We start from the raw sequence: 72,089 nt of genomic DNA, 5'->3' as shown, positions 1-72,089 counted from the left end.
AATCTTCGGATGCCTTCTTCGGGGTCCCGGACAGGTATCCGGTCCCGGCGATGCGCCATATTTCGGCTCCACCCACTAGATATATCGACCCCTCGTGAGAGAGGGGTATGAGGCAAAACAGCCTCTTCCATAGTGCAAAATGGGGCTCAATGCCCAAGAACAGCTCACACAGAGCTACGAAGCCCGCGCTGTGCAAAATGGAGGCAGGTGTAAGGTGATGAAGCTGGAGTCCGTAGAACTCCAGGAGCCCCCGGAGAAACGGATGTATAGGAAATACGAGTCCCCTTATTAAGTAGGAGACGAAGCACACCCGCTCTCCTTTGGAGGGATTGGGGGCGCTCTCCGCCTACTTCCCACCTTTGTAGGTGGCCAGTCCGGCTCGAACCGGAACCATGAAAGCCGGGGGAAGATATCCCTCTGCTTGGAGCATCACTAACTCGCTGTGCGGGACTGAGCATCTCCTCCAATCTCCTGGCTTAGGGCTGGGAGCGCGATAAGAGGAGCCGCGTCGACTGTCCATGTTGGAATGGGTTTGGTGTCAGATGCGCCTCGGTGAGTGCTTGCAGAAGGAGGATGATGTGATTTGGATCTGGATCCTCGCTTCCCTTATAGGCAGCTTATTTGCACAGCTAGGGGGTAAAATATAAAAATACCCTGGCTTTTCGCATTCGTGCGACGCGTGGAAGAAGACCATTATTGGGCGCGGAAGCCAAGGAGCGCAGCATTTATGAAGCAACCGGACACTATCTGGCAAACACATGGAGCATGAAGAACAACCCGCCTTGCAAACGCTGAAGACAACATACACACCGGATTCGTCGTTATTGAAGCCTGGTTCGGGGGCTACTGAGGGAGTCCCGGACTAGGGGGTGTCCGGATAGCCGAACTATCATCATCGGCCGGACTCCAAGACAATGAAGATACAAGATTGAAGACTTCTTCCCGTGTCCAGATGGGACTTTCCTTGGCGTGGAAGGCAAGCTTGGCGATACGGATATGTAGATCTCCTACCTTTGTAACCGACTCTTTGTAACCCTAGCCCTCTCCGGTGTCTATATAAACCGGATGGCTTTAGTCCGTAGGACGAACAACAATCATACCATAGGCTAGCTTCTAGGGTTTAGCCTCCTTGATCTCATGGTAGATCTACTCTTGTAACCCACATCATCAATATTAATCAAGCAGGACGTAGGGTTTTACCTCCATCAAGAGGGCCCAAACCTGGGTAAAAACATGGTGTCCCTCGTCTCCTGTTACCATCCGCCTAGACGCACAGTTCGGGACCCCCTACCCGAGATCCGCCGGTTTTGACACCGACACCACCTGTTTAGTTTCTATATCATATATGGGAATTATGCAGTCTCATGTCTTTTAGCCAGCCATAATATATGCGAAATGTGCAATGCCATCATGTTTAACCAGGCATCATATATTTGAATGATATCTTGCCCATCCTTTTCTTCATTACATTTCCATTTGTCGACAATGTTTGTACATTAAACTACTCTTCGTGTGAATCAACCATTTGGGTGGGAGATGGAAAAATCTGGAGTGAAAACAAGGCCTTCAGAGCAGACGGTGCTACCTGCCGAAGTAGATCTCTTGTTGGGTACCGATAGCTCCTCAGAGATGGATTCAGAGACAGATGACCAGTCCTATTCCCCCACTGAGGTGTATGCTCTAACTTGGCATGGTTATACTGCTCATATCATGCATATGGTGTCTTGCATTGCATAGTTTAGACATCATATACACAATATTCAACACCATGTTCTTAGTTCAGACATCATATTGAATGCCCTCTGTTTAGCATATAAATCACATATGCGAATTAAATGATGCTATCCTGATTACTTAGATAACATGTAGGTGAATTATGTCATGCGATCCTGTTTAGTTATTCATCATATCTTTGAATTATGTTATGCTATGCTATCCAGTTTAGATAGACATCATATATGTGAAATTATGTCATGCTATCCGTTTTAGTTAAACAATATACATGTCAACTGTTTCATGCCCTCTTTTTTCCACACTATCTATTGCATCTGTCTCTCATACAATGTCTGTACATTCAACTATGTTTCCTGTTTATCAGCCATTTTAATTGGAGCGGGTGATGCCAGTATCTAGCGGACTAAAAATACGGTCTTCAAATAAAACAGTGCTACCTCTTGGTGGATATATCACCCCGGTTGTACATGCACAAGAACCAGCCCTACCACACATAACCCAAACTCTCGCAGATTGTACCCCTACTGCGATGGACAGAGAACCAGCTTCACCCAATCTAACCCCAACCCCAGCCGATAGTAACCCAGTTCCTATTGACACAACACCATCTCCACCACAGAGCTCGCAAACAAGAGCAGTTAGTAAGGCAGCTCCAGTGCCCAAAGGGCCAGTACTATCACAGTGAACCCCAACTCCACCAGTTAGTACGCTTATTCCTGTGGAGGAAGCACAACCAGCTAGTCGTAGTTTAGCATCTATCGCATTTGATGTTGTTAAATCGTATGTGCGTATCTTCCCATCTTGGAAATATTATACTGAAGATGAAGGAAAATGCCAGTTGCAGGTGTTTGTCCAGGAGTTATGTGTAAGTAATGTTATTCATGGCAATTACTTTGCTTCGTCCCATACATCCTACCTCCATGATGGTTATAATACAACAAATTTTCCCATTTTTCTCTATAGAGAAGGACCGATTTGGAAACTCAGGATGAGGTAACCTGTGCTAATACCTCTGCTATCTTCAAGAATGCTTGGTGGTAGTATCGGAATTACCTGAAGAAAACGTACTTCACCGGCAAAGAAACTCATCAAATTCCCTTATGTTCTCCTGAGACACATTTACTGGACGATGACTGGGAACGCCTTGTTCTGTACTGGTCTCGAACCAAGAATGTGGTAAGGTCTATGAACTCATTTTCTATTTTAAGTATTATATTCTTGCGTCTTACTGTACTCTGTTCATGTAGAACAAGTGCCTAAACCTGAAGAACAATTGTTCTAATTTAAGATTCCATTGCTATCATAGTTCAAAAAAGCGCTAGGCGTTAATTGTGCATTTTTCCACCGCCATGCGCTTTATTGACCAAAGCGCATGCTTATGCATAGTTATGCACAGATTAAGTGTAGTTATGCGCAATGCGTTTTGCCAATGCCTAGAGCCTAGGCACGCTTAAGCGCTCACTTAGGCGCGCCTGTTTTAACTATGATTGCTTTGCTCTTGTATCACTGTATTTACTCATACAAACTTATTTTTAAATTGAAGGATCCAATCGAAACTCCAATGGCACAGCAGGTATGTTCACACATGTTTCTTTAACAGGTTTGGTCTTATTAATAGCTCTGTTGATTTCAATTTCAATTGTGTATACAGTTGACTTTCATATCATGCACATTACTAGCATCACAACAGAGCCAATAGTCTTGTTGTACATGTAGACCCGTGGTACCCATCTGAAATCTTGTTGTGCCGAGTAGTTTCCCACGCTTTGTATTCTTTCACTGCTGCTTTGTCTTGAACTGATATGATTTGAACCGTGTCTCTATTTTGATTTGGCAAGACAATGCAGTGACCATAGGACATAGATATATGTTTGTTTGATGCTTTTATTATGTACTAGTACTTGGCAATAGAAGACTTCGTAGTTTAATCATGTCCACCTTACTAATGAACTGGTTCACCGAAATGAGTTTCATATACTAGTACATGCTAAACTTGTTATGTGTCTGCTTGTTTCTTCTTTTAGAATGCTGACAGAATATTGGGAAAGAGTGCCTTATTAAGCAATGGTAAAGGAAGTAATGCAGATAAGGGTTCAGGATAGTGACACATCCTTGTTGGTCTCCAACAAAGCTGATAAAACAGCTAAGGAAGACTATGTTGAAGACAACGAGACAACCCCAAAGTCCTGTCTTGGTTTAGTGTTCGAGTTACCGGCCACTACCGCTTGCACAAGCTATTCAAACTCACTGTCTGAATCAGTTCGTTTTCTTGAGTCTCAACTACAAGCTGAAAGACATCGATCAACTGTGCTGCGAGAAGAAGCGGAAGGACTGTGGAAGTCCCTGGAGCATTCAGATGCATACTTTCTGGTGCAACAACAAGCATTGGAGGATTTTAGCGCCAAACAGGACAAAGCTAATAAGCTTTCTAAGCTTATTGCCAGCATGGTGGATACCCAAGATAACGTTTCTTGAGCTCTTCTGAAGTTGTTTCAGTTATGCTCTTGTTTTGCTGCCGCGTTTATTTGCACTGGTGGCCAATTTTGACGGCTAGTGTATGTAATATGCTGCTTTGTTCCCTATATTTGCACTGGTGGCGAACTTTGATGCCCAGTGGATGTAATATGTGCAATAGCGATAATAGGCTAGCATTAATTGCTTGCTTATTTATTTCCTTATTGTCTTGTTTAGTTGTTTGCTTGTAGTCACTGCAGTTCTTTTTCTGTGTTTTTCTAGTGGCCACAATAGCCTATTTTTGGTAACTAGGCCAAAATAATCATGGCAACACACGGACTGTTGTAACCATGGGCCTCCTGCAGGTCGTATGATCCATGGGCCTTCTTCCGGCCATAGGATCCACTGACCTTCTATATGGGCCGTAGGATCCATTGGCCTTCTATACGGGCCTTAGGATTCATGGGCCTTCTACGGGCCATAGGGTCCATGGGCCTTCTACAGGCCCTACGATCCACTGGCCTTCTATGGGCCGTACGATCCATGGGCCTCATACGGGCCGTAGGATCCATGGGCCTTCTACAAGGCGTATCGTCATTTTGCCATCATGGGTCGTACTATTCGTGGACCATAACATACCGTTAATAGGTTGTATTTGATAACTCTATGAAAACAGCCCAATGGGTTTTTTATATGAAAACGTCCCAACGTATTAATGGTCCACAAACAGGCCGACTACAACGACGGGCTGAATTTGGCCCACAAGCAGAAAATAACAGTAACGGGCCGTATGTAATCGAATGCTGCAAATGAGCCCAAGAATCAATGGGCCCTGAGAAGGCCGAAAGATAACTTGGGCTGGAAATGGCCCAATGGAATAACGGGTTGTTAATGGGTATAAAGTGATACACTGTTCATTACGGGCCAGTTTCACCATGGGCCGTTAATGGGCCAAGAGTTACAAAGGGCCTCATATGGGCCAAAAGAAGTCATGGGCCACACATGGGCCGGAAGTTAAAACAGGCTGGAATCATATTGGACGGCCCAGATGACGCTACTGGGCCTAATTCGGAGAGGTTGTAACGGGCCCTGGGTTAGCGGGCTATAAATGGGCTATATGCGAACATGTCGTTAACAGGCTTTCCGTGGGACGGCCCGCCACCTTTTGACCAAGTCAAACGGGCCATCCTTTTCACAGGAATGGGCCTCTATTGGGCCGTGCCACGTGTCGCCGTATCATAGGCGCCTTCGTTCCAATGAGTGGATGACATCTGTCCCAACGGTGAGCCGACATGTGTTTCCTCCAGGCAATGATGATTTTACACGTGGAAAATCCCGATTGGCCGGGGCTATTAATGGGTTATCAGATCCAAAACCGGACCCGATAGCTTAACGACATTCCGTTACGGTGGATGCCACATGTCGGTCACCCTTGACGAAAGCACTTGTGTGACGCGTGATTTATCGTCATGGAAGTGGACAATTCCATGATGATAATTTTTGTAATGTCATGGAACACTTCTATGACAGCACATGTATGACTATCTTGATTCTGTCATAAAATCTTCATGGATGTACATGCATGAGAAAAAACGCGACCTACTGTGACAAACACGTATCATCACGGAAGTGTATTTTTTTGTAGTGATGGGGGTGACTCGGAGATACACGTGTTCTCCAGGTTCAAAGCTGATCTGACGGTGCTTTGCATCATAATAACTCTTCTGTCGTGACTTGGCCAACTGCAATCTATCTCGGATCTCCCTGTCTTGCTTTTTAACCTCCATCATCAAATTAGTTCCGAAAATGCGATTGTCTTCGGTTTGAGACCAGTTTAGTGGAGTGCAGCATTTATGGCCATACAGAGCCTCATAAAGTGACATCTTCAAGATGGTATGGAAACTGTTATTGTAGGAAAACTCGGCATAAGGCAGACAATCTTCCCACTTGGATCCTGGGGCCAAAGCACATGCTCGGAGCATATCTTCGAGTATCTATTTTACTCGCTCAGTTTGTTTGTTTGTCTGAGGATGATAGGCTATGTTGTACTTTAGGGCAGTCCCCAAGGCTTTATGGAGACGTGACCAAAAGGCTGAAGTAAAGAGAGACCCTCGATCCAAAGTAATTGTTTTTGGCACTCCATGCAAGATGACGATTCTGGACACGTATAACTGTGCAAGTTGATCGGCTCGATATGTAGTCCTGATGGGAATGAAGTGGGCTACCTTTGTTAATGTGTCCACTATGACCCATACTGCATCATTGCCTCGGTGAGTCCTTGGTAGGCATGTGATGAAATCCATGCAGACATCATCCCATTTACATTGCGAGACAGGTAGGGGTTGAAGGAGTCCGGCGGGCTTTTGGTGTTCCACCTTCCTTTGTTGCATATATCACAACAAGCGAAAAAATATGTGATATCTTTCATCATTCCATCCCACCAAAATATCTGACGAAGGTCTTCGTACATTTTGGTACCTCCTGGGTGAATTGAATATGAAGATTCGTGTGCTTCTGCCAAGATCTTCTTTCTCAGATCTGCTTGCTCGGGTACGCAAATTCTTCCTCGAAACCTTAGCGTACCTTGCTGATCCTTAGAGAAATCCTGAGTCCTTCCTTCTTGCATACGCTTGGCATGGGATTGTAGTGACGTCATCTGCCTTGGATCTGCGAATCTCATCCTCGAGGGTAGGATAAACTTCCAATATGTTGGCAAGACTAGCATCAACTATCACGAAACTAAGCTAAGTGATCTCGTCGCGAAGTTCTGGAGGCAAGGAATCCATTATAGCATTCAGACTGGCAGGCTTGCGTCTGAGGGCATCGACAACCACATTGGCTTTACCCGGATGATAATTTATCCCGAGGTCATAATCCTTGACCAACTTGAGACATCTTCGTTGTCGAAGGTTTATATCTGGTTGAGTGAATATATATTTGAGACTCTTGTGGTCGGTAAATATCTGACACCTTTTTCCAATGAGATAGTGTCTCCAAATTTTCAAAGCATGCACAACAGCGGCCAGTTCCAAATCATGTGTTGGATAGTTCCCTTCATGAGGCCATAACTGTCAGGATGCGTAGGCCACAACCTTGCCATCTTGCATGAGTACACATCCAAGGCCTTTCCTAGAGGCATCACAGTACACATCAAAACTGCGGTAGATGTCTAGAAGAGTCAATACTAGTGCTGACGTTAGTCTGGCTTTTAGCTCGTTGAAGCTCCTTTCGCATTCCTCAGTCCATTGAAACTTCTTATCCTTCTTGAGGAGCTTTGTCATTGGCTTGGCAATCTTAGAGAATCCTTCGATAAAGCGGCGGTAGTATCCGGCTAATCCAAGGAAACTCTGGATCTCTGATACTGTCATGGGTGCGGCCCAATCAAGCACATCCTTCATCTTACTTGGATCCACAACTATCCCTTCTGATGAAAGAACATGCCCTAAAAACCCAACTTGCTTGAGCCAAAACTCGCACTTGCTGAACTTCGCATATAGCTGATGGTCACGGAGCCTTTGTAAAACTGATCTGAGGTGTTCCTTGTGCTCTTCTTTGCTTTTTGAGTAAATGAGGATGTCATCGATGAATACCACCACAAACTTATCCAAGAAATCCATAAATACCTTATTCATCATATGCATGAAAAACGCAGGGGCATCGGTGAGACTGAAGGACGGGACGGTATATTCATAAAGACCGTACCAAGTAGTGAACACGGTCTTGGGAATATCTTCCTTTTATATTGTGAGTTGGTGATATCCGGTCCTCAAATCAATCTTGGAAAATACATTTTCTCCACTGAGTTGACCAAACAAATCATCAATCCTTGGTTGTGGATATTTGTTCTTGATGGTGACATCATTCAGCTGCCGGTAATTCACACACATCCGAAGACTGCCGTCCTTTTTATCCACGAGTATTGCGGGTGATCTCCATGGTGAAGAGCTTGGACAGATGTATCCTTTCTGAAGCATCTCATCAAGTTGTTTCTTCAATTCCACTAATTCTGACGAAGGCATCCGGTAATACTTCTTGTATATCAGTGCGGTTCCAGGCACCAGGTCAATTGCAAACTCAAGCTCCCTGTTTGGCGGCATCCCTGGTAATTCCTTAGGATATACATCTGAAAACTCACTGACCATAGGAATCAATTCCAATTCTTCAGCCACAACCGTGAAAACCATTTCTTTCTTGGGTATACTCTTGCGGGCATAGAATTTTGTGGTTTGACCTTCCTCACTTGTCGTGGTGACTTCTCTGGTCACACAGTTGATGCATCCTTGATATTGGGTTAACCAATTCATTCCCAAAATAATATCCAATTTGGCAGACTCGATGACTATCAAGGATGTTGGAAATCTGACTCCCTTGATATCCATTTCCAAATTATGGCAGACCAGATTGCTTCGGAGCACAGATCCCGGGGATTGTACCATCATACTTTTTCGCAAAATCGAGCAAGGAAATTTGTTTTGGGCAACGAAACTCCGCGAAATAAAAGAGTGGGAAGCCCCAGAGTTAGATAAAATTATTGCAGGTATGTTATTAACAGGAAACATACCAATGACGAGTTTAGCTTCCTCTTGGGCTTCATCGGCAGAGAGGTGGTGGATTTGTCCTTGGATGGTCCTCTAGGCGAAAAAGGGCTCCAGGTGTTTGACTTGTGACCAGAGTGGAGCGGTTGGCTTGCCATTCTTGGGGCACTATCTGGCATAATGTCTGATTTGCCCACAATTAAAGCAGGAATTGTTGCGCTGACATTCTTCGCGTACTGGGCTAGTCACAACATCTTGACTTGGGTAGTGGTCTTGTTAACATTCTGCTGCCAATTGGGTTTGTACTCAACCTGAGTCTGCTGCCAAGTACAAGCCTTATGCACTTGTGGTCATTACTAGTCTGCTGCCAAGTACGAGCCTTCTGCACTAGTTGCATACCCTTCTTAGGCTCTAATTTGCGCTTGTGGTCATTATTAGCAGGCCTATTGTCGTGCATGAGCTTGTGTTCTCCTTCTGCGATGAGGGCCTTGTTCACCAGAGTTTGGAAATCTGGGAAATCAAACATACTGAGAGTGCATCTGAGGTGTTGGTTTAATCTTCCAAGAAATCTAGCGACCTTCCTTTCTTCTATGGCCACATCATAAAAAGAATAGCGGGCCAAATGATTGAACTTGTGCATGTACTCACCTACTGGCAAGCTTCCTTGAGTGAGAGCAAGGAATTCGCGATGCTTGATCTTCATATCCCGACTGGAATATGGTACTTGTAGAAATGATCCTTGAATTTGGTCCAAGTAATCTGTTCGTCCGCGAGTCTCTTCTGTCCCCAACACACCCAATACAATGGTAAATTGTATAGGTGTACTAGTTCAACGAAGAGATGGTGATACAAGTGCAAGATAGATAGTAGATATAGGTTTTTTGTAATCTGAAATAATAAAAACAGCAAGGTAGCGAGTGGTAAAAGTGAGCGTAAACGGTATTGCAATGGTAGGAAACAAGGCCTAGGGTTCATACTTTCACTGGTGCAAGTTCTCTCAACAATAATAACATAGGTAGATCATATAACAAACCCTCAACATGCAACAAAGAGTCACTCCAAAGACACTAATAGCGGAGAACGAACAAAGAGATTATGGTAGGGTACGAAACCACCTCAAAGTTATTCTTTCGGATCAATCTATAAAAGAGTTCATACTAGAATAACACCTTAAGACACAAATCAACCAAAACCCTAATGTCACCTAGATACTCCATTGTCACCTCAAGTATCCGTGGGCATGATTATACGATATGCGTCACACAATATCAGATTCATCCAACCAACATAAAAGTACTTCAAAGAGTGCCCCAAAGCTACTACCGGAGAGTCAAGAACGTGTGCCAACCCCTATGCATAGGTTCATGGGTGGAACCCGCAAGTTGGTCACCAAAACATACATCAAGAGGCACATGATATCCCATTGTCACCACAGATAAGCACGGCAAGACATACATCAAGTGTTCTCATAAAAGACTCAATCCGTTAAGATAACTTCAAAGGGGAAACTCAATTCATCACAAGAGAGTAGAGGGTGAGAAACATCATAAGATCCAACTACAATAGCAAAGCTCGGGATACATCAAGATCGTGCCATAGAGGGAACACGAGAGAGAACACGAGAGAGAGAGAGAGAGAGATCAAACACATAGCTACTAGTACATACCCTCAGCCCCGAGGGTGAACTACTCCCTCCTCGTCATGGATAGCACCGGGATGATGAAGATGGCCACCGGTGATGGGTTCCCCCCGGCAGGGTGCCGGAACAGGGTCCCGGTTGGTTTTTCATGGCTCTGGAGGCTTGCGGCGGCGGAACTCCTGATCTATCTTCTGTTCTAGAAATTTTAGGGTACGTAGTATATATGGGTGCAAGGGGTACGTCGGTGGACCTCCGGGGTGCTCACGAGGCAGGGGGCGCGCCCAGGGGGGCGCCCCCCCACCCTCGTGGGCAGCCCGGGACTCCCCTGACGTGCACTCCCCAGGTGGGTTTCCTTCCAAATTAACTTCTCCAGTTGATTTCGTTCTGTTTTGACTCCGTCTGATATTCCTTTTCCTCGAAACACTGAAATAGGCATAAAACAACAAATCTGGGCTGGGCCTCCGGTTAATAGGTTAGTCCCAAAAATAATATAAAAGTGGATAGTACAGCCCAATATTGCCTAAAACAGTAGATAAAGTAGCATGGAGCAATCAAAAATTATAGATACGTTGGAGATGTATCAGCGGGCTCCTCTCCCGAGCTGGACTCAGATCCTGAGCTGATAGTGGATACCTCCGGGTTAAAAGTGACATAGCGGCGCTGCCTCAAGGACTCTCCCCGTCGGTGTTTTGAATGCAGGGGTACCCAGACTTGCCTGCCTGTGGCCCACTATGTGGCTGCATTGACGGCCTACTACGGCCCAGCTTCAGCATCAACAACTCAAGACCCTCGTGAGGCAAGTGGCACCAAGACCTCCAAGGGGATCGGCCTCCTCAGGCTGGCTCCCGAGGAGTGGAGAATTCTATGCAAGGTGCACCTCACGAGGCTCAGCTGACGTGAGCCATGACAACCAAGGCCAGGCGGACGCCAGGCGGGCGCCAGCGGGCGTAGAGTACTAGTTTCCTCTTTGGTGCAAAGGAGGCAAGCAACAGGCACGGAGTCCTGAGGAATTAGCCAAAGGTTTCCATTCTGGTGCAACAAGACCAAGACCGCCAGGACGGCAGGACGGAGGTCATCGCCGAGCCCACCGCAGCGTCACGACCAAAGGCTTTTGTAGGCGAAGACCACTTTAGTTAGGATAGGGTGTACTTCTTGTCCCCATTCAAATCTGGCTGTTGTGGGATCCCTTCCCACCAACATTTGGGAAGAGGACCAAGGCCGCTATAAATAGGACTTAGCCACCACCATAGAGGGGGGTGAAACGGAGCGAAGCCATTCCTCCTCCAGCCGCTCACCTGAGCTCAAGAACACCTCACCTCCTGCGGTTGTTCATCCACTGTGCTAGTTCATCCTCAGCCCCTCAAGGAAATCCACCACAAAGTTGGAGTAGGGTATTACACCGCAAGGTGGCCTGAACCAGGATAAACTGATGTGTCTCTCTGTCCCATTAAGCTAGATGCACTAGGCTGTAAGGATCATGAGTAGGCAGGCTGGGTAGGTTGAGATCTCCACACGCACCCTAGAGTTTGAACCTATCAAGGGTTTGCGGAACCCGAAATCCGACATTTGGCGCGCCAGGTAGGGGTGTGTCGGATCTTCTCTTCCGTCGATCAATCCACTGCTACTCCGGCGCTTCCATGGCCGACACACGTCGGGCTCGAACTGAGTGCCGGGCCGCAGTTGCCGCCCGTGTCGCTCAGACTGCACCGGTAGGCGATGGTTGTCCTCGTCATCCTCCATCACCAGTGGCCAATGCCGCCACAGGCCCTGTTGGCCACGAGCAGCAAGCTTCATCGCTGCACCCCTCGGTGCACCGCGACGGGTGCATCGCCACTCCGTCGCTGACTCCGACCGCACCGTCCTCCCACGCGCGTCACAGCCCGGCGAACGCGCAAGCTGCTCTGCTCATGGCACGGGAGATCCTTCGCTACCGCCCGGTCGATGACTTCTACGGGGAGTGGCTCAAGTGCATCACCGAGCTTGTCAACGCCGCCGGAGACTCTGTTGCGCCAGCCCGCTCACTGCCCCAGCAGCCGCCTGCTGCAGGCGACGTGGCTCAAGTGGTGCCTCCACCACCTTCAGCCCATGGCGCCATTGTCGAACCAAGGTGGGTGGAACCATGGCGTGACCCGCCGCGCCAGGCGCCTGCGCACAATGAAGCGAGCTGTCAATTGGTGCAGTGGCCCCAAGAAGATGCACATGTGCTTCCAGCACCTCCACGTCAAGACCTTGCACCGCTGTGATGGTGGCGACGTGCGAGCATGATAACCCACAAGTATAGGGGATCACAACAATTTCAAGGGTAGAGTACTCAACCCAAATTTATCAATTCGACACAAGGGGAGCCAAAGAATATTCTCAAGTATTAGCAGCTGAGTTGTCAATTCAACCACACCTGAAATACTTAATATCTGCAGCAAAGTATTTAGTAGAAAAGTAGTATGGAAGTAACAGTAATGGTGGCAAAAGTAACAGTAGCAGTTTTGTAGTAATCGTAACAGTGGCAACGGAAAAGTAACTAAGCAAAAATCAATATGTGAAAAGCTCGTAGGCAATGGATCAATGATGGATAATTATGTCGGATACAATTCATCATGCAACAGTTATAACATAGGGTGACACAGAACTAGCTCTAGTTCATCAATGTAATGTAGGCATGTATTCCGAATATACTCATACGTGCTTATAGAAAAGAACTTGCATGACATCTTTTGTCCTACCCTCTCGTGGCAGCGGGGTCCTAATGGGATCTAAGGGACATTAAGGCCTCCTTTTAATAGAGTACCGGACCAAAGCATTAGCACTTAGTGAATACACGAACACCTCAAACTATGGTCATCACCAGGAGTGGTCCCAATAATTGTCACTTCGGGGTTGCCGGATCATAACACATAGTAGGTGACTATTGACTTGCAAGATAAGATCAAGAACTCACATATATATATATATGAAAACATAATAGGTTCAGATCTAAAATCATGGCACTCGGGCCCTAGTGAAAAGAATTAAGCATGGAAAAGTCATAGCAACATCAATCTTAGAACATAATGGATACTAATAGGGATCAAACCCTAACAAAACTAACTCGACTACATGGTAAATCTCATCCAACCCATCACTGTCCAGCAAGCCTATGATGGGATTACTCACGCACGGCGGTGAGCATCATGAAATTGGTGATGGAGGATGGTTGATCATGACGATGGCGACGGATTCCCCTCTCCGGAGCCCTGAACGGACTCTAGATCAGCCCTCCTGAGGAAGATTAGGGCTTGGCGGTAGCTCCGTATCGTAAAATGCGATGAATCCTTCTGTTTGATTTTTTCTCCCCGAAATTGAATATATGGAGTTGGAGTTGAGGTCGGTGGAGGTCCAGGGTGCCCACGAGGCAGGGAAGCACTCCCCAGGGGGGCGCCCTGCACCCTCGTGGACAGGGTGTGGGCCCCCTTATGCTGATTCTTTCGCCAATATTTTTTATTAATTCCAAAATGTGTCTTCGTGGATTTTCAGGTCATTCCGAGAACTTCTATTTCTGCACAAAAATAACACCATGGCAATTCTGCTGAAAACAACGTTAGTCTGGGTTAGTTCGATTCAAATCATGCAAGTTAGAGTCCAAAACAAGAGCAAAAGTGTTTGGAAAAGTAGATACGTTGGAGACGTATCAACTCCCCCAAGCTTAAACCTTTGCTTGTCCTGAAGCAATTCAGTTGACAAACTGAAAGTGATAAAGAAAAACTTTTACAAACTCTATTTGATCTTGTTGTTGCAAATATGTAAAGCCAACATTCAAGTTTTCATCAAAGATTATGAACTAACCATATTCACAATAACACTTAGGTCTCATGTTTACTCATATCAATGGGATAATCAACTAGCGAGTAATAATAATAAATCTTGGATGACAACACTTTATCAAAACAATCATAATATGATATAACAAGATGGTATCTCGCTAGTCCTTTCTGAGACCGCAAAACATAAATGCAGAGCACCCCTGAAGATCAAGGACTGACTAGACATTGTAATTCATGCCAAAAGAGATCCAGCCACAGTCATAATGTAAATTAATAGCAATGCATTCAAATGATAGCGGTGCTCTCCAACTGGTGCTTTTTAATAAGAGGATGATGACTCAACATAAAAGTAAATATATAGACCCTTCGCAGAGGGAAGCAGGGATTTGCAGAGGTGCCAGAGCTCGAGTTTTGAAATAGATATAAATAATATTTTGAGTAGCATACTTTAATTGTCAACATAACAACCAAGAGATCTCGATATCTTCCATGCTACACACATTATAGGCGGTTCCCAAATAGAATGGTAACGTTTATACTCCCCCACCACCAACGAGCATCAATCCATGGCTGGCCCGAAACAACGGGTACCGTCTAACTAACAACAATCTTGGGGGAGTTTTGTTTGCAATTATTTTGATTTAATTTTAGCATGGGACTGGGCATCCCGGTTACGGGCCATTTTCTCGTTAATGATGAGCGGAGTCCACTCATCGTGAGAATAACCCACCTAGAATGGAAGTTATAGACAACCCTAGTTGATACATGAGCTATTCGAGCATATAAAACAGAATTTCATTTGAAGGTTTAGAGTTTGTCATGTACAAATTTACTTGGAACGACAGGTAAATAGCACATATAGGAAGGTATGGTGGACTCATATGGAATAACTTTGGGGTTTATGGAAGTGGAAGCACAAGCAGTATTCCCGCTTAGTACAAGTGAAGGCTAGAAAGAGACTAGGAAGCGACCAACTAGAGAGCGACAACAGTCATGAACATGCATTAAGATTAACTAACAATTAGTGCAAGCATGAGTAGGATATAAATCACCATGAACATAAATATCGAGCAGGTTATGTTGATTTTGTTTCAACTACATGCGTGAACATGTGCCAAGTCAAGCCACTCAAATCATTCAAAGGAGGATACAACCCTATCATACCACATCACAACCGTTTTAATAGCATGTTGGCACGCAAGGTAAACCATTATAAACTCCTAGCTAATTAAGCATGGCATGAGAAACTATAATCTCTAATTGTCATTGCAAACATGTTTCATTCATAATAGACTGAATCAAGAACGATCAACTAATCATATTTATAAAAACAAGATAGGCCGAGTTCATACCAGCTTCTCTCATCTCAATCAATCCATCATATATCGTCATTATTACCTTTCACTTGCACGACCGAACGGTGTGGATAATAATAATAGTGCACGTGCATTGGACTAAGCTGGAATCTGCAAACATTTAATACAAAGGAGAAGACAAGGTAATATGGGCTCTTGGTTAGATCAACAATAATGCATATGAGAGTCACTCAACATTTTCATCGTGGGCTTCTCCCCTCGACCCCCAAAGAAAAGAAATAAAACTATTTACACGAGAAAGCTCCCAACAAGCAAAAGAAGAACGGGAAATCTTTTTGGGTTTTCTTTTAATTACTACTACTACAAGCATGGAAAGTAAACTAGCTAAAGGCTACAACTAATTTTTTTGGTTTTTTCAAAAGGGTTTTCAAACACACAAGAAGAAAGCAAGAAAAGAAAATAAACTAGCATGGATAGTACAATGAAAAAGTATGAGCACCGACAACTAGAATGAGTGTGTGAACATGAATGTAATGTCAGTGAGAAATACGTACTCCCCCAAGCTTAGGATCTTGGCCTAAGTTGGTATATGCCCATGGCTGGCCTGGCGGATATCCAAAGTCGTAGTCGGGGTCGTACTGAGATGCAACAGCTACTGCCTGGAGAGCTGCTGCTTGGAGGCGCGCTGCCTCCGTCCTCCTCTCATATTCGTTCGCCTCCTCCCTAGTTATAAAATATCTCCTTTTTTCCTGAAAGTTAAAGAAAGTAGGAGCAAGGATAGTAACATGGACAGTACACCATCTGTCAAAGATTAGTGTAGTGGAGGAACTGTTCGTTCCTCTCAAGGAACTGATGGTGAACCATAGCACTATAATCTAGATAAGCAGGTGGCAAGTCAATATCATTTCCATTTATGGGTACACCAAGCTAATTAGCTACATGAGTTGCATAAATTCCACCAAACAAATCTCCACTCGTACCATTAAGGTGCAACCTCCGTGCAACAATGGCCCCCAAGTTATATTGTTTATCACCTAATACCGCACTCTTGAGGACACTAAGATCTGGAACACACATGTGACAAACCTCATCTTTACCGTTAATGCATCTACCTATAAAGAGAGATAAATAATGTATGGAAGGGAAAAGAATGCCCCCTATGGTAGCTTGTGCGATTTCTCTAGTTTCTCCCACAGTGATACTAGCAAGAAAGTCTTTATATTCAGATTTGCGAGGTTCACTAACATTGCCCCACTGCGGGATTTTACAAGCAATATTAAAATCTTCAAGGTCCATGGTATATGATTTATCATAGAGATCAAATAAAACAGTGTGAGTATTGCATGAGGATGAAAATTTAAATATCCTCACAAAGGAATCAGTGAGGTAGTAGTATTGTCGGCACTTATCGGACACGAAGTCCTCAAGATCAGCATTACGTACATATGCATCAAATTCATCCTTGAAGCCTGCTTGGACCATAAACTCTTCCGACGGCCATTCACAAGGCCGCACTTGAGCTTCCCTTGGTGGTTCATCATCCGGCTCATGTATCGAGAGCCTTGGTCCTTGCTTCCTTGAAGAACCTCCTTGGTACTTTTTCTTCCTCTCATTTTTTTTTGAAATTTTTTAGTGACTCAAAATAAAAGTGAACAAAACTCAACAAGATTGATAGAAACTACTCCCACAAGTGCCTAGAGGCTATATCATGCGTTAAAACCACTTTGGACCATATAAATTTTTTGACATGCAAGCTCAAAAACAGGGTCACCTTAGCAGCAAAAGTTTGCAATAAATAAAGCACTAGAGCAAAAACTAATTGCACCATTGGAGGAGTCACATACCGAAGAACAATCCCCCAAAGCAGTTTTGTGAATGGAGCTTTGAGCAAGGAGATCAAAAATGGCAGCAAAACGATCTAGAACACGAGTTTGAGCTACGTGATGATTTTTTCTGGAGGAAGACGAAGTGTGTAGGTGCTGGAATAAGTGGAGAGGGCCACGTGGGACTCATGAGGCAGGGGGCGCGCCCTGTGCCCTCGTGGCCAAATGGTGGGTCCCCGTGGTGTGTTCTAAGTGCCAGAAATTCTTAAATATTCTACAAAAAATCATACTCCATTTTCAGGGCATTTGGAGAACTTTTATTTTCGGGGTATTTTTTATTGCATGGATAATTCAGAAAATAGACAGAAAATACTATTTTTACTTTATTTAATATAAATAACAGAAAGTAAAAGGAGGGTACAAAGAGTTGTGCTTTCTAATTTCATCCATCTGATGCTCATCAAAAGGAATCCACTAACAAGGTTGATCAAGTCTTGTTAACAAACTTCTTCCGAATAACACGAACCGGGAGAATTTTCGAATAACACTAGGTTACCTCAACGGGGATATGCATGTCCCAAACAATAAGAATATCATATCTCTTTTTGACAGTAGGAAGAGGAAATTCAAAACCTCTAATAGTAATCATTGAATTTTTTTTCAATAGAATTTATACTATGAACTTGAGATTGTTTCCTCGGAAAGTGTACCGTATGCTCATTACCATTAAGATGAAAAGAGAAATTGCCTTTGTTGCAATCAATAACAGCCCCTACAGTATTCAAAAAGGATCTACCAAGGATGATCGACATACTATCGTCCTCGGGAATATCAAGAATAATAAAGTCCGTTAAAATAGTAACATTCGCAACCACAACAGGCACATCCTCACAAATACCGACGGGTATAGCAGTTGATTTATTGACCATTTGCAAAGACTTCACTAGGTGTCAACTTATTCAAATCAAGTCTACGATATAAAGAGAGATGGATAACACTAACACCGGCTCCAAGATCACATAAAGCAGTTTTAACATAGTTTCTTTTAATGGAGCATGGTATAGTTGGTACTCCTGGGTCTCCTAGTTTCTTTGGTACTCCACCCTTAAAGGTATAATTAGCAAGCATGGTGGAAATTTCAGCTTTGGGTATCTTTCTTTTATTTGTAACAATATATTTCATATACTTAGCATAAGGATTCCTCTTAAGCATATCAGTCAAATGCATACGCAAAAAGATAGGTCTAATCATTTTAGCAAAGCGCTCAAAATCCTCATCATCCTTTTTTTGGATGGCTTAGGAGGAAAAGGCATGGGTTTCTGAACCCATGGTTCTCTTTCGTTATCGTGCTTCCTAGCAACGAAGTCTTTTTATCATAATGTTGATTCTTTGATTGTGGGTTATCAAGATCAACAACAGGTTCAATCACTACATCATTGTTGTTACTAGGTTGAGCATCAACATGAACATCATCATTCACATTATCACTAGGTTCATGTTCATTACCAGATTGTGTTTCAGCATCAGAAATAGAAATATCATTGGGATTCTCAGGTGTGTCTATAACAGGTACACTAGAAGCATGCAAAGTCCTATCATTCTTCTTTTTCTTTTTCTTAGAAGGACTAGGTGCATCAACATTAGTTCTCTGAGAATCATGCTCAACTCTCTTAGGATGGCCCTCGGGATACAAAGGTTCCTGAGTCATTCTACCACCTCTACTCATAACTCTAACAACATTATCATTTTTCTTATTATTTAATTCAGTGAGCAAATCATCTTGTGCCTTCAGCACTTGTTCTACTTGAGTAGTAACCATGGATGCATGTTTACTAATAAGCTTAAGGTCACCTTTAACTCTAGACATATAATCACTCAAGTGTTCAACAATATGAGCATTACGTTTCAATTGTCTACCAACATAAGCATTGAAGTTTTCTTGTTTAACAATAAAATTATCGAACTCATGCAAGCATTGGCTAGCAGACTTATTACGAGGAATATCACCTTCATCAAATCTATAAAGAGAATTTACCTTTGCTACCTGTGTCGGGTTATCAAGACCATGTATTTCTTCAATAGGTGGTAGATTCTTAACATCTTCAGCTTTAATACCTTTTTCTTTCATAGATTTCTTTGCCTCTTGCATATCTTCAGGACTGAGAAATAGAATACCCATTTTCTTCGGAGTTGGCTTAGGAGATGGTTCAGGAAGTGTCCAATCATTATCATTACTCAATATATTATTCAATAGCAATTTAGCTTGCACAATAGTTCTTTCCCTAAAAACACAACCAGCACAACTATCCAGGTGGTCTCTAGAAGCATCGGTTAGTCCATTACAAAAGATATCAAGTATTTCATTTTTCTTGAGAGGATGATCAGGCAAAGCATTAAGTAATCGGAGAAGCCTCCCCCAAGCTTGTGGGAGACTCTTTTCTTCAATTTGCACAAAATTAAATATTTCCCTTAAGGCAGCTTGCTTCTTATGAGCAGGGAAATATTTTGCTGAGAAGGAATAAATCATATCCTGGGGACTACGCACACAACCAGGAGCAAGAGAATTAAACTATATCTTAGCAACACCCTTTAATGAGAATAGAAATAACTTAAGGGTATAGTAATAACGAATTTTTTTTCCTCATGAGTAAATAGGGTGGCTATATCATTCAATTTAGTAAGATGTGCCACAACAGTTTCAGATTCATAGCCATAGAAAGGATCAGATTCAACCAAAGTGTTTAACTCAGGATCGACAGAGAACTCATAATCCTTATCAGTAAAACGGATAGGTGAAGTAGCAAATGCAGGGTCATGTTTCGTTCTAGAATTCATAGACTTTTCTTTCAGCTTAGCTAACAGTTTCTTAAGATCATATCTATGTTTGCAAGCAAAAATGTCTCTAGTAGTTTCTTCATCCATAACATAACCCTCAGGCACAATAGGCAATTCATATCTAGGGGGAGAATCTTCATCATCACTTTCATCAATATCATCATTTTCAATAATTTCATTCTCTCTAACCTAGCAAGTTGTTCATCAAGAAATTCACCTAATGGCACATTATTATCAACCAGAGAAGTAGTTTATTCATAAGCATCATGCATAGCAGAAGTGGGTTAATCAATAACATGCGACATATCAGAATCAATAGGAGGTGCAGGTGTCACAAATTTACTGATAACAGAAGGTGAATCAAGTGCAGAGCTAGATGGCAGTTCCTTACCTCCCCTCGTAGTTTTGGGAAAAATCTTGGTTCTTTCATCTTTCAAGTTCCTCATAGTGATCAACAGATATAAATCCCAAGTGACTCAGAGAATAGAGCTATGCTACCCGGCACCAGCTCTAGAAAATTGTCTTGATAACCCACAAGTATAAGGGATCGCAACAATTTTCGAGGGTAGAGTATTGAACCCAAATTTATTGATTCGACACAAGGGGAGCCAACGAATATTCTCAAGTATTAGCTACTGAGTTTTCAATTGAACCACACCTGAAATACTTAATATCTGTAGCAAAGTATTTAGTAGCAAAGTAGTATGGAAGTAACGGTAACGGTGGCAAAAGTAACAGTAGCAGTTTTGTAGTAATTGTAACATTGGCAATGGAAAAGTAACTAAGCAAAGATCAATATGTGAAAACCTCGTAGGCAATGGATCAATGATGGATAATTAGGCCGGATACAATTCATCATGCAACTGTTATAACATAGGGTGACACGGAACTAGCTCCAGTTCATCAATGTAATGTAGGCATGTATTCCGAATATAGTCATACGCGCTTATGGAAAAGAACTTGCATGACGTCCTACCCTCTTGTGGCAGTGGGGTCCTAATGGAAACCGAGGGATATTAAGGCCTCCTTTTAATAGAGTTCCAGACCAAAGCATTATCACTTAGTGAATACACGAACTCCTCAAACTACGGTCATCACCGGGAGTGGTCCCGATTATTGTCACTTCAGGGTTGTCGGATCATAACATATAGTAGGTGACTATTGACTTGCAAGATAGGATCAGGAACTCACATATATTCATGAAAACATAATAGGTTCAGATCTAAAATCATGGCACTCGGGCCCTAGTGACAAGCATTAAGCACGGCAAAGTCATAGCAACATCAATCTTAGAACATAATGGATATTAGGGATCAAACCCTAACAAAACTAACTCGATTACATAGTAAATCTCGCCAACCCATCACCGTCTAGCAAGCGTACGATGAGATTACTCACGCATGGCGGTGAGCATCATGAAATTGGTGATGGAGTATGGTTGATGATGACGATGGCGACGGATTCCCCTCTCCGGAGCTCCAAACGGACTCCATATCAGCCCTCCCGAGGAATATTAGGGCTTGGCGACAGCTTCGTATTGTAAAATGCGATGAATCCTTCTCTCTGATTTTTTTTGTCCCCGAAAGTGAATATATGGAGTTGGAGTTGAGGTCGGTGGAGGTCCAGGGGGCCCACGAGGCAGGGGGTGCGCCCTAGGGGGACGCGCCCAACACCCTCGTGGACAGGGTGTGGGCCCCTTACGCTGATTCTTTCGCCAATATTTTTTATTAATTCAGAAACATGTCTCTATGGATTTTGAGGTCATTCCGAGAACTTCTATTTCTGCACAAAAATAACACCATGACAATTCTGCTGAAAACAGCATCAGTACGGGTTAGTTCCATTCAAATCATGCAAGTTAGAGTCCAAAACAAGGGCGAAAGTGTTTGGAAAAGTAGATACGTTGGAGACGTATTAGAGCGCCAAGACCAGGCTCCACCACCCTGGCGGGCTCCCGTGACCATGACAGGATTCCGCGCATTCACCCCGGAGCTGCGCAACGTTGCCTGGCTGGGCAAGTTCAAGCCTGACCTTCCCCCATGCTATGATGGCACCGTGGACCCCACCGAGTTCCTGCAGCTCTATGAACTGAGCATCGAGGTGGGCAGCGGCGACGAGAAGGTCATGGCGAACAGATTTCCCATGGCCCTCAAGGATGGTGCGCGCTCCTGGCTCCTGAATCTCCCCGTGGGGTCCGTCTCCTCCTGGGATGAGATGCGCGACCACCACATCGCCAACATCCAGGGCACTTGCGACCGCCCGCCGGTCGTGGGTGACCTACGACGCATCAAGCAGCAGCCAGGAGAGACCCTGTAGAAGTACATCCAGTGCTTCAACAACGTTCGCGTGAAGATTCCCAAGGTGTTGGACGAGGCCATCATCTGAGCGTTTACTGATGGCGTCCATGACGTCGAGATGAAGGATGAGCTCACCATAGATGAGCACCTCTACATGGCCCTGGAGATGTTCAACATGGGGAACAAGTGCGTGAGGGCTGAGGAGGGGAGGCTCTCCTTCCTCGAGCTCCCCGATGCTGACCCAGAAGACAAGAAGGCCAAGGTCAAGGATGTGAAGTGCAAGGGGCCAGCTGTGCTTGCGGCCAAGCCAGAGATGAAGCGCGCATGCGATCACCCAGAGTCATCCAAGAGCAGCCGACCGTTCTGCGTCTTCCACGACGTGCACAACCACAACACCAATGACTACCAGGAGCTCAGAGCCCTCTATGACGGGCGCCTCGGTCGATGCCCCAAGCGTAACGATCGAGGCTACGTTCGTGAAGGTGGCCGAGGTGGAGGACACTAGGATGGCCGCGACCAAAGCCAGGAGTGGCGCGACCAGCCTCGGGAGGACCGTTGGCAGGGTCAGCCTCACGAGGGCGCCTGGAGGGACCAGCCTCGCGAGGATCGGCCTCAAGGCAACGTTAGTCTTCCTCCGCTGCCTCCATCGCCAAGAAGGAACAAAGATCATCACCAGGACGAGGGGCTGGGGGCTTCCAGGAGCCTCGAGCCATCGCCTACATCCTAGGTGGCTCCCAGGCCCCAGCCTCTCACCGTGTCTTCAAGAAGTTCGTGCGCGAGGTGAACGTAGCATGCCCCAAGCTCGAGACGACACGCCCGCTCAGGTGGTCCAAATACGTCATCACCTTCAACTCCTCCGACCATCTCAAGTGCGCGGCCATTGTCGGCGCGCTCCCAATGTGTTGCTCGCCCGTCATCAACAATGTGGTCATCACCAAGACCCTCATTTATGGTGGAGCAGGGCTCAATGTTCTCTCTGTCTAGACGTTCAATAGGCTCCAAGTGCCATACCAGCAACTTCAGCCCACCAAGCCCTTCTTAGGAGTGACTGACGGCTCCACACATCCGATAGGACAAGTTTGCCTCCCTCTCACCTTCGGCAAGCGCGATAACTACCACACCGAGCGCATCGACTTCGACGTCGCCGACATCCGCCTGCCATACAATGCCATCCTCGGGTACCCAGCACTGGCCAAATTCATGGCGGCAACGCATAACGTCTATAATGTCCTCAAGATGCCAGGAAGCATCATCATCATCACGGTCGCCTATGAGGAAAAGGACGCGGTGTGCTCTCTCGAGCGCGGCTATCAAGCTGCAGCGGTCGAGAACCCTGAAGACAAGGGCGACGTCCTCCCTCCTGAGGTCGCCCCCAAGACAAAGAAGCAGCTGCTGGGCCAGGGATCTCATGAGGAGGCATCGCCCGATAGCACCGCGTTGAGCCTCGCGTCCATGGATGGGGAGCCTTCACCTATTGCATAGGAAAGTGCGCCTGGAGCCCCTCTCAGACTGGGCTCGGGGGATCTCCTCTGGAGGGCCTCAGACCTAGCCGATGTCACGAGGGAGGTGCTCGGGCACCATGTGGAGGCATGCTTCAGCACACGCTTCCTAGGAGAAGACGCAAGGCGTGAGGCACAGGGTGATCAGGAGTTCATCAGCAAGGCAGTCGAGGAGATTCAGGAAGCAAGGGTTCTGCAGGGCAATCGCTGCCCACCGTCGGGTGTGGCTCCTTGCCCTGGAGAGGGTAAGGAGTTCTGCTTCCGCATCGACATCCTAGGGCTCAACAGGGTCGCGTCTCGGCAGCTCTTCTGGCCGTCCCGTGTCGGCCGATGCGAGGGTCCACCTCATAGCTACGTTTGCATGCCCTTTGGTCTGCCGAGCGCGGCTATTGCATTTCAGCGCCGCATTGCGAGGCTTCCTAGCGGCTCGGACGGCTAGGCACCAGGCGATCCCGGTGAGGTGGAGATGGGTCCTTAGGAGCCCCCCAGGCCCCCGGAGCCTCTCAAGGCTTAGGGCCGAGGCGGCTCATGAGGAACGACTTCAGCAGCGCGCATCTTCTACTACCCCGACATCTCCTCAGCAATGGTGCTAGGTGACGTCTTTTAGTTTGTTCAGTTGGGGGCGCCCCTCGGGCTGCATTATCCCCAAGTCGTGTGATCCCGTCCCTGCGACATGTATCCCTTTTGCATCTATCAGAACTAGTTTACCTTCCTTTATGAGTTGCCTTGAAATTATCAATTGCCTAACCAACGCATCATCGCCAAGAATGTGTCGCGCCCGTGCAAGCCCTACCACGACCGCCTCATGATTCAGGACTGGCACGGTGTCTGTGCTTGTGTCCATCCCTTCAGCGTCGCTAAACCCAATAGGCTGAGCTCTGGCTCACGAGACAGCTCCCGTGTAAGTCACCTCCCATGGCCCTTGGTGCCTTGTTCTTGCATGAGCTAATCACGGGCGGACGAGTGAGGGTGCACGACCTGGTGCCTCGCCACCATGGGAGCCGTGCGCTGGTTGTTTTTCTTCAGGACCCTTGCATGAGAATATTGGGCACGGCGTGTTTGCTCAGGTCCGTCCCTGCAACATCGATAAACCCAACGGCTGAGCTCTGTCTGGCGGGCCGGCCCCGTTCACGTCACCTCCTGGAATCGTTGGTGTCTGACCTTCTCATGTAATAACCTAAGGAGACTCATTCGGCGCAGGTTGCCTAACCATCTTGCAGGACTGATACAAGTGTTCCTGATCAAATTCAAGCACAACCCGCCTTGAGGTAGGGCCTCGTGAGTCCCGCGCTGGCTCACGAGTGCCCATACACACCTCATCCAGCCCTGTCGTGCAAGCCACGTGTCAGGGCAGGGCTGTACACGCCCCGGGGGCTCTCCTCAGAGGGATCCCCCTCCCACACACCAGTGGAAGCACCATGCTCCGCTCTAGTAGTTGACACTGCCGAGGAGCGGCTATGCCCGTGCAAGACTGGAAGCGCCATGCTCCGCGATGGTGATAAACAACTTGGGGTAGCCTCGTGGCTGCAGCAACCTCAAGGAGCCTCCGGGCTCAGTGCTTAGCCTCACCACGCTGCTCTCCCTCGGGAGGGTAGCGCGAGGGGGCTGGGTATGGGGGCTACGCTAAGGTCACGCCTGGCTTATGTCAGCCTGCCAGGTCCCACGGACCTAGTCTTCATGTGCCCCTCCCCGAGCGAGAGCGCGGCAAGGAAAGGTATGATGGTTTGTTCGTACGTCAAGGGAGACTCCTAAGCATTGCGTCTCAGGAGCCTAACTGTCCGCGTATCCCCTCACCCCTTGGTCTTGTCCTGGCAATCTGGACGACCCAGCGGTGGCTGAGGTACGAGTGGGGCCGGGCTCTACTAAAGCAAAACACCAAGGCCTAACTCTCGTCCCTCTGTTCCCAAGTTGTCCGTACATCAAGAGGGACTCCTTAGCACCGCGTCTCAGGAGCCTAACTGGCCACGTATCCCCTCACCCCTTGGTCTCATCCTGTCGATCTGGTTGACCCAACGACGGCTGAGGCATGCGCGGGGCCGGGCCCTGTCGACACAGAACGCCAAGGCTTGCCCTCACACCTCCTTTCCCAAGCTGTTCGCACGTCAAGGGGGACTCCTTAGCATCGTGTCTCAGGAGCCTAACTGGCCACGTAGCCCCTCACCCCCTGGCCTTGTCCTGGCAATCCAGACGACCTAGCAGTGGATGAGGTACGCACGGGTCGGGCCCTGCCGACACAGAACAATAAAGCAAACGGAAAAGGAAGTCGCAAAACCATAAGCTAATTATTACAAAACATGTTGTTCCAAGTATCTGTTTTAACGCCTCCACGAGGCATGGAACATGTTGCAAACTAAAAATAGGAAGAAGCACTACTGCCACGTCACCTCTTCAGAAATGGTCGTCGCCATCGCCCGACTGTGCAGTCCCTTCATTGACAACGTCACCATCGCCCTTGCCCTCGGCTCCAACCGCGGGGCCAACGACGAGGAAAACTTGACCAGCAGGGCCTCCACCGAACCCTTCACGGCGTCAGCAGCAGCGTTGCAGGAGTCGGGGTCCACGGGCTCGAGCAAGGCGGCAAGGTCGAAGCTGGCGTCCCGGAGATAGAGGTGGCTGAAGGCGCGCGTCAGGGCCAAGGAAGAGAGTATGCGAGCCTCACCTACCACCATGGAGCCAAACCCGTCGACGACGTCCTCGAGCGCGTCGACGGCCTTAGGGAGTAGAGTGGCAGGGCTCTCCTTCGGGGTCACCATTGTTCCTTGGGGATCGCTCCCAAAGAGTTCCTCCCGAGCTTTGCGGAACCTCGCCTCGAGGGAGACGAAGGTGCTACGCTCCATGATGGCCTCCCTCTTGGCCTCGGCAAGGGACGCCTAGGTCGCTTCCCCCTCCTCCTTCAGCTCCTTCAGGCGGTCGCGCTCTTCAGCCTGTTCCTGGATTGCATGCTTCAGCTCAGCGTCGCGATCGACGATGGTAGCCTCCCGGGCCTTCAGCTTCTCCTCTCTCTCTCTCTCTCTCTCTCTCTCTCTCTCTTGGAGCTGACTGGCCTGGGCGGCCTGCTGATCCTGGAGGGCCTTCAGCTCAGCCTCCGCTGCATGGCACCGCTCTTGGGCGTCCTTGGTCTCCTTCAGCGCCAGGTCACGCTCGGCAGCGGCTACGCCGGCCACCTTCCAGGCCTCGTCCACGGATACTGCAGCTTGACTCCAGGCCGCCCAGACAGACGCATTGGCCAGGAGCCACCCCGAGACCAGCTCTAGGCGCCCCGACACCGCGGGTCGGTCCGGACCTCGAAGATCACCATGGAGCTGGTCCAGCATGGATCGGGCCTCTTCCAGGGCCCTGGAGGCAGCAGAAGCGCCACGGCCCGATGGCGCGGTGGATGGAAGAAGAGGCGCTCCCAGCGTCGAGACTGGTGGAGCTGCGGCAGCAAAAAGGACAGGAGGCTCTGGAGGCCTTGCGTCCTCTACAGTCGCATTGGGGTTGGGTGCCGCCAGGGTCAGCCCTGCCATGGAAGCCGACTCCTCCCGGTGTTGGGCCTCCGAGCTCCAAGAAGACGGCACCGCTGCTGGAGCCACATGAACCGCTGCACCCCTTTGCATCGAAGCCGCGGCAGCCGCCGCAACATGCTCAACCACGGCGACCTCAGCACCCTCCTTCTTCTTCTTTGCCGACGACTGCGGCCCAACATCAAATGAAGATGCTAAGCATCACATCGAGATTCAGGAGCAAGACGAAGGGAAGGCAATAAAGGCTCGGCGGCAGGTGTCAACCCTTTTGTCAACCGGAAATGGTTGCCGAGGCAGTGTGGGGAAGTGGAGACGCCCATGCCCCATCAATCGCCACACGTCGTTCAAGGCCATAGGTGGTTAGGGCCCGCGGTGCTCCACACTTGCCCCTTGGCTTCACCTAGAAGCCAAGTCCGAGTGCGCCTTGGGCCCAGGGGCTACTGTCGGCATTCTAGATATGGGGGTACCCAGACTTGCCTGCCTACAGCCCACTGCATGACTCCATCGAATAGCCTGGTTCGGCCCAGCTTCAGCATAAAAAACTCAAGACCATCATGAGGGCCAAGCCTCGCGAGGCGGGCAACGCCAAGACCTCCTAGGGGATCGACCTCCTCAGGCTGGCTCCCGAGGAACGGAGACTTCTACGCAAGGTCCACCTCGTGAGGCTCAGTTGACGTGAGCCATGACGACCAAGGCCAGGCGGACGCCAGGCGGGCGCCAGCAGGCACAGAGTACTAGTTTCCTCTTATGCGCAAAGGAGGCAAGCAGCAGGCGTGGAGTCCCGAGGAATCAGCCAAAGGTTTCCATTCTGGTGCAACAAGACCAAGACCGCCAGGACGGTAGGACGGAGGTCATCGCCGAGCCCACCGCAGCGTCACGACCAAAGGCTTTTGCAGGCGAAGACCACTTTAGTCAGGATAGGGTGTACTTCTTGTCCGCCTTCAAATCTGGCCGTTGTGAGATCCCTTCCTGCCAACATTTGGGTAGAGGACCAAGGCCGCTATAAATAGGATTTAGCCACCACCATAGAGGGGGAACGAAATGGAGCGAAGCCATTCCTCCTCCACCATCTCACCCAATCTCAAGAACACCTCACCTCCTGAGGCTGTTCATCCATTGTACTAGTTCATCCTCAGCCCCTCAAGGGAATCCACCACAAAGCTGGAGTAGGGTATTACACCACAAGGTGGCCCGAACCAGGATAAACTGTTGTGTCTCTCTGTCCCACTGAGCTTGATCCGCTAGGCTGTGAGGATCGTGAGTAGGTGGGCTGGATAGGTTGAGATCTTTGCACGCACCCTAGAGTTCGAACCTATCAAGGGTTTGCGGAACCCGAAATCTGACACTCCATCAGGGGCAAGTGCGGAGTGAGACATAAGCATAGGGTCTGCAGGAGTAGCGACAAGGGAAGCCCACGCAGCAGGGCACTGCAAGGTGTCACTACCAAAGTGTTAGTGGTACCCTGAGTGGTCACCGAAGTAACCGGGGTAACGGAGGCTGGAGGAACGAATGGTTTGAAACCGAAAGTAGGTGGAGGGTTCCTATTCCGAACAGCTCAAGGGCTATCTGGGCTCAGGTTAGCTCTTGGGCTAACACATAGATCAAGAGATAACTGGCAGTGATATCGCAGGAAAGGTGGCTAGCAGGACGGTCGCACGCCGGATCAATAAAAGGGAAGTGAATACGCCCGTTCTCGTGCAGAGACGGGTAGTAATAGAAACTTGGGTGGGTGTGCATTGGAACCTTGTTGTAGGACAAGTCTACAAGAGCCTCGATCGCAGCAAACTGGATAGCCTGAGACGACGTGGAAGAGAAACCACCCTTAGAAGAACGGGTGTAAGTGCCGAAAGGGGAACTGTGGTGTAGAGTGACCTCTGCATAGTACTCATACATCGAACCGGCCAGATGCTCCCGATACGATGGATCGGCACCCTCTGGGTAGAGTCGTCGCCACACGTTCTGGAGCAGGTGCAGCGATGTGTATGGAGCTGGCTCAGGATGGTACATGATCGGAACTGGAGCCATCTACACTCACAACCATCAGACGGTTAGTAATAACAACAAACAAAATGCATGCAATGCAACAATCAGTTTCTATGACTGCCGACACTCAGATGAAACTATGTACCGTTCATCTACCGCATTGACGGTCTAGTGTGTCCTACAGTCAGCGCAACTATGGTACCAAGCGTTGTGGCACCCCGGCTCAGAGCAACCGGTTTACCTTACATTGCCAGCCCAGAAGTAAAGTCTTCTAGCAACACACAACAACATGGTACAGAAAACAACCGCTTTATTGATGCTAGCGAGAACATAGGTCTGATATTACATCCAGTTGCAAGGCCAAGCAGCACACACGGTGCGGCTAAACAGTATGTACATTATTTAATGAACATGAAGGGGCCTCAATCTCATTAACTACGCGGCATTGGTGAAGGAAATATTCCCTAGAGGAAATAATAAACTTATTTTTTTTCATATTTCATGATAAATGTTTATTATTCATGCTAGAATTGTATTAACTGCAAACTTAGTACATGTGTAAATACATAGACAAACATATAGTCCCTAGTATGCCTCTATTTGACTAGCTCGTTAATCAAAGATGGTTATGTTTCCTAACCATAGACATGTGTTGTCATTTGATGAATGGGATCACATCATTAGGAGAATGATGTGATGGACATGACCCATCCGTTAGCTTAGCATTATGATCGTGTCAGTTTCATTGCTACTGCTTTCTTCATGACTTATACAAGTACCTCAGACTATGAGATTATGTAACTCCGGAATACCAGAGGAACACTTTGTGTGCTACCAGACGTCACAATGTAAATGGGTGATTATAAAGGTGCTCCATAAGTGTCTCCGAAGGTGTTTTTTGGGTTGGCATAGATTGAGATTAAGATTTGTCACTCTGTGTTTCAGAGAGGTATCTCTGGGCCCTCTCGCTAATACTCAACACTATAGGCCTTGCAAGCATTATGACTAATGAGTTAATTGCGGGATGAAGTATTAAGGAACGAGTAAAGAGAATTGCGGTAATGAGATTGAACTAGGTATTGAGATACCGACGATCGATTCTCAGGCAAGTAACGTATCAATGACAAAGGGAACAATGTATATTGTTATGCGGTTTGACAATAAAGATCTTCGTAGAATATGTAGGAACCAATATGAGCATCCAGGTTCCGCTATTAGTTATTGACCAGAGACGTGTCTCGGTCATGTCTACATAGTTCTCAAACCCATAGGGTCCGCACGATTAACGTTCGATGATGATTGGTATTATGAGTTTATGTGATATGGTGTACCGAAGGTTGTTCAGAGTCCCGGATGTGATCACGGACATGACGAGGAGTCTCGAAATGATCGAGACATAAAGATCGATATATTAGAAGACTATGTTTGGACATCGGAATGGTTCCGCGTGAGTTCGAGCACTTACCGGAGTACCGGGGGGGTTACTGGAACCCCCCGGGGAGTGTATGGGCCTTATTAGGCCTTAGTGGGAGAGGGGAGGAGGCGGCCAGGTGTAGGGCGCCCCCCCAAGCCCAATCCAAATTGGGTGGGGGGCCGTCCCCCCTTTCCTTTCCTCTCTCCCCCTTCCTTCCTCTCCTACTCCAACCAGGGAAGGGGGAATCCTACTCCCACTTGGAGTAGGACTCCCCCCTTGGGCGCGCCATGAGAGGGCCAGCCCTCCCCCTCCTCCACTCCTTTATATACAGGGGAGGGGGCACCCCATAGACACACAAGTTGACAGTTGTTTTAGCCGTGTGCGGTGCCCCCCTCCACAGTTACACACCTCGGTCATATTGTCGTAGTGCTTAGGCGAAGCCCGGCGCCGGTAACTTCATCATCACCGTCATCACGCCGTCGTGCTGACGAAACTCACCCTCAACCTCAGCTAGATCTAGAGTTCGTGGGACGTCACCGAGCTGAATGTGTGCAGATCAAGAAGGTGTTGTACTTTTGGTGCTAGGATCGATCAGATCGTGAAGACGTACGACTACATCAACCGCGTTGTCATAATGCTTCTGCTTTCGGTCTACGAGGGTATGTAGACAACACTCTCCCCTCTCGTTGCTATGAATCACCTAGAGATAGATCTTGCATGATTGTAGGATTTTTTTTGAAATTACTGCGTTCCCCAACAGTGGCATCTGAGCCAGGTCTATGCGCAGATGTTATACGCACGAGAAGAACACAAAGAGTTGTCAGCGATAATAGTCATACTGCTTACCATCATGTCATACTTTGATTCGGCGGTATTGTTGGATGAAGTGGCTCAGACCGACATTATGCGTACGCATACATGTGAGTGGTTCTACCGACATGCTTTGCACATAGGTGGCTGGTGAGTGTCTGTTTCACCAACTTTAGTTGAATCGAGTGTCGCTACGCCCGGTCCTTGTTGAAGGTTAAAACAACATGATACATTGATGTCTACTACACAACCTTCTTCTTGTAGACGTTGTTGGGCCTCCATGTGCAGAGGTTTGTAGGACAGTAGCAAATTTCCCTCAAGTGGATGACCTAAGGTTTATCAATCCGTGGGAGGCTTAGGATGAAGATGGTCTATCTCAAACAACCCTGCAACCAAATAACAAAGAGTCTCTTGTGTCCCCAACAGACCCAATACAATGGTAAATTGTATAGGTGCACTAGTTCGGCGAAGAGATGGTGATACAAGTGCAACATGGATGGTAGATAAAGGTATTTGTAATCTGAAATTATAAAAACATCAAGGTAACTAATGATCAAAGTGAGCATAAATGGTATTGCAATGCTAGGAAACAAGGCCTAAGGTTCATACTTTCACTAGTGCAAGTTCTCTCAACAATAATAACATAATTAGATCATATAACAATCCCTCAACATGCAACAAAGAGTCACTCCAAAGTCACTAATAGTGGAGAACCAACAAAGAGATTATGGTGGGGTACCAAACCACCTCAAAGTTATCCTTTTTGATCTATCTATTCAAGAGTCCATAGTAAAATAACATGAAGCTATTATTTCCGTTCGATCTATCATAGAGTTCATACTAGAATAACACCTTAAGACACAAATCAACCAAAACCCTAATGTCACCTAGATAGTCCATTGTCACCTCAAGTATCCGTGGGCATGATTATACAATATGCATCACACAATCTCATATTCATCTATTCAACCAACACAAAGTACTTCAAAGAGTGCCCCAAAGTTTCTACCAGAGAGTCAAGACAAAAATGTGTGCCAACCCCTATGCATAAGTTCATTGAACCCGCAAATTGATCACTGAAACATACATCAAGTAGATCATGTGAATATCCCATTGTCACCATAGATAAGCACGACAAGACATACATCAAGTGTTCTCAAATCCTTAAAGACTCAATCTGATAAGATAACTTCAAAGGGAAAACTCAATCCATTACAAGAGAGTAGAGGGGGAGAAACACCATAAGATCCAACTATAATAGCAAAGCTCGCGATACATCAAGATCGTGCCAAATCATGAACACGAGAGAGTGAGATCAAACACATAGCTACTGGTACATACCCTCAGCTCCGAGGGTGAGCTACTCCCTCCTTGTCATGGAGAGCGCGGGGATGATGAAGATGACCACCGGTGAGGGATCCCCCCTCCGGCAACGTGCCGGAACAGGGTCCCGATTGGTTTTTGGTGGCTATAGAGGCTTGCGGCGGCGGAACTCCCGATCTATCGTGTTCCTCGATGTTTTCAGGGTATATGGAGATATATAGGCGAAAGAAGTCGACAGGGGAGCCACGAGGGTCCCACAAGGGTGGAGGGCGCACCCAGGGGGTGGGCGCCCCCCTGCGTCGTGGCCTCCTCGAGGCTTCCATTGCGTGCACTCCAAGTCCCCTGGATTGCTTCCATTCCAAAAATAACTTTCCCGAAGGTTTCATTCCATTTGGACTCCGTTTGATATTCCTTTTCTTCGAAACACTGAAATAGTCAAGAAAACAACAATATGGGTTGGGCCTCTGATTAATAGGTTAGTCCCAAAAGTAATATAAAAGTGTATAATAAAGCCCATAAACATCCAAAACAGATAATATAATAGCATGAATGCTTCATAAATTATAGATACGTTGGAGACGTATCAGCATCCCCAAGCTTAATTCCTGCTCGTCCTTGAGTAGTGAAATGATAAAATAAAGAATTTATGAAGTGTGAATGCTAGCAGGTGCACAAGTTTGATCAATGATAATTTCAATCACCTTTCCTAGCATGGGTATATGTCATAACAGTAGTTCATCTCATAAAACTTCTCAAGATCAAGTAACAAGCTATTCACATGTTAAAGCATAGTCCATACACTTTCTTGAAAACTAGCAAACTTCATTCTCAGTCATCAAACAATTACAATTCATCTTATTTTCAGGAAGGGTCTATGTCAAAGCTTTGATTTAGCAAACTCCACATACTCAACTATCATATAGTCTTCCATGATTGCTACCACTCAAAGCATATTCTTAGAACAAATAGCATCCACTGAACACAGAGAAAGATAGGGGCTTAGTGTTTCGCTCCCAACTCACTTCATATAGATAATTTTCAACAATAATAATTCATGATCAAATATATTTGCATGGCCATATATGCTTATATCTTTCCCCAACACACGATGCTTGCCAACTAAAGAGTAGGTAGGATTGAGAAGGAATACTACTGACCCTTGCATAAAAGTAAAAGATAGGCCCTTCGCAGAGGGAAGCAGGGATTTGCAGAGGTGCCAGAGCACGATTTTGAAATAGAGATAAATAATTTTGAGAGGTATGATCTCATTGTCAACATAACAACCAAGAGATCCCAATATCTTCCATACTACATACATTATAGGCGGTTCCCAAACAGAATGGAAAAGTTTTTACTCCCCCTCCACAAACAATCATCAATCCATGGCTTGCCCGAAACAACGAGTGCCTCCAACTAACATCAATCCTCGGGGAGTTTTTGTTTGCAATTATTTTGATTTGATTTTGATCTTTTGATCATGGGACTGGGCATCCTAGTTACCAGCCATTTTTCTCATGAATGATGAGCGGAGTCCACTCATTATGAGAATAACCCACCTAGCATGGAAGATGCTGACAGCCCCTAGTCGCTACATGAGCGATTCGGGCATACAAAACAGATAATTATTTGAAGGTTTAGAGTTTGGCACATGCAAATTTACTTGGAACGGCAGGTAAATACCGCATATAGGTAGGTATGGTGGACACTCATGGAAGAAACTTGGTTCAAGGAATTTGGATGCACAAGCAGTATTCCCGCTTAGTACAAATATTTAGGCTAGCAAAGGATTCTAAATAGCAAGCACCACATGTTGGAGGATCTATAACAATATAACTTCCATACAAATACACCCAAGCATAACTCATTATGTTGTCTTCCTTGTCCAACTTCAACTAAATTGCTCAGGTTTGAAGATAATTAATGGGACTCACAATCATAGAAGATGTCTAAGATACTATATTTATATGTGAAATTTCTCTTCCTTCAATATTCTTTCATGAATTGTTCAAGTGACCAATACAATGCTTGCTAACCTTCAATAAATTTACTACCTCTACTTCTTAGATGTGAAGTCATTACTCCCAACGGGCTAAGCATATGAAACATATATAATTTCAGATTTATGACATTCAACTCATTCAACCATTTACTCATAGGATATAAGTGAAGCACACAAGTAAATGACAAACTACTCCAAAAAGATATAAGTGAAGATCAATGAGTAGTTAAATAATTGTTTGGCTATTGAAGACTCTCTCTCATTTAAGAATTTCAGATCTTGGTATTTTATTCAAATAGCAAGCAAAACAAAAAAAATGACATTGCAAGGATAGCACAACTCATGTGAAGAAGCAAAAACTTAGGTTCAACCGATACTAACCGATAGTTGTTGAAGAAGAAAGGTGGGATGCCTACCGGGGCATCCCCAAGCTTGGATGCTTGAGACTTCTTAGAATGTTACCTTGGGATGCGTTGGGCATCCCCAAGCTTGATCTTTTGTGTCTCCTTAATTCCTTTTATATCACGGTTTCCCTAAATCTCAAAGACTTCATCCACACAAAACTCACCAAGAACTCGTGAGATAAGTTAGTATAAAACAATGCAGTAACCTTATCATTTTCTACTGTAACAAATTACTAAAATTATTATTCAACATTTCATACTAAATGTCTCTGCATATTTAATACACCTATCTTCAAATAGAATCATTAAACAAGCAAACATATGCAAACAATGCAAACATAAGAACAATCTACCAAAACAGTATAGTCTATAAAGAATGCAAGATTCATCATACTTCCCTAACTTCAAAAATTATAATAAAAATACTATGCTGTAGAATATTTATCATAGCTCATCATGCAAAAAAGATTCACCATTATATCGCTCTCTGACTTTTCTAGGGAATTTTTGCGACAGCGGTAAACTTTCTGTTTTGAAACAGCAACATGTATACTTGCAAAATAAGCATGGTAAAGGCTATCCTTGACATTTTTATTGAAATTATAGATGCAAAACATTATTCTATATAACAGCAAGCAAATACTAACAAAAAAATGATGCTCCAAGCAAAACACATATCATGTGGAAAATAAAAATATAGCTCCAAGTAAAGTTATCGATGAATGAAGACGAAAGAGGGGATGCCTTCCCGGGCATCCCCAAGCTTGGGCTCTTGATTTTCCTTGAATATTACCTTGGGGTGCCTTGGTCATCCCCAAGTTTACGCTCTTACCACTCCTTATTCCATAGTCCATCGAATCTTTACCCAAAACTTGAAAACTTCACAACACAAAACTCAACACAAAACTCGCAAGCTCCGTTAGTATAAGAAAATAAAACCACCACTTAGGTACTGTTGTGAACTCATTCTTAATTCATATTGGTGTTAAACCTACTGTATTCCAACTTCTCTATGGTTCATACCCTCTGATACTACTCATAGATTCATCAAAATAAGCAAACAACACAATGAAAACAGAATCTGTCAAAAACAGCACTGTCTGTAGTTATCTGTATCAAACATATACTTCTGTAACTCCACAAATTATGAACTAAATTGGTGGACGTGAGGAATTTGTCTATTAATCGTCTGCAAAAAGAATCAACTTAAAACACTCTTCTGTAAAGAAAATGGCAACTAATCTCGTGAGTGCAAAGTTTCTGTTTTTTACAGCAAGATCATATAGACTTCACCCAAGTCTTCCCAAAGGCTCTACTTGGCACAAACACTAATTAAAACATAAAAAAACATATAACCAGAGGCTAGATGAATTATTTATTACTAAACAGGAGCAAAAAGTAAAGGACAAAAATAAAGTTGGGTTGCCTCCCAACAAGCGCTATCGTTTAACGCCCCTAGCTTGGCGTGATGATTTCAATGATGCTCACATAAAAGATAAGAATTGAAACATAAAGAGAGCATCATGAAGAATATGACTAGCACATTTAAGCCTAACCCACTTCCTATGGATAGGGATTTTTTGAGAAAACAACTTATGGGAACAATAATCAACTAGCATAGGAAGGCAAAACAAGCACAACTTCAAGATTTGAAGCACATCGAGAAGAAACTTGATATTATTGCAATTCCTGCAAGCATATATTCCTCCCTCATAATAATTTTCAGTAGCATCATGAATGAATTCAACAATATGACCAGCACATAAAGCATTCTTTTCATGATCTACAAGCATAGAATTTTTATTACTCTCCACATAGGCAAATTTCTTCTTATGAATAGTAGTGGGAGCAAACTCAACAAAATAACTATCATGTGAGGCATAATCCAATTGAAAACTAAAATCATGATGACAAGTTTCATGGTTATCATTATTACTAATAGCATACAAGTCATCACAATAATCATCATAGATAGCAACTTTGTTCTCATAATCAATTGGAACCTCTTCCGAAATCGTGGATTCATCACTAAATAAAGTCATGACCTCTCCAAATCCAATTTCATAATTATCACAATAATATTCCACATCCTCCAAAATAGTGGGATCATTACTTCCTAAAGTTGACACTCTTCCAAACCCACTTTCATCAATATAATCATCATAAATATGAGGCATGCTTTCATCATAATAAATATTCTCATGAAAGCTTGGGGGACTAAACATATCATCTTCATCAAACATAGCATCCCCAAGCTTGTGGCTTTGCATATCATTAGCATCATGGGTATTCAAAGAATTCATACTAACAACATTACAATCATTCTCATCATTCACATATTTAGTGCCAAACATTTTATAGATTTCTTCTTCTAGCACTTGAGCACAATTTTTCTTTCCATCATTCTCACGAAAGATATTAAAAAGATGAAGCGTATGAGACAAACTCAATTCCATTTTTTTGTAGTTTTCTTTTATAAACTAAACTAGTGATAAAACAAGAAACCAAAAGATTCGATAGCAATATCTAAAGATTTACCTTCAAGCTCTCAACTCCCCTGCAACGGCGCTAGAAAAGAGCTTGATGTCTACTACACAACCTTCTTCTTGTAGACGTTGTTGGGCCTCCAAGTGCAGAGGTTTGTAGGACAGTAGAAAATTTCCCTCAAGTGGATGACCTAAGGTTTATCAATCTGTGGGAGGCGTAGGATGAAGATGGTCTCTCTCAAACAACCCTGCAACCAAATAACAAAGAGTCTCTTGTGTCCCCAACACACCCAATACAATGGTAAATTGTATAGGTGCACTAGTTCGGCGAAGAGATGGTGATACAAGTGCAATATGGATACTAGATAATGGTATTTGTAATCGGAAATTATAAAAACAGCAAGGTAACTAATGATAAAAGTGAGCTTAAACAGTATTTCAATGCTAGGAAACAAGGCCTAAGGTTCATACTTTCACTAGTGCAAGTTCTCTCAACAATAATAACATAATTAGATCATATCACAATCCCTCAACATGCAACAAAGAGTCACTCCAAAGTCACTAATAGTGGAGAACCAACGAAGAGATTATGGTGGGGTACCAAACCACCTCAAAGTTATCCTTTTTGATCTATCTATTCAAGAGTCCGTAGTAAAATAACATGAAGCTATTCTTTCCGTTCGATCTATCATAGAGTTCATACTAGAATAACACCTTAAGACACAAATCAACCAAAACCCTAATGTCACCTAGATACTCCATTATCACCTCAAGTATCCGTGTGCATGATTATACGATATGCATCACGCAATCTTAGATTCATCTATTCAACCAACACAAACTACTTCAAAGAGTGCCCCAAAGTTTCTACCGGAGAGTCAAGACAAAAATGTGTGCCAACCCCTATGCATAAGTTCATTGAACCCGCAAGTTGATCACTGAAACATACATCAAGTAGATCATGTGAATATCCCATTGTCACCACAGATAAGCACGGCAAGACATACATCAAGTGTTCTCAAATCCTTAAAGACTCAATCTGATAAGATAACTTCAAAGGGAAAACTAAATCCATTACAAGAGAGTAGAGGGGGAGAAACATCATAAGATCCAACTATAATAGCAAAGCTCGCGATACATCAAGATTGTGCCAAATCAAGAACACGAGAGAGAGAGAGAGAGATCAAACACATAGCTAATGGTACATACCCTCAGCTCCGAGGGTGAACTACTCCCTCCTCGTCATGGAGAGCACGGGGATGATGAAGATGGCCATCGGTGAGGGATCCCCCTCCGGCAGGGTGTCAGAACAGGGTCCCGATTGGTTTTTGGTGGCTACAGAGGCTTGCGACGGTGGAACTCCCGATCTATTGTGTTCCTCGATGTTTTAGGGTATATGGAGATATATAGGCGAAAGAAGTCGGTCAGGGGAGCCACGAGGGGCCCACGAGGGTGGAGCGCGTGCCCAGGGGGGTGGGCGCGCCCCCCTGTGTCATGGCCTCCTCGAAGCTTCCCTTACGTGCACTCCAAGTCCCCTGGATTGCTTCCATTCCAAAAATAACTTCCCGAAGGTTTCGTTCCATTTGGACTCCGTTTGATATTCCTTTTCTTCGAAACACCGAAATAGGCAAGAAAACAACAATATGGGCTGGGCCTATTCATGCTATTATATTATCTGTTTTGGATGTTTAATGGGCTTTATTATACACTTTTATATTATTTTTGGGACTAACCTATGAACCGGAGGCCCAATCCAAGTTGTTGTTTTTTGCCTATTTCAGTGTTTCGCAGAAAAGGAATATCAAACGGAGTCCAAACGGAATGAAACCTTCGGGAGAGTTATTTTTGGAACAAACGCAATCCAGGAGACTTGGAGTAGACGTCAGGGAAGCAACGAGGTGGCCACGAGGGTCCAGGGTGCGCCCTACCACCTGGGCGCGTCCCCCACCCTCGTGGGCCCCTCATGGCTCCCCTGACCGACTTCCTTCGCCTATATATGTCCATATACCCTAAAAACACCGAGGAGCACAATAGATCAGGAGTTCCGCCGCTGCAAGCCTCTGTAGCCACCAAAAACCAATCGGGACCCTGTTCCGGCACCCTGCCGTATGGGGAATCCCACACCGGTGGCCATCTTCATCATCCCGGTGCTCTCCATAACAAGGAGGGAGTAGTTCACCCTTGGGGCTGAGGGTATGTACCAGTAGTTATGTGTTTGTTCTCTCTCTCTCTCTCGTGTTTTTGATTTGGCACGATCTTGATGTATCGCGAGCTTTGCTATTATAGTTGGATCTTATGATGTTTCTCCCCCTCTACTCTCTTGTAATGGATTGAGTTTTCCCTTTGAAGTTATCTTATCGAATTGAGTCTTTAAGGATTTGAGAACACTTGATGTATGTCTTGCATGTGCTTATCTATTGTGACAATGGGATATTCACGTGATCTACTTGATGTATGTTTTCAACTTGCGGGTTCAGTGACCTTTTGAACTTATGCATAGGGGTTGGCGCATGTTTTCGTCTTGACTGTCCGGTAGAAACTTTGGGGCACTCTTTGAAGTACTTTGTGTTGGTTGAATAGATGAATCTGAGATTGTGTGATGCATATCGTATAATCATGCTCACGGATACTTGTGGTGACATTGGAGTATCTAGGTGACATTAGGGTTTTGGTTGATTTATATCTTAAGCTGTTATTCTAGTACGAACTCTATGATAGATTGACCGGAAAGAATAGCTTCATGTTATTTTACTACTGACTCTTGAATAGATCGGTCAGAAAGGATAACTTTGAGGTGGTTTCGTACCCTACAATAATCTCTTCGTTTGTTCTCCGCTATTAGTGACTTTGGAGTGACTCCTTGTTGCATGTTTAGGGATAGTTATATGATCCAATTATGTTATTATTGTTGAGAGAACTTGCACTAGTGAAAGTATGAACCCTAGGCCTGGTTTCCTAGCATTGCAATACCGTTTACGCTCACTTATATCATTAGTTACCTTGCTGTTTTTATATTTTCAGATTAGAAAAACCTATATCTACCATCCATATTGCACTTGTATCATCATCTTTTCGCCGAACTTGTGTACCTATACAATTTGCCATTGTATTGGGTGTGTTGGGGAAATAAGAGACTCTTTGTTATTTGATTGCAGGGTTGTTTGAGAGAGACCATCTTCATACTACGCCTCCCACAGATTGATAAACCTTAGGTCATCCACTTGAGGGAAATTTGCTACTGTCCTACAAACCTCTGCACTTGGAGGCCCAACAACGTCTTCAAGGAGAAGGTTGCATAGTAGACATCAAGCTCTTTTATGGTGCCGTTGCCAGGGAGGTGAGTGCTTGAAGGTATATCTTTAGATCTTGCAATCGAATATTTTAGTTTCTTGTTTTATCGCTAGTTTAGTCTATAAAAGAAAATTAAAAAAAATAGAATTGAGTTTGCCTCATACGCTTCATCTTTTTAATATCTTTCGTGAGAATGATGGTACGGAAAGTTTTGCTCAAGTGCTAGAAGAAGAAGTCTATAAAATGTTTGGCACTAAATCTTTGAATGATGAGCATGATTGCAATGTTGTTAGTATGAATTCTTTGAATACCCATGATGCTAATGATATGCAAAGCCACAAGCTTTGGGATGCTATGTTTGATGAATATGATATTTTTTGTCCCCCAAGTTTTGATGAGAATATTTATTATGATGAAAGCATGCCTCCTATTTATGATGATTATATTGATGAAAGTGGATTTGGAGAGGTCATGACTTTATTTAGTGATGAATCCACTATTTCGGAAGAGGTTCCAATTGATTATGAGAACAAAGTTGCTATCTATGATGATTATTGTGATGACTTGTATGCTATTAAGAATAATGATAACCATGAAACTTGTCATCATGATTTTAGTTTTCAATTGGATTATGCCTCACATGATAATTCTTTTGTTGAGTTTGCTCCCACTACTATTCATGAGTAGAAATTTGCTTATGTGGAGAGTAGTAAATTTTCTACGCAAGTAGATCATGAAAAGAATGTTTTATGTTCTAGGTACATTGTTGAATTCATTCATGATGCTACTGAAAATTATTATGAGGGAGGAACATATGCTTGTAGGAATTGCAATAATATCAAGTTTCCTCTCTATGTGTTGAAAATTTTAAAGTTATGCTTGTTTTGCCTTCCTATGCTAGTTGATTATTATTCCCATAAGTTGTTTGCTCAAAAAATATCTATGCATAGGAAGTGGGTTAGACTTAAATGTGCTAATCATATTCTTCATGATGCTCTCTTTATGTTTCAATTCTTATCTTTTATGTGAGCATCATTGAAATCATCATGCCTAGCTAGGGGCGTTAAACGATTTGGGAGGCAACCCAATTTTATTTTTGTTCTTTGCTTTTTGATACTATTTAGTAATAAATAATTCATCTAACCTCTTTTTAGATGTGGTTTTATGTTTTAGTTAGTGTTTGTGCCAAGTAGAACCTTTGGGAAGACTTGGGTGAAGTCTATGTGATCTTGCTGTAAAAAACAGAAACTTTAGCGCTCACGAGATTAGCTGCCATTGTTTACTGGAGAGTGATTTTAGGTTGGTTATTTTTGCATATGATTAATCGACAAATTCCTCACGTCCACCAATTTATTTCAGAATTTGTGGAGTTACAGAAGTATTCGAATGATACAGATTACTACAGACTGTGCCTTTTTGACAGATTCCGTTTTCTATGTATTGTTTGCTTATTTTGATGAATCTATGAGTAGTATCGGAGGGTATGAACCATAGAGAAGTTGGAATACAGTACATATTGCATCAATATGAATAGAGAAGTTTTATTTTCTTATACTAGCAAAGCTTATGAGATTTTCTGTTGAGTTTTGTGTTGTGAAGTTTTCAAGTTTTGGGTAAAGTTTCGATGGACTATGGAATAGGAGTGGTAAGAGCCTAAGCTTGGGGATGCCCAAGGCACCCCAAGGTAATATTCAAGGACAAGCAAGAGCCTAAGCTTGGGGATGCCCCGGAAGGCATCCCCTCTTTCGTCTTTGTTCATCTGTAACTTTACCTTGAGCTATATTTTTATTCACCACATGATATTTGTTTTGCTTGGAGCATCATTTTCTGTTGTTAGTATTTTCTTGATGTTATTTAGAATAATGTTTTGCATCTATATTTTCAATAAAAATGTCAAGGACAGCCTTTACCATGCTTATTTTGCAAGTATACATGTTGCTGTTTCAAAATAGAAAGTTTACCGTTGTTGCAAAAATTCCCTAAAAAAGTCAGAGAATGATACTTTTTGCATATTGAGCTCTGATAAATCTTCTACAGTGTAGTATTTTTCTCATAATTTTTGGAGTGATGGAAGTATGATGAATCTTGCATTCTTTACAAACTATACCGTTTTGGCAGATTGCTGTTATGTTTGCATTGTTTGCATATGTTTGCTTGTTTAATGATTCTATTTGAGGATAGGAGTATTAAATATGAAGAGACATTTAGTATGCAATGTTGAGTAATAATTTTAGTGATTTGTTACAGTAGAAAATGATAAGGTTTTTGCATTGGTCTATACTAACTTATCTCACGAGTTCTTGTTGAGCTTGTGTGAATGAAGCTTTCGAGATTTAGGAAACCGAGATATAAAAGGAATTAAGGAGACACAAAAGCTCAAGCTTGGGGATGCCCAAGGCACCCCAAGATAATATTTCAAAAAGTCTCAAGCATCCAAGCTTGGGGATGCCCCGGTAGGCATCCCACCTTTCTTCTTCAATAATTATCGGTTAGTATTGGTTGAACCTAAGTTTTTGCTTCTTCACATGACGTGTGCTATCCTTGAAATATAATTTTGTTTTGCTTTGCATGCTGTTTGAATAAAATACCAAGATCTGAAATACTTAAATGAGAGAGAGTCCTCACATAGCTACATAATTATTTAACTACTCATTTATCTTCACTTATATCTTTTTGGAAGTAGTTTGTCATTTACTCATGTGCTTCACTTATATCTTATGAGTAAATGGTTGAATGATTTGAATATCATAAATCTGAAACTATATATGTTTCATGTGCTTATCCCATGGGGAGTAATGACTTCACACATAAAAAGTAGAGGTGGTAAATTTATTGAAGGTTAGCAAAAATTGTATTGGTCACCTGAACAATTCATGAAAGAATATTGAAGGAAGAGAGATTTCACATATAAATATACTATCTTGGACATCTTTTGTAATTGTGAGCACTCATTAAAATATGACATGCTAAAAAGTTGATGTTGGACAAGGAAGACAACTTAATGGGTTATGTTTTCCTATATCTGAAATGTTATATTGTCTTGGATCAGCCAACATGTTGATCTTGCATTTCCCTCTCATGCTAGCCAAATTCTTTGCACTAAGTAGAAATACTACTTGTGCTTCCAAACATCCCTTAAACCAATTTTTCCATGAGAGTCCACCATACCTACCTAAGGATTGAATAAGATCCTTCAAGTAAGTTGTCATTGGTGCATGCAATAAAAATAGCTCTCTAAATATGTATGATATATTAGTGCGAAAGACAAGCTTTATACGAACTTGTGATAGGGAAGAAATAAAAGCGATGGACTGCATAATAAAGGTCTTTATCACAAGCGGCAATATAAAGTGACGTTCTTTTGCATTAATTTCGTGCATCCAACCATAAAAGCGCATGACAACCTTTGCTTCCCTCTGCGAAGGGCTTATCTTTTACTAGTATCTTCTACCCTTATGCAAGAGTCATTGTGATCACCACCTTTACTTTTTACATTTTTTTCCTTTGGCAAGCACTTTGCGTTGGGGTGATCTGGATATATATATATATCCACTTGGATGTAGGCGTTCATAAATTATTATTGTTGACATTACCCTTGAGGTAAAAGGTTGGGAGGCGAAACTATAAGTCCCTATCTTTCTCTGTGTTTGATTAAAACTTTGAACCCATAAATATCACATGAGTGTTAGCAATTGTGAAAGATTAAATGATAGTTGAGTATGTGGAGTTTGCTAAATCAAAGCTCTGACGTAGACCCTTCCTGAAAATAAGATGAATTGCAATTGTTTGATGACTGAGAATGTAGTTTGCTAGTTTTCAAGAAAGTTTATGATCTATATTTAACATGTGAATAGCTTGTTACTTGATCATGAAAAATTTTATGAGATGAGCTACTGTTATTACATATAATGATGCTAGAAAAGGTGACTGAAATTATCATAGATCAAACTTGTGCACCTACTAGCATTCACACTTAATAAATTCTTTCTTTTATCATTTACCTACTCGAGGACGAGCAGGAATTAAGCTTGGGGATGCTGATACGTCTCCAACGTATCTATAATTTATGAAGCATTCATGCTATTATATTATCTGTTTTGGATGTTTATGGGCTTTATTATACACTTTTATATATGTCCATATACCCTAAAAACATTGAGGAGCACAATAGATCAGGAGTTTCGCCGCCGCAAGCCTCTGTAGCCACCAAAAACCAATCGGATACCTCACCGATGGCCAACTTCATCATCCCGGTGCTCTCCATGACAAGGAGGGAGTAGTTCACCCAGGGGGTTGAGGGTATGTACCAGTAGCTATGTGTTTGATCTCTCTCTCTCATGTTTTTGATTTGGCACGATCTTGATGTATCGTGAGCTTTGCTATTATAGTTGGATCTTATGATGTTTCTCCCCCTCTACTCTCTTGTAATGGATTGAGTTTTCCCTTTGAAGTTATCTTATCATATTGAGTCTTTAAGGATTTGAGAACACTTGATGTATGTCTTGCATGTGCTTATCTGTGGAGACAATGGGATATTCACGTGATCTACTTGATGTATGTTTTGGTGATCAACTTGCGGGTTCAGTGACCTTGTGAACTTATTGTAGGATCGGAAGTATGTCTACAGGGGGGTGATTAGACTACTTGACCAAATAAAAATCTATCCTTTTCCCAATTTTAGTCTTTGGCAGATTTTAGCAAACTTAGCACAAGTCAAGCAATCTTAACACTATTCAAGAAAGCATGCAAAGAGTATATGAGCAGCGGAAAGTAAAGCATGCAACTTGCAAGAATGTAAAGGGAAGGGTTTGGAGAATTCAAACGCAATTGGAGACACGGATGTTTTTGTCATGGTTCTGATAGGTGGTGCTATCGTACATCCACGTTGATGGAGACTTCAACCCACGAAGGGTGACGGCTGCGCGAGTCCACGGAGGGCTCCACCCAAGAAGGGTCCACGAAGAAGCAACCTTGTCTATCCCACCATGGCCGTCGCCCACGAAGGACTTGCCTCACTAGCGGTAGATCTTCACGAAGTAGGCGATCTCCTTGCCCTTACAAACTCCTTGGTTCAACTCCACAATCTTGTCGGAGGCTCCCAAGTGACACCTAGCCAATCTAGGAGACACCACTCTCCAAGAAGTAACAAATGGTGTGTTGATGATGAACTCCTTGCTCTTGTGCTTAAAATGATAGCCTCCCCAACACTCAACTCTCTCTCACAGGATTTGGATTTGGTGGAAAGAAGATTTGAGTGGAAAGCAACTTGGGGAAGGCTAGAGATCAAGATTCATATGGTAGGAATGGAATATCTTGGTCTCAACACATGAGTAGGTGGTTCTCTCTCAGAAAATGTAAGTTGGAAGTGTAGGTTTGTTCTGATGGCTCTCTCCACGAATGAAGAGGATGTGGAGGGGTATATATAGCCTCCACACAAAAACTATCTGTTACACACAACTTGCCAATCTTGGTGGGACGAATTGAGAAACTCGGTCGGACCGATTCAGAAAATCTAATGACCATTAGGATTTTGGTGGGACCGACATGCAACTCGGTAGGACCGATATGGTTAGGGTTAGGGCATAACGTAATCTCGGTGAGACCGATTACACAAACTCGGTGGGACCGATTTTGGTAATAAGCTAACTAAGAGTTGGTCAGGTAAACTCGGTGGGACCAGTTCGCTCATTTCGGTGGGACCGAAATGTTATGAAAGGGAAACAGAGAGTTTACATTGCAATCTCAGTGGGACCGATCGCTCATCTCGGTAGTACCGAAACGTTACGAAGGGAAATAGAGAGATTACAATCCCATCTCGGTGAGATCGAGATCCCTATTGGTGAGACCGATTTGCCTAGGGTTTGTGGCAGTGGCTATGACATCTGAACTCGGTGGTGCCGGATACAAAGAATCGGTGGGGCCGAGTTTGACTTTTGGTTTAGGTCAAATGTGGATGTGAGAAAGTAGTTATGGGTTTTGGAGCATATCACTAAGCACTTTGAAGCAAGAACCTCATTAAGAAACACCTCATCCCTCCTTGATAGTATTGGCTTTTCCTATAGACTCAATGTGATCTTGGATCTAAAATATAAAATGTAGAGTCTTGAGCTTTGAGCTTGAGCCAATCCTTTTATCCTTAGCATTTTGAGGGGTCCACTTTTCTCATCCATGCCATGCCATTCATTGAGCTTTTCCTGAAATATTTATCTTGAAATAGTGTTAGCTCAATGAGCTATATGTTGTTAGGAATTACCAAAACCACCTAGGGATAGTTGCACTTTCAATCTCCCCCTTTTTGGTAATTGATGACAACATATAGATCAAAGCTTCGACAAAATTGTCGCTTTGAGAAGTATGTGAGATGTGAGAGCTCCCCCTAAATTTGTGCATAGTTTAAGATTTGCTTTGGACTGCAAATGCACAATGAGTTAGGATCATGAGTTACTCTCCCATGTCACATACATCTTTATGGAGCGCTCAAAATGATAATAATTAAAATACATGCACTCATCACCAACCAAAGTGAATGATCATATAGAGATAAAAGGATAATGTCATCCAACAAGCATTAATGTAGCATATGATCAAACACATGATCATCCAAGTATCACATAGGCATAAAGTATATCAAACAAGCAAACAAAGTTCAACCACCAAAACAAGAGAGAACAAAAGCAAACACTCTCTCTCGAAGCCTATGATCTATACATTTTTCTCCCCCTTTGGCAACAAGTTACCAAAAAGTTCAGAGAAAATGCATAGTACTAAATCGACTCTCAGTCTTGGTCTTGATGTGGTGGTGCAGAAATGACTTCAAGGACAAAGGCATCATTTGATGAAGTTGGAGCTGGTGGAGTAGGTGCTGGAGCTGGTGGCACTGAAGCTGTAGCTGGTGCAGATGAAGTTGCTCTTGTGTCTGTCACTAGCACTGCAGCTAATCTCTGAGCTCTGGGCACTCTAGCAAACGCATCAGTGGTTGTCTTGCCCTTCCTCTCCTGCATGTCATCTTGAAGTTGCTCAACAACGGATTGTATCTCAGTAACCTTCACATCCAAGTCATAGAACTTCTGCTCCATGATCCTATCCAGGCTCGCCTGGTTTTGAGTCAGGGTGGCCAACCCCTTCTCAATCCTTAGAGTGGAGGCAATCAAGTAGCCAAGCTGATCTTGCTTGCTCTTCAGGAAGTACTCATATGCCTCATCAATGGTTGGCATCTTGGCAGTCTTTTCAGTCCTTGCCTTCTCCTTCTTTGCTTGTGCTTGCACAGAAGATGGTTCATCTTCATCCATAACCACCGTGTTTTCCTCAAAATATGGATAGATAGGCATGTGTTCTTTGTCCAATAGGTATGTGCCAGTGCCCATCTTGGAGTTAATTAGCTCCTGGATCTGTGGGGCATACCCACAACTTCTCTTCTGGTCAGCAGCTTTCCTCTTGATAGTTTCCACTACGAGGCTCATGACCTTGAACTTTTGAGGCACATCAAATATGTGAAGCAGATTGATAGCATGGCCTCTGATCATATTGTGATCACCTGACTTAGGCAAAAGAGTGTGCCTGAGGATCCAGTTGATGGTTGGCAATCCTGATAGAAGGTAATGTACTGATCCAAACTTGTGTGTTTCAACAGCAGCATCTGGGATCTCCTTGTACATATGTGCCATAGAGTTGTGATCCATCTTATTCTTGGTATAGACATCCAAGTAATCCTCTTTCTCCTTAGGTGCATTGATCAAATTAGCCCATTCTTCAATAGTTGATTGGTACCTAGTACCTTTAGACATCCATACTATCCTCCCATCTGGATAGAAGTGTGTTGTGGAGTAGAACTGCATTATAAGCTCATCATCCACTTTGTGATATTCTTCCCAACAAAGTCATCCACTCCACAAGCATGCAAACTGTCATACACACCGGGATAGTGCTCTTCATTCTCCTTGATATACTTCCAGTCCACCCATCTCATATCACAGACAATTGGCTTCTTGTCAAGCAACACTGTCTCATAGAAATCCTGTTGTTCCTTTGTATAGAACCTGTAGTCCACAGCAGTTCTCCTCCTGACTGCATAGGGATCAGTCAACCTCCACTGTCTGAGTCCTGCATCCTTTCTCAGCTTCATATTCTCAACTACATGATGAGCATCATTGTGATCTAGAATTTTGGGCTTCAGCTTTCTCAAGACATGTTCCTCATCATCTTCTTCTTCAACCACAACTTCGGGCACTGGGGCCTTGTTCTTCTCAGCAGCTGGAATGCTCCTAGTGCAAGTTTAGGCTTTGGAGGAGCTGCCTTGGGTGCTTCTTTGGACTTTGATGAAGCAGCCCCTGACCTGATGGCATCACCCATAAGCTTCTGAGCTTTAGGTGCTAGTGCAACAACCTCTTCTACTTCATCTTCCATCATGGAAGGCTTTCCAACAACCCTGGCCATGGTCTTCTTGACCCTTTCCTTCCTCTTCTTCTCAGTCACTTCTGGCTCTTTGGGTTCAGATCTCTCAGTTTCTTTAGTTGATCCTCTGACCTTCAGCATAGGAGTCCTCTTGGCTGGGACTTGCCAGTTCAAACCAGGCTTGGTGGCAGCAGTTGTGCCATATTCCTTCTTGAGCACCTTTCTGGATGTGGCTTCATCCTCTTCTGCCACATAATCTTCATCCTCAAAATCTGAGGTTCTCTTCTTTCTGGCCCTGGTGGAAGCTTTAGGCAAGTTGCTGGGAGTGCTCCTGCTGCCTTCATCTAAGGAACTGGAGGGACTAGTGCCCTCACTCAAGTGAACCTGCTCCTCTGACTTGTTCTGACTGTCACTTTGATCAGACATCGTGCAAACACTGACAGCAGACCCTGTGAAATAGATATAGATAAGATAGAGGGGATGAGCATCACAAAGCACATAGGTTTTTGCAAAAGAATGAGTTAAAAACTTAGTTTTAGTTTTCCACAGAAAGCATTTCGGATCTACCGATATGTAAACTCGATGATACCGAAGCAGCTTTAGGAACCTAAACTAGTGAACTCGGTTAGACCGAGTAACAGTTCGGTGGCACCGAGACTGCTAGGGTTTCACAAAGTCCTAAACTCGGTCACACCGATTTGCAATTCTCGGTCAGATCGAGAATCACATGTGCAATGGCCTTGGCCAAATCGGTGGAACCGATTTCTACAACTCAGTGGGTCCGAGATGGTTTCGGCGGAAACCTAACCCTAAATTTTCAACCCAAACCTAATCTACGGAGAGTTTTTGCTGGATAACATGATGTCAATTATGGCAAGATACATGGCGAAAACAATGCGCAAGGAATCAGAGTGAGTTTAGCACAAGGATCAAGTCCGTACCCCAGTTCGGTGATGGACTTGCTACGGCGGCAATGGCGGAGATGATTCCCGTTGACGGCGGCGGAGACCAGCGGCGGGAGGCAGCTGGCGACGAGGAGGATGATCCGGAGACCCAGGACGCAGAGCGGGCTGAGCACGGGCGAAAGAGTTCAGAGAAATTTCCAAAAAAAATTGCCCGTGGATATATATAGCCCAACCCTATCGGTGTGACCGAGTGGAACAACTCGGTGGCACCGAGATGCATTACTGCAAGCAGTTACTGCAACTCGGTGTGATCGAAATGTTCAAATCGGTTGCACCGAGATTGAAAACCTAGATCTACTTAGTGATCTCGGTATGACCGAAATGGAAGAATCGGTCAGACCGAAACACACAAAGAAGTTTTGGAAGTTTAAGTCTATGACTAATCGGGGACTCCGAGTGCTCCTCACATAGAGTGGTTCGAATCTGACTTGATCAAACTTTGTGATGTAGCATGAATAGAGTTTGAGACAAGAAAAGCATAGATTGCTAGAGAAGGTTCTTAGGCATTCTTGTCCATCCACTTGGCCAAAGAAAAAGAAACCAAACAAGCAAAACTACAAGTGGATGTCCTCGAATGAGGAAAATATGCAAACAACATGCTCACACAATGAAATGACAAATGAAATATGTGACAAAGCATGCACAACCAATTCTAGCATCTATCAAGCAATTGGCGATGACTAGGTCATCTATATATGAGTATATTGACTTACGATTCAAATGAGAACATTTGATCATAGGTCATACTCATTGTTTAAGCTCAAGTGGGGTTGCCACTTTTACATAATGCATTGATGTGTTCACACCGTTAGAGTTGCTTTAACTCAATTCTTAGAGTAAATCTCCCCCTAGATGTGAGATCCTCCCTTAGAGGGATGAATTAACCTTGGGTTTTGTCGATGATGACTTCATGTAGGTGTTGAAGATGTGGATGCTCAATGTTGATGTAGATCATTTGGAGCAATCCTTTGGAGTGAGTTGCACTTTCAATACCTACACGGGTTAGTCCCACAAGGAACAAACAAGGATATCCATAGACATAGAGTGATGCACACACAAAATGATGTCTATGAAAGCATTAGGTTACCTTGTCCCTTGTCTTACCAACAAGAGGGTTTGTGACTACATGAACTAGTGCAAGATGTGGATGTTGATTGCACTTGTCCTTGCCAAAATGATATGAGTGAAGTATGTTGGCGGAGTCACCCTCAAGAACTCTCTAGTTCTTCTTCTTCGGGATCCACACCATATTGATGGGAATCCTTGGGGTTGTAGTCGTACTTGATGAAGTAGAACTTGACGTAGTCTTGGGAACCCACTTGACCAAGGCTTTGGGAGCTTCTTCAAATGCATCAATCTCCTTTTGAAGCTCATCCTTGCCTTTTTGCTTGTGGTCTTGTGGTGGAAGATCATCTTGAGCTTGTGTCCCTTTGAAGGAAGTAGGATCATACTTCTCTTGTTGAGGAACAAACTTCGTCTTGGGATATTGATCTTCTTCCCACTCAACTCCATTGGCATTGAACTTTCGTTCAAAACCAACACCTTGGTTCTTCCGGTGCCTTCCTTGCTTGCGTACAATTTCCTCGAATTGCTTACTCCCGGCAAGGCTCTTGTAAACACCTTTCTATATAATTCCCTTCAATAAGCTATTTTCTTCCTCAAGTGTAACTTGGCTAAGAGAATCATTAGTGGAATCAAGAGAACTACTAGAAGCAACAACATTAGATTTAACATGATTATTGTTACTACTAGAGGAAGAATCCTTCTTGTTCTTGTTACTAGACTTGACTTGAGGCAAGTAAGTAGATAAGAGTAAATGCTTGGCAATGTAACAAGAACTTTTCTTGTGAAGATCACCATCGATTGCCTTTAAGAACTCATGCTCTTGCTCAAGGTTGAGCTTTTCAAAGTGTAACTTCTCATGAGTCCTTAAAAGTTCTCGATGATCTCCTAAGATAGTTTCATGAGCTAACTTAAGAGTCACTACTAGGGAAAACCTTATACACAGAACTTTAGCAGTAGCGTGGGTCAAAAAAGCATGCCGGTGCTAATTAGCAGTAGCGCGCCTGAGGAAACCACGCTGCAGATAAAGATCTAGCAGTAGCGCTTCTTGCTATACACACGTTCCTACTAAAATTCCCACGGCTTAGCCGATAGGCTACACATAGTAGTAGCGATTTATGATGAACCGCGCTACCGCTACTTTGTTCGTAGCAGCGCGTTTTAATATAAACTCGCTGCTGCTAAAGGTTATAAAATTAAATGGAAAGAAAATGGAAAGGTAATTGAAAATTAAAGAAATGGAATAAGGTGAAAGGAAACAAATAAAATGTGAAGAAAACTAAATGAAAAAGGGGAAAAAGAGAAAGGAGTAGCAGTAGCGTGTATCACAGAACGTGTTGTAGCTAAGATAGCAGCAGCGCTTTTCCTGGAACGCGCTACTGCTACTTCTGACTTAACCACGGGGTTCGTCCTTCCCCACACGGCCACTTCCCCCAAATCCAACTCTCCCCACTCTCGCCGCCGCCGTCGCCCGTCGGACGCCGCGTGCTCTCCACACCCTCTACGCCGCCCCGACCCCAGATTCAACGCCGCCCCCGCCCCCGACCTCAACGCCGCCCCGACCCTGACCTCGACGCCGGCCGCCATCCGCCGCGCGCCCGAGCCCCGACCCCGACCTCGACGCCACCCTGCCCCTCCCTCATCACAGGCACCCGAGGTGAGCACGCCCGCTCCTCCCTCTTCCCTACCTCTACCTAGGGTTTCTTTATATTTTAGTTGCATCAAATTAGTTAGGGTTCATGTAAGAGCGGAAACAAATCGGATGCGGATGTGGCTCAAATGAGTTAGGGTTCATGTAAGGGTGAATACGAATCAAATTTCTAAGATGAATCATAAAACGAGTAAAATTTGACCACTTATTTCACTTTATAGTTAGATAATTGAAATATCCGCTACCACTTTCCACCCCTATAGGTTCATCAAATTAGATGGTAATTAGGGCAGTAGTTGCTAGGTACTAATTAGTTAGTAAGAACTAGGTACTAATTAGGTACTAGAATATTTTTATTTATAGTAAGTTTATTTTTAGTAAGAACTAGTTGAATTAATAGACCTAGTTAGTAAGAACTTGTTTCTATTTTTTAGTTAAAGCATTTTTTCCTGCCTCGACATGGACGACGCCTATCCCGCATCCTCGTCGTTGAATCGGCGGAGGACGACACCTGCTTGACCAGATCGGCCATGTCCAGGACTGGGCTCCACCGGGGTGGTACTGGGAGGCGCTACCTACCGGGGGGCGCAGGTTGGTGAGGAGCCAGCCTGTCGTTGACCCGAACCTTCTTTGCTGGTGGTCGCGTGGGCCAGTGATGATCCAGAGGCTCGAGGACTCCGTGGAGGTGGTGCGTCACCGTGTCAGTGAGGAGGACGCGCACGTCCGTCGCTACTTGTTTGCGTTGGAGCACAGGCCGTTCTCCAATACCTGGAAGGTTCTCCGGGGATCTCACTGGAGCTATCATTCCGTGATGGTTCCTTATCTGTGGGTGTCCACCGCCCGCGCCGATACCCGTCGTGTGCTACGGTTTTAGTTGTATTAGTGATGTTATATGTATGACACTATTCGTGATGTATTAGTGATAATATTCGACGATGTACGGACGCATGAGATGATTTACTTTTGCTTATTGAATGCATGCTAATTTGAGTCCTATAAGATATTTTGAAATGTATATCTTGTGTTGCTCAATATCCAAGTGGCCGGTCATGTTTGCAGGTTACACCTCCAAGTGGCCTATGTTTTGCCGGAGTGTTGATTCATTTCCGTTCGGGCAAATTTCAGGCGCTCGATATGTCCTGTTTTAGCAAAGGTCATGCCAGATTTTTCCGTGAATTTTGGCATGACTTGTGCCAGAATATGTAGGAAATATCGAGTGCCCCGGATTTGTGTGTTGAGTATCTTGGTAGTTGTCTTCGATCAATTTTCAATTAATGTTTTAACTATGAACATAGGAAATGTCTGACGACAAAAAGGATTTCGGTATTTGCAAATACTGCGAAGACGAGCGGGGCCTGTGCGACGGAATCTTCCTAGATGATGATAGGCACTTCAGCATCAAGCTGGATGAGAACTTCGAAGTGGATACAGTAATTGACAACGACAAGTCTTTTTTTGTAATTAAGCATGACATCTCCTTCATTTGCTTCAACTTATATTTTTTTTACTATTCTACTAGCGTATCCCCTGCCATGCAAGAGTTTTGTATTGGATAAGATAGGTTTCAGTCATAGTATGGAGGAAAAGAAAGTTTACTTGAAGACCGAGCATGGTTATATTTTCCATGCAAAATTGTACAATTCAGACGTCTACACCTATTTTGGATGCAAAACATGGCGAGCACTATGCAAGACTTATGCATTTGAGCCTGATATGGTTATCACCTTTGATATTCGTCCGGAAGATGATATTGAATGTAATACTGACATCTGGGTCGATGTGCAGACGCCTCCAGTTATACCATTATGTAAGTTTCTCAACCATATTATGTCTTTGATATTGTTTATTCAAAAATAGTTGACAACTAATTTGTATTGTCATCTTATTTCGGTGCAAGCAAACATGTCCAGCGCTTGGTAGACAGGACCGTATACTGTCCTGGGACTCAACTCAACTGCGAGGAGCTCAGTCATTATGTTTCATGGCTTGAGGATCTTGATACTGTCAAGACAAATTTTCTTCCTGCATTTAGAAATGTTAGTCCTGAAAATGTGCGACCAATAGTGTTCGTAATGAACTACGGTCACATCTATTTAGGAAGGATGGTAAGATTTTTACTATTTGTCATCAGTGCCACTTTTCCATACATTATTTTTGAAACTAAACTTCATCGCTAAGTATGTTACCATACATTGTTCTTCAACAGGGACTCCCGATGAATGTTGTGCCTTATGGGATCGAGACTAAAGGTACCATGAGTATTATCAGCTGACGGCCAAGATATCCTACAGATTACTTTAGTGCATTCAAGATTAGTGACGGATGCTTAATAGTGCAAGACTGGACCAAATATGTGATGGGGAAGCGCAGAGAAGTACTAGGGGGCAACAAACAGATGTGCTACCCACGATTAGGAGACAGGTTCATCTGCATGCTCCAGCTTGATCAAGGAGGAGAGCTATACATGTTTTATGTTATTTTACCTAAGAGAGAGCAGCAGGAGTGATTATCTAGCTAGAAATGAGTTTGAGGATGATGATGTGCTACACTATATTACTATGATGATAAAATAGCTAGTGTTGGTGGTAATGACTATGATGATTGTTATTAGCTAGTGTTAGTGGTGATTAAATAAATACTGTTGGTGGTAATGACTATGATGATGATTAAATAGCTTGTGCCGGCGAATTAGGTTCAAGTGGAGCCAACATGTCGTGCACATCAAAAGTACTACTAGTCCAAACTAGATCAAGTTTAGATTAGTAGTATACTTTTGACATGCACCACATATTGCCTCCACTTGAACCTAATACACCTTCATTTGACACACTGTTATGGACATAATGATGTAAACCTCATAACTCGTATTGTACCAATATTTGTACGATGGCGCATAAATACACTAAAAAATAAAAAAAATACTAGTAGCGATGGACAGAAAACACGCTGCAAGTACTTACCTTAGCAGTAGCGTGGTACTGAACAAACGCTGCAGCTATTTGTCCTAGCAGTAGCGCGTGCGGGCACGCGTTACTACTAAGCAATAGCTGTAGCGCCTTATTAGTAGCGCGCCTGCCCGCGCTACTAGTGAGCACAAAACCAGCGCTATTGCTAGGGTTTTCCCTAGTAGTGAGTGTTTAGTTCTTTAGTTAGGAGCTCAATCTTCTCCTTATCGTCGTCATTCGTTTTATCTTGATTAGCATGATTAATTGACGTTTCATCATAGTATTCATCACTAGAGTTCTCAATAAGTAAATCATCATCACCTAGCAAGTCATCTTCATCACTATTGAAATCAACATACTCGGGGTGTGTTACCTTTGGGCCTTTAGCCATGAAGCATCTTCCAAGTCCCTCATTTGGTGAATCAAATATGTCGTAGGAGTTGGTTGACACAAGTGCTAGACCGACAACACCTTCATCTTGAGTATGTTCAGAGTCGGAGTGATAGCTTCTCTCGGAGTGATTGTCGGAGTCGGAACCGGATACCCATTCACCAACATGAGCTTGATGTCTTCATTTTGTGTAGCTCCTTGATGACTTGTCCTTCCTTTCTGAATCCTTGCTTCTCCGAGATGTTCTTCGTTCATAACGATCATCTCTACTTCTTCTCTCTCTTGGTGGTGATTCTTCTCTTCTACTTCTCCTCTTAGGTGATTCTTCTCTTCTTTTGTAGGGAGCCGTACACTCATTGGAGTAGTGTTCGGGTCTTCCACAATTGTAGCAATTGCACTCTCGACTAGAAGATCTTTTGTCATTGTAGGACCTTGACTTGGAACTTCTTTACTTGCTTCTACTCTTGTAGAACTTGTTGAAGTTCTTCCCAATCAGGCTCAATTCTTCATTGAAGGTTTGGTTCTCACTTGATGATGTGGGAGCTTCACATGAGGCTTTGTAAGCACCACTTGACTTGTTGTGGAGCTCCTCCTTATCCTAGAGTGACATCTCATGAGCAACAATTATTCCACTGACCTCTGTTGGCTTGAGATTCTTGTAATTTGGCATCATTTGGATCAATGTGCACACGGTATCATATCTTCCATCCAATGCTCTTAGTATCTTCTTGATGATGAATTTTTCGGTCATCTCTTCACTTCCTAAGCTGGCAATCTCATTTGTAATGAGAGCAAGCCTAGAGTACATTTCAGCGATGCCTTCACCATCCTTCATCTTGAACTTGTCAAGTTGACTTTGAAGCACATCCAATTTGGATTCCTTGACGTAGTCGGTACCTTCGTGCATGTCAACCAAAGTGTCCCAAAATTCCTTTGCATTCTCAAGACGGCTGATTTTGTTGAATTCTTTGGGGCACAATCCGTTGAAGAGTATATCACAAGCTTGAGTGTTGTATTGTAGCATCTTCAACTCTTCCGCGCTAGCTTCACGGTTCGGTTCTCTCCCATCAAAGAATTCACCTTGCAAGCCAATACACACAATAGCCCAAACGGCAGGGTTATGTCTGAGAATATGCATTTTCATCTTATGCTTCCAACTAGCAAAATTAGTACCATCAAAGTAAGGACCTCTACGGTGGTAGTTTCCCTCGCTAGACGCCATATTCTCCTAGGTTGTGAAACAAAGGCTATGACCACCAAAAGCTATGGAGATCAAAGCAAATGGAGACCAAAGCTCTGATACCAGTTGTAGGATCGGAAGTATGTCTAGAGGGGGGGTGATTAGACTACTTGAGCAAATAAAAATCTATCCTTTTCCCAATTTTAGTCTTTGGTAGATTTTAGCAAACTTAGCACAGGTCAAGCAATCTTAACACAATTCAAGCAAGCATGCAAAGAGTATATGAGCAGCGAAAGTAAAGCATACAACTTGCAAGAATGTAAAGGGAAGGGTTTGGAGAATTCAAACGCAATTGGAGACACGGATGTTTTTGTCGTGGTTCCGATAGGTGGTGCTATTGTACATCCACGTTGATGGAGACTTCAACCCACGAAGGGTAACGGCTGCACGAGTCCACGGAGGGCTCCACCCAAGAAGGGTCCATGAAGAAGCAACCTTGTCTATCCCACCATGGTCGTCGCCAACGAAGGACTTGCCTCACTAGCGGTAGATCTTCACGAAGTAGGCGATCTCCTTGGCCTTACAAACTCCTTGGTACAACTCCACAATCTTGTCGGAGGCTCCCAAGTGACACCTAGCCAATCTAGGAGACACCACTCTCCAAGAACTAACAAATGGTGTGTTTATGATGAACTCCTTTCTCTTGTGCTTCAAATGATAGTCTCCCCAACACTCAACTCTCTCTCACAGGATTTGGATTTGGTGGAAAGAAGATTTGAGTGGAAAGCAACTTGGGGAAGGCTAGAGATCAAGATTCATATGGTAGGAATGGAATATCTTGGTCTCAACACATGAGTAGGTGGTTCTCTCTCAGAAAATGTAAGTTGGAAGTGTAGGTTTGTTCTGATGTCTCTCTCCATGAATGAAGAGGAGGTGGAGGGGTATATATAGCCTCCAGACAAAAACTAACCATTACACACAAGTTGCCAATCTCGGTGGGACCGAATTGAGAAACTCGGTCGGACCGATTCAACAAATCTAGTGACCGTTAGGACTTTCGGTGGGACCGATATGCAACTCGGTAGGACCGATATGGTTAGGGTTAGGGCATAACGTAATCTCGGTGAGACCGATTACACAAACTCGGTGGGACCGACTTTGGTAATAAGCTAACCAGAGAGTTGGTCAGGTAAACTCGGTGGGACCGGTTCGCTCATTTCGGTGGGACCAAAATGTTACGAAAGGGAAACAGAGAGTTTACATTGCAATCTCGGTGGGACCGATCGCTCATCTCGGTAGTACCGAAACGTTACGAAGGGAAACAAAGAGATTACAATCCCATCTCGACGAGACCGAGATCCCTATCGGTGAGACCGATTTGCCTAGGGTTTATGGCAGTGGCTACGACATCTGAACTCGGTGGCGCCAGATAGAAAGAATCGGTGGGGCTGAGTTTGACTTTTGGTTTAGGTCAAATGTGGATGTGAGAAAGTAGTTGAGGGTTTTGGAGCATATCACTAAGCACTTTGAAGCAAGAACCTCATTAAGCAACACCTCATCCCTCCTTGATAGTATTGGATTTTCCTATAGACTCAATGTGATCTTGGATCACTAAAATATAAAATGTAGAGTCTTGAGCTTTGAGCCTCAGCCAATCCTTTTATCCTTAGCATTTTGAGGGGTCCACTTTTCTCATCCATGCCATGCCATTCATTGCGCTTTACCTGAAATATTTATCTTGAAATACTGTTAGCTCAATGAGCTATATGTTGTTAGGAATTACCAAAACCACCTAGGGATAGTTGCACTTTCACTTATGCATAGGGGTTGGCTCACGTTTTCGTCTTGACTCTCCGGTAGAAACTTTGGGGCACTCTTTGAAGTACTTTGTGTTGGTTGAATAGATGAATCTGTGATTGTGTGATGCATATCGTATAATCATGCCCACAGATACTTGAGGTGACATTGGAGTATCTAGGAGACATTAGGGTTTTGGTTGATTTGTATCTTAAGGTGTTATTCTAGTACGAACTCTATGATAGATTGAACGGAAAGAATAGCTTCATGTTATTTTACTACGGACTCTTGAATAGATCGATCAGAAAGGATAACTTTGACGTGGTTTCGTACCCTACAATAATCTCTTCGTTTGTTCTCAGCTATAAAAGACTTTGGAGTGACTCTTTGTTGCATGTTGAGGGATTGTTATATGATCCAATTATGTTATTATTGTTGAGAGAACTTGCACTAGTGAAAGTATGAACCCCCAGGCCTTGTTTCCTAGCATTTCAATACCGCTTACGCTCACTTTTATCATTAGTTACCTTTCTGTTTTTATATTTTCAGATTACAAAAACCTATATCTACCATCCATATTGCACTTGTATCATCATCTCTTCGCCGAACTAGTGCACCTATACAATTTGCCATTGTATTGGGTGTGTTGTGGACACAAGAGACTCTTTGTTATTTGGTTGCAGGGTTTTTGAGAGAGACCATCTTCATCCTACGCCTCCCATGGATTGATAAACCTTAGGTCATCCACTTGAGGGAAATTTGCTACTGTCCTACAAACCTTTGCACTTGGAGGCCCAACAACGTCTACAAGGAGAAGGTTGCGTAGTAGACATCATAACACACTTGACGAAAAATCGTTGTGGTTTTAATGCGTAGGTAAGAACGGTTCTTGCTAGAAGCCCGTAGCAGCCACGTAAAACTTGCGACAACAAAGTAGAGGACGTCTAACTTGTTTTTGCAGGGCTTGCTGTGATGTGATATGGTCAAGGCATGATGTGATATAAATTGTTGTATGAGATGATCATGTTTTGTAACAAAGTTATCGGCAACTGGCAGGAGCCATATGGTTGTCGCTTTATGGTATGCAATGCAATCGCCATGTAATTGTTTTACTTTATCACTAAGCGGTAGGGATAGTCATAGTAACAATAGTTGGCAAAACGACAACGATGCTACGATGGAGATCAAGGTGTCGCGCCGGTGACGTTGGAGATCATGACGATGCTTCGGTGATGGAGATTGTAAGATCCCAAATTTTCAATTTGGAATGTTATACATTAGTTCATCACTGCATATCATATTTTCTTGCATTTTTGGCTTGATCCTAGAAATTCTACGCAACTCAAGGACCCGCGGAGAGAGTTGGGGATTTCGTTATTTTCATATCTGAGATTTCTCAAATTGTGAAAAAGAGGATCATTTGATTTTAATTTTTTTTCAAATATTTCTTCTATGAAAATAAAAGAGAGGGGATAAAATGACTGACCCAAAATAAAGAAATATTGGAGATTAAATATTACAATCAAATAAGAATTTTATTCGGAGTTTTATTGCTATTTTATTTGAAATAGGAAAAAATTGCATTTTTCAAAATTGCAATAGACGCCCAAATAAATGTTCACCCAGTCCGTCTTATTTTTAGAGGACGTGGAAAATTTATTTCAGGATTTTTAGAGTCCATTTAGTATTTCTTTTCTTTGTTTTTCTGCTCACGGAATTATTTAAAGAAAAGTCAACCGACTTAGTCGGGCCGTACCCGACTAGGATCGCCCGCCCGGCCCTCTTATAAGCCGCCCACCCGGACCCCGCAGCCCACCAAGCCCGCCGCTGCCGAACCCTAACCCTAGCCTGCCGCCGCCGCTAGCCGCCGCCGCTTCGCTGCCGCACCATCGTGCCGCCGCTGGAGCCCGCCGCCGCCGGAGCCGGACCCCGCCGCCCCGCCGCCCGTCCTTTGCTAGCCCCGGTTTTCGAAGAAAAACCGTTAGTTTTTTTTAGAAAACCCTAGGTTTTTTAATTAGATCGGTTTTTTTTCGGTTTAGTTATTTAGCGAACGCTCATTCGTATGTTCGTTTTAACGAACGGTTTTCACTGTTTAGCCACAGACAGTGAACGTTCGTTCGTTAGCCTGTTCGTCAGTTTATCTTTTTTCGAGGGTTTTCCGCGATTATTTTCGATCGTGATTTCAGCCCGGCTCTTAGTTTTAGTTTATCTTTTCGCTCGTTTATCGGAATCAGCCGATTCAAGCGGCTAGATCTTTGTCTCGAAGCCCTCTTTCTGTTTAACCAACTTGAACAAGATTTTGGTACTGTAAAATTTGACTTTAGTTCAGATTAGTAAATGGATCTTGTTTCTTTCGCAGTTTGAGTTTCGTTGCTTCGTTTGAGTTGATTCTTTTTGCAAACCGGACTTCTTAAGTTGAACTTTCTAGTAAGAGTTCTTATTTGAGTTTTACCCGTGCTTCTAGTTGAGTGCTTATTGTATGCTTGTTTGTTTGCGATAGAGTACCCAGAGTACGAAGCGTGCTACTACGAGTCTCTAGGTTTTGTGGATCATCAACAAGGCAAGTAACACTTTCATCATACCTCTTTACTACCCAGTTTTGTTGCATTAGATCAATCCTTACACATTGCATGTTTAGGATCTGATTAATATGTGGTTTTTGGGAAGTAGATGAGGTAGTACCTATTCACCTGTTTATTATCAAACCTTTGGGAGTTACTTCTACGTATTGCTTATCATGCTATTCTATGCTAGTAGACGTGGATTGGGTGAGTGTATCCATGACAGATGTGAGTTTTGTTAATTAATGGTTAACTTAAGGTGGCTACTTAAATACACATCTGGGTGGATTGAGGCACCTGGGGAACCCAGTGTTGCCTGTTTGTTTGGAAATCCCGGGGTACCGTGTGATTATCCTATGGACCGCCATCCAGGCTCAAAGGGATCATAAGATTATTCATGCTAGATGTGTGCAGCCACAAGCTATTATGGGCTCTAGCATAGTTGATTTAGTCGTGTGAACTCTTAAAGTGGTAGACTAGCAGATGTAGGGGAAAGTAGGTGTAACTGTCTACCCATTGTAAGGTGCTAACGCTTCTGAAAGACTGTGTCTCGGTCATCCGTTTCTCAAACATCATGTAGTGCGAGAAATTCAACGGCGGAGATCGAGTCTTGTGAGGAAAAGTGCACAAACCTCTCCAAAGTGTACAAACTAACCATGTTAGCCGTGTCCCCGGTTATGGAAATCTTGAGTATCTGGTACTTGGATTATCAAGTTGATCTCATCACACTTAATATAATTTGATTGGGTTTAATGATGATGCTTAATTGGGATTGAGTTGGGTGAACCTTCTCAATGTTTAACAACCACGATGATAGTTAAATAAAATTTATTCCTTTTTTGTAGGGAAATATTGGCTTTATGCAAAACTGTAACCATAGAGCTGTCCACCAGCCATATTGCATGTAGTGATAGCAATTATTCTGTTCATTACTCTATGTGTTACATTGCTAGCATATTCCATGTGCTGACCCATTTTCGGGTTGCAACGTTCATGTTGCAGACTTTTCAGACGACGAGTAAGGTGCCTTAGGTCATGATCTTTCACTCAGTGATGCTGTTGGAGTTGATGGACTCACTCTATATTCCAAGCCTTCCGCAGTTATCGTTTTTAGATGGCCTTAAGCCATATTATTGTAATAAGTTCTCTTTTGAGACATTCGATGTAATAAGTGTGTGATTGCTACTCTATTATAAATCATCGAGTATTGTGCGCGTCAGCATTACTGATCCAGGGATGACACTGATGCACAGAGATTAGACTGTTTGAGGTCTGGTCGCTATAGAGATCATGAGCACAGGATGATGATGGCCATATCATGTCACATATTTTGATTGCATGTGATGATTATCCTTTATGCATCTTATTTTTCTTAGAACGTTGGTAGCATTATAAGATGATCCCTTACTAAATTTTGAGGTACAAGTGTTCTCCCTGAGTATGCACCATTGCTACATTTCGTCGTGCCGAGACACCACATGATGATCGGGTGTGATAAGCTCTACGTACACATACAACGGGTGCAAGCCAGTTTTGCACATGCAGAATACTCGGGTTAAACTTGATGAGCCTACTATATGCAGATATGGCCTCAGAACACTGAGACCGAAAGGTCGAGCGTGAATCATATAGTAGATACTACTATAGTGCACCAGTTTCAAATTTGGATTTACCACCTCCCTCTCAATTTTCCGGCCAAGATGTCGTTGGAGTAATTGCAGCCGTTGATTTGCCAAAACAAGCTGACATCTACCATTCATCGGCCACCAGCTTTACAAATCCTACGACTAGCGTGCGCCAGATTCGCCTCTGCCGCCGCGAGCAGCAGGTCTGCCACCAACGTTGATCCAGTTATGTGGAAGAAGATAGGTGACTTTTCTAGATGCTTGTACGTCTGCCTAAGAGTCCAAGAAATTGATTCTTTTTAGCACTAGCCGATACCTGACTCAACTACCAGTAATAACTTTTTTTAAGTGATATGATAGAGCTCATGTCCAATTGATCTAGATAGTAGTACCACTAGCATTTTTGTACGCAAAGGAAGAAATTCTAATGTTCATCATCTCAAATTTTAGAGGAATGATAAAGGTTTCATTCAGCACTGTGTAATGACTAATACACTCAAAGCTTGAGAAAATTTATGAAAATTGTGCAGTCATATCCTCCGGTTTTGTTTTAAGCCCTCTTTTGTGCATGCATAGTCATATCCTCCGGTTTTGTTTTTAAATTGTTCGGTCACATGCATATAATTGATGAACATAGATAGATAGAGAGAGAGAGAGAGAAGAGAAAAGATGGTCCGAAGTGGACCGCGTCCTATGTGGTGTGTTGACCGGGTGCGCACGAGCCCTCAAATTTTTTCTCATATAGGGTTTGAGTATGAGGGTTTGCGGACTGTCCTAACATATGAGGACAACGTGGGGGGTTTAGTTGGGTCACATTTTTCCTTTTCTCTCCTATCGGGCCGGTGACCGAACTGTCCGTCCGAACATTTGAGGAGGATTTGAGACACAACTCTATTTTTTCACTTCCACTTTAGAACTTTTTAAAATGTTTACAACTTTCGATGCAAACTGAGGGTTGAGATTAAAAGATACATACTTTTTGTTGAAAAGGATATTATACTCAAGTTAAAAATAGATGGAAATAATTAGCCCATAATCTATCTTAGTTTGAACGAATCATTTTAACCCGGCGCATGTACGGGAGCATTTGGATGCTTTCCTATTTACCTCACTAGTAGTAGATATGATCAACATAGTGATGTTCACCATTGAAAACTACTCCATCTCACGTGATGATCAGACATGGTTTAGTTGATTTGTATCACGTGATCACTTAGATGATTAGAGGGATGTCTATCTAAGTGGGAGTTCTTAAGTAATATGACTAATTGAACTTTAATTTATCATGAACTTAGTACCTCATAGTATTTTGCATGTCTATGTTGTTGTAGATCAATGGCCCATGCTACCGTTCCTTTGAATTTTAATGCGTTCCTAGAGAAAGCTAAGTTGAAAGATGATGGCAGCAACTACACTGACTGGTTCCATAACTTAAGGATTATCCTCATTGCTACACAGAAGAATTATGTCTTGGAAGCACCGCTAGGTGCCAGGCCTATTGTAGATGCTACTGATGACGTTAAGAACGCCTGGCAGAGAAAAGCTGATGACTACTCGATAGTTCAGTGTGCCATGCTTTACGGCTTAGAATCGGGACTTCAAAGACGTTTTCAATGTCATGGAGCATATGAGATGTTCCAAGAGTTGAAGTTAATATTTCAAGAAAATGTTCGAGTTGAGACATATGAAGTCTCCAACAAGTTCTACAACTGCAAAATGGAGGAGAATAGTTCTGTCAGTGAACACATACTCAAAATGTCTGGGTATCATAATCACTTAACTCAGCTGGGAGTTGATCTTCCAGTTGATTGTGTCATTGACAGAGTTCTTCAATCACTGCCACCAAGCTATAAAGGCTTCCTGATGAACTATAATATGCAAGGGATGACAAGACTATTCCGGAGCTCTTCCTGATGCTAAAGGCCGCGGAGGTAGAAATCAAAAAGGAGCATCAAGTGTTGATGGTCAATAAGACCACTATTTCAAGAAAAAGGGCAAAGGGCAGAAAGGGAACTTCAAGAAGAACGGAAAAAAGGGTGTTGCTCAAGAGAATAAACCCAAGTCTAGACCTAAGCCTGAAACTGAGTGCTTCTACTGCAAAGGGACTAGTCACTCGAAGCGGAACTGCCCCAAGTATTTGGTGGATAAGAAGGATGGCAAAGTGAAAGGTATATTTGATATACATGTTATTGATGTGTACTTAACTAATGCTCGCAGTACCGCCTAGGTATTTGATACTGGTTCTGTTGCTCATATTTGCAACTCGAAACAGGGGCTACGGATTAAGCAAAGAATTGGCTAAGGACGAGGTGACAATGTGCGTGGGAAATGGTTCCAAAGTCGATGTGATCGCAGTCGGCATGCTACCTCTACGTCTACCACCAGGATTAGTTTTAGACCTGAATAATTGTTATTTGGTGCCAGTGTTGAGCATGTACATTATATCTGGATCTTGTTTAATGTGACATGGTTATTCATTTAAATCAGAGGATAATGGTTGTTCCATTTATATGAGTAATATCTTTTATGGTCATGCACCCCTGCTGAGTGGTCTATTTTTGTTGAATCTCGATAGTAGTGATACACATATTCATAGTGTTGAAGCCAAAAGATTGAAGTTTAGTAATGATAGTGCAACTTATTTGTGGCACTGCTGTTTGGGTCATATCAGTGTAAAGTGCGTGAAGAAACTCCATGATGATGGACTTTTGGAATCACTTGATTATGAATCACTTGGTGCTTGCGAACCGTGCCTTATGGGCAAGATGACTAAAACTCCATTCTCCGGAACAATGGAACAAGCTACTGACTTGTTGGAAATAATACATACCGATGTATGCGGTCCAATGAGTATTGATGCTCGTGGTGGGTATCATTATTTTCTTACCTTCACAGATGATTTGAGAAGATATGGTTATATCTACTTATTGAAGCATAAGTTTGAAACATTTGAAAAGTTCAAAGAATTTCAGAGTGAAGCGGAAAATCATCTAACAAGAAAATAAAGTTTCTACGATCTGATCGTGGAGGAGAATATTTGAGTTACGAGTTTGGTCTTCATTTGAAACAACATGGGATAGTTTCACAATTAATGCCACCTGAAATGGCACGGTGAAATGGTATGTTTGAACATTATAACCGTACTTTATTAGATATGGTGCGATCTATGATGTCTCTTACTGATTTCCTGCTCTCATTTTGGGGTTATGCTTTAGAGACGGCTGCATTCACTTTAAATAGGGAACCATCAAAATCCATTGAGACGACGCCTTATGAACTGTGGTTTGGCAAGAAACCAAAGTTGTCGTTTCTTAAAGTTTAGGGCTGCGATGCTTATGTGAATAAGCTTCAACCTGATAAGCTCGAACCCAAATCAGAGAAGTGCATCTTCATAGGATACCCAAAGGAAACTATTGGGTACACCTTCTACCACAGATCCAAAGGAAGAAACTTTGTTGCTAAGAATGGATCCTTTATAGAGAAGGAGTTTCTCTCAAAAGAAGTGAGTGGGAGGAAAGTAGAACTTGATGAGGTAGTTGTACCTTCTCCCTTATTGGAAAGTAGTTCATCACAGAAACCAGTTCGCGTGATTCCTACACCAATTAGTGAGGAAGCTAATGATGATGATCATGAAGCTTCAGATCATGTTACTACCGAACCTCGTAGGTCTTCCAGAGTAAGGTCCACACCAGAGTGGTACGGTAATCCTATTCTGGAAGTCATGTTACTAGACCATGATGAACCTATGAACTATGAGGAAGCGATGATGAGCCCAGATTCCGCAAAATGGCTTGAAGCCATGAAATCTGAGATGGGATACATGTATGAGAACAAAGTGTGGACTTTGGTGGACTTGCCCGATGATCGGCAAGCCATAGAAAATAAATGGATTTTTAAGAAGAAGACCGACGCAGATGGTAATGTTACTATTTACAAAGCTCAACTTGTTGCGAAAGGTTTTCGGCAAATTCAAGGAGTTGACTACGATGAGACTTTCTCACCCGTAGCGATGCTTAAGTCTGTCCGAATCATGTTAGCAATTGCTGCATTTTATGATTATAAAATTTGGCAAATGGATGTCAAAACTGCATTCCTGAATGGATTTCTGGAAGAAGAGTTGTATATTATGCAACCGGAAGGTTTTGTCGATCCAAAGAGTGCTAACAAAGTGTGCAAGATCCACTGATCCATTTATGGACTGGTGCAAGCCTCTCGGGGTTAGAATAAATGATTTGATAGTGTGATCAAAGCATATGGTTTTATATAGAGTTTTCGAGAAGCTTGTATTTACAAGGAAGTGAGTGGGAGCTCTGTAGCATTTCTAATATTATATGTAGATGACATATTGTTGATTGAAAATGATATAGAATTTCTAGATAGCATAAAGGGATACCTGAATAAGAGTTTTTCTATGAAAGACCTCGGAGAAGCTGCTTACATATTGGGCATCAAGATCTATAGAGATAGATCAAGACGCTTAATTGGACTTTCACAAAGCACATACCTTGATAAAGTTTTGAAGAAGTTCAAAATGGATCAGTCAAAGAAAGGGTTCTTGCCTGTGTTACAACATGTGAAGTTGAGTCAGACTCAATGCCCGACCACTGCAGAAGATAGAGAGAAAATGAAAGTCATTCCCTATGCTTCAGCCATAGGTTCTATCATGTATGCAATGTTTTGTACCAAACTTGATGTATGTCTTGCTATAAGCATAGCAGGGAGGTACCAAAGTAATCCTGGAGTGGAGCACTGGACAGCGGTCAAGAACATCCTGAAATACCCAAAAAGGACTAAGGATATGTTTCTCATTTATGGAGGTGAAAAAGAGCTCATCATAAATGGTTACATCGATGCAAGCTTTGACACTGATCCGGATGACTCTAAGTCGCCAACCGGATACGTATTTTTATTGAATGGATGAGCTCTCAGTTGGTGCAGTTCCAAGCAGAGCGTTGTGGCGGGATCTACGTGTGAAGCGGAGTACATTGCTGCTTCGGAAGCATCAAATGAAGGAGTTTGGATGAAGGAGTACATATCCGATCTAGGTGTCATACCTAGTGCACCGGGTCCAATGAAAATCTTTTGTGACAATACTGGTGCAATTGCCTTGGCAAAGGAATCCTGATTTCACAAGAGAACCAAGTACATCAAGAGACGCTTCAATTCCATATGGCATCAAGTGTCAGAGGGGGACATAGAGATTTGCAAGATACACACGGATCTGAATGTTGCACACCCGTTGACTAAGCCTCTTCCACGAGCAAAACATGATCAGAACCAAAGCTCCATGGGTGTTAGAATCATTACTATGTAATCTAGATTATTGACTCTAGTGCAAGTGGGAGACTGAAGGAAATATGCCCTAGAGGCAATAATAAAGTTATTATTTATTTCCTTAATTCAGGATAAATGTTTATTATTCATGCTATAATTGTATTAACCAGAAACTTAGTACATGTGTGAATACATAGACAAAACATGAAGTCCCTAGTATGCCTCTACTTGACTAGCTCGTTAATAAAAGATGGTTATGTTTCCTAACCATAGACATGTGTTGTCATTTCTTGAACGAGATCACATCATTAGGAGAATGATGTGATGGACATGACCAATCCGTTAGCTTAGCATTATGATCGTGTCAGTTTCATTGCTGATGCTTTCTTCATGACATATACAATTTCCTCAGACTATGAGATTATGCAACTCCCGAATACCGGAGGAACACTTTGTGTGCTACCAAATGTCACAACGTAAATGGGTGATTATAAAGGTGCTCTACAGGTGTCTTCGAAGGTGTTTGTTGGGTTGGCATAGATCGAGATTAGGATTTGTCACTCTATGTTTCGGAGAGGTATCTCTGGGCCCTCTCGATAATACTCATCACTATAAGCCTTGCAAGCATTGTGACTAATGAGTTAGTTGTGGGATGAAGTATTACAGAACGAGTAAAGAGACTTGCCAGTAACGAGATTGAACTAGGTATTGAGATACCGACGATCGAATCTCGGGCAAGTAACATGCCGATGACAAAGGGAACAACATATGTTGTTATGCGGTTTGACTGATAAAGATCTTCGTAGAATACGTAGGAACCAATATGAGCATCTAGGTTCCGCTATTGGTTATTGACCATAGACGTGTCTCGGTCATGACTACATAGTTCTCGAACTCGTAGGCTCCGCACACTTAACGTTCGATGACGATTGGTATTATGAGTTTATGTGATATGTTGTACCGAAGGTTGTTCCGAGTCCCAGATGTGATAACGGACATGACGAGGAGTCTCTAAATGGTTGAGACATAAAGATCGATATATTGGAAGACTATATTTGGACATCAGAATGGTTCCGGGTGAGTTCGGGCATTTACCGGAGTACTGGGGGGTTACTGGAACCCCCCGGGGAGTGTATGGGCCTTAGTGGGAGAGAGGAGGAGGCGGCCAGGTGGAGAGGGCCCCCCCAAGCCCTATCCGAATTGGGTGGGGGGTCGGCCCCCCTTTCCTTGCCTCTCTCTCCCCCTTCCTTCCTGTCCTACTCCAACTAGGGAAGGGTGAATCCTACACCCACTGGGAGTAGGACTCCCCCCTTGGGTGCACCATGAGAGGGCCGGTCCTCCCCCTCCTCCACTCCTTTATATACGGGGGTGGGGGGCACCCCATAGACACACAAGTTGACATTTGTTTTAGTTGTGTGCGGTTCCCCTCTCCACAGTTACACACCTCGGTCCTATCGTCATAGTGCTTAGGCGAAGCCCTGTGCCAGTAACTTCATCATCACCGTCACCACGCCATCGTGCTGACGAAACTCTCCCTCGACCTCAGCTGGATGTAGAGTTCGTGGTACATCATCGAGCTGAACGTGTGCAGATCGCGGAGGTGCCATACCTTAGGTGCTAGGATCGGTCGGATCGTGAAGACGTACGACTAGATCAACCGTGTTGGCATAATGCTTCCGCTTTCGGTCTATGAGGGTGTGTAGACAACACTCTCCCCTCTTGTTGCTATGCATCACCTAGAGATAGATCTTGCGTGATCGTAGATTTTTTTTTGAAATTACTTTGTTCCCCAACAATTGGAACGACGACGAAGTGGAACTCCATAGCACAGGGACACTGATGTGGACATGATCTAGATGTGGGAAGCTCTTCGATCCGATATGACTTGCCTAAAATCTGGCATGACACGCTAGGTCAGTACATTGACTATACTTGCAAGCTCAAAAAAACATAAGCATAATTGCAAACAATATCATGACAATTAATCAGATTAATGCAATTCAATTCATGCGACTGATGCGGTGAAATCAACTTGTGCACCGAGTCCCTCGGACTCTCTTACCAGACGGGTTACCTTGTAACTTAACGGTGATCATACCCAGATCACAAATGAAGTAAACACTTTTATGCCAACTATGATCATCTCATGATCCCACAGATCATCACATAACCAGTGCCAACAACAAATCTTTAGTGTGCAAGATTACTTATTAATGTTGATTCATGGTGTGACTTACTCACGAGCTGTGTCTGTAACCAAGGACGCAGCTATTGATAGATTAAATACACTCTGCAGAGGTAGCGCACTTTGCCCACACCACGGAATCCATGACCTCAGCATCCCATTCAGGTGGACCAACGACATTCCGACGAAACCCTCCCATTGCCATGACACTCCCCCAGCCACTCTGACCAACTCCCCTTTGGGCTAAGTCATGGGTGACCTTGTGCCTACCAAAGGCATCAACGACCATCGTCGTGGCAAAAACGGTCCCAAACAGGGACAAGGTACCATAACAACAAACAGGCACACAAGGTTATGTCTGTTTACGGGGCCAGGGTACATCACACCCATAAACTTCCCTCGTTGGAGGCACCAGCGAGAGGCATGACACGGACCAAATCAACACCTTCCCATAAAGCCAAATGTGGTCGCACTGGGAAATCCTCGATTCAGTGGCACCATTACTCGATCAACGTTATATTCAAGTTGAATTAACATCAGGTTTAAATTGAAAATAAAATATGTAATATCCCAATTTTTAATTTGGATGTTACACATAGATCATCATATGCATATCATAATTTTATTTGCATTTTGGTTGTGATCCTAGAAATCTTAAGCAACTCAAGGACCCAAGGAGAGAGTTGGAGGTTTCACAAAATTTTCATATTTGAATTTATGTCAAATTTGAAAAGAGGATCAATTTGATTTTAATATTTTCTCTCTAATTAATTCCAACAACAAAAGTAAATGAGAGAAGATAAAATGACTTCTTCAACAGAAGAGAAATATAGGAGAAGAAATTTTAAAATCAAATTATCATTTTATTTGAATTTTATTTGATATTTTATTAGAATTAGAGAAAGACTAGCATTTTTTAAA

The sequence above is a fragment of the Triticum dicoccoides genome, chromosome 1B (genome assembly GCF_002162155.2).
Source record: "Triticum dicoccoides isolate Atlit2015 ecotype Zavitan chromosome 1B, WEW_v2.0, whole genome shotgun sequence".
Classification (NCBI taxonomy): domain Eukaryota; kingdom Viridiplantae; phylum Streptophyta; class Magnoliopsida; order Poales; family Poaceae; genus Triticum; species Triticum dicoccoides.
This window is presented reverse-complemented; position numbering follows the sequence as displayed.